At 44.8% G+C, this 71,522-nt stretch overlaps 3 protein-coding genes across 5 annotated transcripts; 1 reads left to right on the forward strand and 2 right to left on the reverse strand.

The window, feature by feature from the left end:
* Positions 1–18,768: 18,768 nt before the first annotated feature.
* On the reverse strand, positions 18,769–30,040 carry LOC135540294 (TBC1 domain family member 10A-like). The gene is made up of 9 exons (XM_064966868.1): positions 29,280–30,040; positions 27,063–27,162; positions 25,740–25,847; positions 25,549–25,655; positions 25,295–25,409; positions 24,979–25,044; positions 24,662–24,851; positions 24,295–24,449; positions 18,769–23,376 (listed from the first exon to the last, which is right to left on the reverse strand). The coding sequence occupies exons 1-9, from the start codon at positions 29,459–29,461 to the stop codon at positions 22,723–22,725; spliced, it is 1,677 nt and encodes a 558-aa protein (XP_064822940.1). The 5' UTR covers positions 29,462–30,040; the 3' UTR covers positions 18,769–22,722.
* A 114-nt stretch (positions 30,041–30,154) lies between these two features.
* LOC135540299 (splicing factor 3A subunit 1-like) lies at positions 30,155–40,061 on the reverse strand. 2 transcript variants are annotated; one of them, XM_064966889.1, is made up of 15 exons: positions 39,816–40,061; positions 34,663–34,772; positions 34,358–34,565; positions 33,966–34,217; positions 33,528–33,602; positions 33,270–33,420; positions 32,939–33,138; positions 32,652–32,766; positions 32,205–32,512; positions 31,795–32,046; positions 31,484–31,691; positions 31,174–31,328; positions 30,912–31,013; positions 30,705–30,776; positions 30,155–30,604 (listed from the first exon to the last, which is right to left on the reverse strand). In XM_064966889.1, exons 1-15 carry the CDS (start codon positions 39,861–39,863, stop codon positions 30,503–30,505), a joined length of 2,358 nt encoding a protein of 785 aa, XP_064822961.1. In that variant the 5' UTR covers positions 39,864–40,061; the 3' UTR covers positions 30,155–30,502. The 2 variants fall into 2 exon arrangements, with proteins under 2 accessions (XP_064822961.1, XP_064822953.1); XM_064966881.1 differs by having other exon boundaries at positions 33,966–34,223.
* On the forward strand, positions 40,046–45,824 carry ccdc157 (coiled-coil domain containing 157). Of its 2 annotated transcripts, none has more exons than XM_064966899.1 (10): positions 40,046–40,478; positions 40,581–40,737; positions 42,555–43,302; positions 43,441–43,518; positions 43,634–43,803; positions 43,967–44,143; positions 44,318–44,486; positions 44,712–44,863; positions 45,063–45,160; positions 45,314–45,824. In XM_064966899.1, exons 1-10 carry the CDS (start codon positions 40,231–40,233, stop codon positions 45,567–45,569), a joined length of 2,253 nt encoding a protein of 750 aa, XP_064822971.1. In that variant the 5' UTR covers positions 40,046–40,230; the 3' UTR covers positions 45,570–45,824. The 2 variants fall into 2 exon arrangements, with proteins under 2 accessions (XP_064822971.1, XP_064822979.1); XM_064966907.1 differs by having other exon boundaries at positions 44,339–44,486.
* Positions 45,825–71,522: the final 25,698 nt, after the last annotated feature.

The following is a 71,522-nucleotide window of genomic DNA, read 5'->3' on the forward strand; positions in this document are numbered from 1 at the left end:
GGGTGGCCCATTAGGAAGTCCAGGATCCAGTTGCAGAAGGAGGTGTTTAGTTCCAGGGCTTTGAGCTTTTAGGGCACTATGGTGTTGAACACTGAGCTGTAGTCAATGAACAGCATTCTCACATAGGTTTTCCTTTTGTCCAGGTGGGAAAGGGTAATGTGGAGTGCAATAGAGATTGCATCATCTGTGGATCTGTTGGAGCAGGATGCAAATTGGAGTGGGTCTAGGGTTTCTGGGATAATGGTGCTAATGTGTGCCATGACCAGCCTTTCGAAGCACTTCATGGCTACAGACGTGAGTGCTACGGGTCTGAAGTCATTTAGGCAGGTTACCTTAGTGTTCTTGGGCACAGGCACTATGGTGGTCTGCTTAAAACATGTTGGTATTACAGACAGGGAGAGGTCGAAAATATCAGTGAAGACCCTTGCCAGTTGGTCAGCTCATGCTTTCAGTACACGTCCTGGTAATCCGTCAGGCCCTGCGGCCCTGTGAATGTTGACCTGTTCAAAGGTCTCACTCACATCGGCAGCGGAGAGCGTGATCACACAGTCTTCCAGAACAGCTGATGCTCTCATGCATGTTTCAGTGTTATTTGCCTCGAAGCAAGCATAGAAGTAGTTTAGCTCGTCTGGTAGGCTTGTGTCACTGGGCAGCTCTCTGTTATGGTTTGCACGCCCTACCACATCCGACGAGCGCCAGAGAGGGTGTAGTATGATTCAATCTTAGGCCTGTATTGACGCTTAGCTTGTTTGATTATTATCATTGTTTGATTAACCTTCCGGGTTAAAGTCCCGCACCTTGAAAGCTGCAACTCTAGCCTGTAGCTCAGTTCGGATGTTGCCTGTAATCAAATCAAATTTATTTATATAGCCCTTCGTACATCAGCTGATATCTCAGTGCTCTACAGAAACCCAGCCTAAAACCCCAAACAGTAAGCAATGCAGGTGTAGAAGCACGGTGGTTAGGAAAAACCTTTGACTCATTCCTCTCTGCCTCCTTCTTTCCACTCCTCTCCTCTTTTGACCTCACACTCTCACCTCCCCCCCCCTACTCACAAGGCAGGCAATACGCTCGACCTCATCTTTACTAGATGCTGTTCTTCCACTAACCTCATTGCAACTCCCCTCCAAGTCTCCGACCACTACCTTGTATCCTTTTCCCTCTCGCTCTCATCCAACACTTCCCACACTGCCCCTACTCGGATGGTATCGCGCCGTCCCAACCTTCGCTCTCTCTTCCCCGCTACTCTCTCCTCTTCCATCCTATCATCTCTTCCCTCTGCTCAAACCTTCTCCAACCTATCTCCTGATTCTGCCTCCTCAACCCTCCTCTCTTCCCTTTCTGCATCCTTTGACTCTCTATGTCCCCTATCCTCCAGGCCGGCTCGGTCCTCCCCTCCCGCTCCGTGGCTCGACGACTCATTGCGAGCTCACAGAACAGGGCTCCAGGCAGCCGAGCGGAAATGGAGGAGAACTCGCCTCCCTGCGGACCTGGCATCCTTTCACTCCCTCCTCTCTACATTTTCCTCCTCTGTCTCTGCTGCTAAAGCCACTTTCTACCACTCTAAATTCCAAGCATCTGCCTCTAACCCTAGGAAGCTCTTTGCCACCTTCTCCTCCCTCCTGAATCCTCCTCCCCCCCCCTCCCTCTCTGCAGATGACTTCGTCAACCATTTTGAAAAGAAGGTCGACGACATCCGATCCTCGTTTGCTAAGTCAAATGACACCGCTGGTTCTGCTCACACTGCCCTACCCTGTGCTCTGACCTCTTTCTCCCCTCTCTCTCCAGATGAAATCTCGCTTCTTGTGACGGCCGGCCGCCCAACAACCTGCCCGCTTGACCCTATCCCCTCCTCTCTTCTCCAGACCATTTCCGGAGACCTTCTCCCCTACCTCACCTCGCTCATCAACTCATCCCTGACCGCTGGCTACGTCCCTTCCGTCTTCAAGAGAGCGAGAGTTGCACCCCTTCTGAAAAAACCTACACTCGATCCCTCCGATGTCAACAACTACAGACCAGTATCCCTTCTTTCTTTTCTCTCCAAAACTCTTGAACGTGCCGTCCTTGGCCAGCTCTCCCGCTATCTCTCTCAGAATGACCTTCTTGATCCAAATCAGTCAGGTTTCAAGACTAGTCATTCAACTGAGACTGCTCTTCTCTGTATCACGGAGGCGCTCCGCACTGCTAAAGCTAACTCTCTCTCCTCTGCTCTCATCCTTCTAGACCTATCGGCTGCCTTCGATACTGTGAACCATCAGATCCTCCTCTCCACCCTCTCCGAGTTGGGCATCTCCGGCGCGGCCCACGCTTGGATTGCGTCCTACCTGACAGGTCGCTCCTACCAGGTGGCGTGGCGAGAATCTGTCTCCTCACCACGCGCTCTCACCACTGGTGTCCCCCAGGGCTCTGTTCTAGGCCCTCTCCTATTCTCGCTATACACCAAGTCACTTGGCTCTGTCATAACCTCACATGGTCTCTCCTATCATTGCTATGCAGACGACACACAATTAATCTTCTCCTTTCCCCCTTCTGATGACCAGGTGGCGAATCGCATCTCTGCATGTCTGGCAGACATATCAGTGTGGATGACGGATCACCACCTCAAGCTGAACCTCGGCAAGACGGAGCTGCTCTTCCTCCCGGGAAGGACTGCCCGTTCCATGATCTCGCCATCACGGTTGACAACTCCATTGTGTCCTCCTCCCAGAGCGCTAAGAACCTTGGCGTGATCCTGGACAACACCCTGTCGTTCTCAACTAACATCAAGGCGGTGGCCCGTTCCTGTAGGTTCATGCTCTACAACATCCGCAGAGTACGACCCTGCCTCACACAGGAAGCGGCGCAGGTCCTAATCCAGGCACTTGTCATCTCCCGTCTGGATTACTGCAACTCGCTGTTGGCTGGGCTCCCTGCCTGTGCCATTAAACCCCTACAACTCATCCAGAACGCCGCAGCCCGTCTGGTGTTGAACCTTCCCAAGTTCTCTCACGTCACCCCGCTCCTCCGCTCTCTCCACTGGCTTCCAGTTGAAGCTCGCATCCGCTACAAGACCATGGTGCTTGCCTACGGAGCTGTGAGGGGAACGGCACCGCAGTACCTCCAGGCTCTGATCAGGCCCTACACCCAAACAAGGGCACTGCGTTCATCCACCTCTGGCCTGCTCGCCTCCCTACCACTGAGGAAGTACAGTTCCCGCTCAGCCCTGTCAAAACTGTTCGCTGCTCTGGCCCCCCAATGGTGGAACAAACTCCCTCACGACGCCAGGACAGCGGAGTCAATCACCACCTTCCGGAGACACCTGAAACCCCACCTCTTCAAGGAATACCTAGGATAGGATAAAGTAATCCTTCTCGCCCCCCCCCTTAAATGATTTAGATGCACTATTGTAAAGTGGCTGTTCCACTGGATGTCATAAGGTGAATTCACCAATTTGTAAGTCGCTCTGGATAAGAGCGTCTGCCAAATGACTTAAATTAAATGTAAATGTAAAAACTCCCTAGAAAGGCCAAAACCTAGGAAGAAACCTAGAGGAACCAGGCTATGTGGGGTGGCCAGTCCTCTTCTGGCTGTGCCGGGTAGAGATTATAACAGAACATGGCCAAGATGTTCAAATGTTCATAAATGACCAGCATGGTCGAATAATAATAAGGCAGAACAGTTGAAACTGGAGCAGCAGCACGGCCAGGTGGACTGGGGACAACAAGGAGTCATCATGTCAGGTAGTCCTGGGGCATGGTCCTAGGGCTCAGGTCCTCCGAGAGAGAGAAAGAAAGAGAATTAGAGAGAGCATATGTGGGGTGGCCAGTCCTCTTCCGGCTGTGCCGGGTGGAGATTATAACAGAACATCGCCAAGATGTTCAAATGTTCATAAATGACCAGCATGGTCGAATAATAATAATCACAGGCAGAACAGTTGAAACTGGAGCAGCAGCACGGCCAGGTGGACTGGGGACTCATCATGTCAGGTAGTCCTGGGACATGGTCCTAGGGCTCAGGTCCTCCGAGAGAGAGAAGGAGAGAATTAGAGAACGCACACTTAGATTCACACAGGACACCGAATTGGACAGGAGAAGTACTCCAGATATAACAAACTGACCCCAGCCCACTGACACAAACTACTGCAGCATAAATACTGGAGGCTGAGACAGGAGGGGTCAGGAGACACTGTGGCCCCATCCGAGTACACCCCCGGACAGGGCCAAACAGGAAGGATATAACCCCACCCACTTTGCCAAAGCACAGCCCCCACACCACTAGAGGGATATCTTCAACCACCAACTTACCATCCTGAGACAAAGCTGAGTATAGCCCGCAAAGATCTCCGCCATGGCACAACCCAAGGGGGGGGCGCCAACCCAGACAGGATGACCACATCAGTGAATCAACCCAGGTGACGCACCCCTTCCAGGGACGGCATGAGAGAGCCCCAGTAAGCCAGTGACTCAGCCCCTGTAATAGGGTTACATTTACATTTACATTTAAGTCATTTAGCAGACGCTCTTATCCAGAGCGACTTACAAGAGGCAGAGAATCCCAGTGGAAAGAGGGGAACCGGCCAGGCAGAGACAGCAAGGGTGGTTCGTTGCTCCAGAGCCTTTCCGTTCACCTTCCCACTCCTGGGCCAGACTACACTCAATCATATGACCCACTGAAGAGATAAGTCTTCAGTAAAGACTTAAAGGTTGAGACCGAGTTTGCGTCTCTGACATGGGTAGGCAGACCGTTCCATAAAAATGGAGCTCTATAGGAGAAAGCCCTGCCTCCAGCTGTTTGCTTAGAAATTCTAGGGACAATTAGGAGGCCTGCGTCTTGTGACCGTAGCGTACGTGTAGGTATGTACGGCAGGACCAAATCAGAGAGATAGGTAGGAGCAAGCCCATGTAATGCTTTGTAGGTTAGCAGTAAAACCTTGAAATCAGCCCTTGCTTTGACAGGAAGCCAGTGTAGGGAGGCTAGCACTGGAGTAATATGATCAATTTTTTGGGTTCTAGTCAGGATTCTAGCAGCCGTATTTAGCACTAACTGAAGTTTATTTAGTGCTTTATCCGGGTAGCTGGAAAGTAGAGCATTGCAGTAGTCTAACCTAGAAGTGACAAAAGCATGGATTAATTTTTCTGCATCATTTTTGGACAGAAAGTTTCTGATTTTTGCAATGTTACGTAGATGGAAAAAAGCTGTCCTTGAAATGGTCTTGATATGTTCTTCAAAAGAGAGATCAGGGTCCAGAGTAACGCCGAGGTCCTTCACAGTTTTATTTGAGACGACTGTACAACCATTAAGATTAATTGTCAGATTCAACAGAAGATCTCTTTGTTTCTTGGGACCTAGAACAAGCATCTCTGTTTTGTCCGAGTTTAAAAGTAGAAAGTTTGCAGCCATCCACTTCCTTATGTCTGAAACACATGCTTCTAGCGAGGGCAATTTTGGGGCTTCACCATGTTTCATTGAAATGTACAGCTGTGTGTCATCCGCATAGCAGTGAAAGTTAACATTATGTTTCGAATAACATCCCCAAGAGGTAAAATATATAGTGAAAACAATAGTGGTCCTAAAACGGAACCTTGAGGAACACCGAAATGTACAGTTGATTTGTCAGAGGACAAACCATTCACAGAGACAAACTGATATCTTTCCGACAGATAAGATCTAAACCAGGCCAGAACTTGTCCGTGTAGACCAATTTGGGTTTCCAATCTCTCCAAAAGAATGTGGTGATCGATGGTATCAAAAGCAGCACTAAGGTCTAGGAGCACGAGGACAGATGCAGAGCCTCGGTCCGATGCCATTAAAATGTCATTTACCACCTTCACAAGTGCCGTCTCAGTGCTATGATGGGGTCTAAAACCAGACTGAAGCATTTCGTATACATTGTTTGTCTTCAGGAAGGCAGTGAGTTGCTGCGCAACAGCCTAATCCATGGCTTCTGGTTGGAGTATGTACGTATGGTCACTGTGGGGACGACATTGATGAAGCCAATGACTGATGTGGTGTACTCCTCAATGCCATCGGTGGAATCCCGGAACATATTCCAGTCTGTGCTTGCAAAACAGTCCTGTAGTTTAGCATCTGCTTCATTTAATCACTTGTTTTATTGATCTTGTCACTGGTGCTTCCGGCTTTAATTTTTGCAGGAATCAGGAGGATAGAATTATGATCAGATTTGCCAAATGGAGGGTGTTGGAGAGTTTTCTATGTGTCCTTGTGTATGGAGTAAAGGTGGTCCTCTGGTTGCACATTTATCATGCTGATAGAAATTTGGTCAAACGGATTTAAGTTTCCCTGCATTAAAGTCCCCGGCTACTAAGAGCGCCGACTCTGGGTGAGCGTTTTCTTGCAAAGCTGTCATCAAGGCAAAGGTTGGCTACTTTGAAGAATCTCAAATATAAATATATTTTGATTTGTTTAACACTTTCTCGGTTACTACTTGATTCCATATTTGTTATTTAATAGTTTTGAAGTCTTCGCTATTATTCTACAATGTAGAAAATAGTAAAATAAAGAAAAACCCTTAGCTGTAGCTGTGTTCTAACTTTTGACTGGTATTGTACATTTTTTCACACAATGACAACCACAAGCATACATGTGGGGATATTATCTTAGCTTAAAGGACTCTTGGGTTTCTATTACCAAAACTAAATATCAATGATTATTGATTATTATACAGGCAATACAGATTGACTTGTACATTCTGCTGTTCCATCTGGTGCTAAGGTCTGGAAAAGGAGAAGGAGGCCCTGTTCCCCACACTTTAAACATAGCACTCAGCTAAGATTCTGTTTCTCACAGACACAAGAGGCCCTATAATAACGTTTCCCTGTATCCGGTCTCCTTCCTCCTCCCAGTTTCTCACTGACCTGGTGTCTCTGCCTCATTCCCCTTCCTTTACTCTGAGCCTTTCAGCTCTCTACAGTATACGGCAATCTCTCCATCCAAGTCATTGAACTGTTTTCATGGTACTTCTTTGATTGCGAAACCGACAACTTTTTCCAACTTTGTTTGGAGTTGAGGAAGATCCCTTCAGAGCAGCCATCACAGCCTCTCCCATTACATCAGAGTGATAGCAGGAAGAAGGGAGGATAGGAGAGAGGAGAGGCCGTGGATTGAGTCCCAGCTGGATTAACTCCACCACACCATCTGTGTCAAGGCCTGGTCACACAGCACAAACACACATGTGCAGCAGCCGCCTCTGAATCCCCACAACGAACACTGGATTATTAATTATTTAATAAGCTACTGTTTTTACACGGCTTTGCTCTGGTCTATAACTGCTGCACGGTGCTAATGCTAAGTGATGAGTTTTCACCAAAACTGGTCAAAGTTCCTGTTGATTCAAATGAATGTGAGATTTATTGCCATTAAGAGATCATTTAGTAAATCCCCTCTGAGTATCCGATATTACCACAGCTAAATATAGTCATAAATACAGTTTCTTCCAATGAATTTAAGTCTGTGTGAGCCTTTCTCTGTGCCGGCCAAGTGGCTGAGGGAAATGAGGGAAGGGAATTTAGCCAGGTTATTTGTGATTGCGACTAAGCCAGTTCTGAACATTGGGTGTGTTCAGGAGGATGAACCTCTCTTGTTAAAGAGTAACTTTGCTGTGCCAGCCAGGCAGCCAGTCTCCAGTTCTAGCAGGGCTTTGTAGTGGCTCTGTTCACCCATGGCCTGTTCTTATATGGATATAATGAGCAACTGTGCATGATGCCAGAAGACGTCACGTCCTGTGTCTTCACAATATCCCTCAGCAATGGCACGGTGCTCCTCGGTGTCAAATTCTGACCACACAATACTATTATCACGTGGACCAGAAGCCTGGGCTGTGGGGTAGCTGTCACCTGTTCACATAGCCAACCCTCCATGCCCTGCCTCCTGTTCCCCCTTCCTCTTCCTGTCAATCCACTCAAACAGCTTTGATCAATAATCCTGTGGTCACCAGCAGTCGGTCTATATGTTCACCAGGTAGAGAGACTCATTGTTATTGTAATTGCAGGCCTTGCTCTCTCTGATGGAGCCTGTGCTTGGGTGACTGTGAATAACAGTCAGCTGGTAGCTGGGCTCAGCCTTTGGTATTAGGTTCTTTCAACTGGAACCAACAGCTTGCGAATACAGCACTACTGAACAAGTCATTGTTCACTGCGTTTTTGGTCAGGGTTGTTTAAATGAGAAAAGCATTGGCCACGACGTCTTCATTCGATTGGGATTTTAAAGAAAGAAATGCAACCTGATTCAGAATCTAATTTGTGATGAAATTGAGTGCACCTGTGACATCTGGAGAGTCTGAAGCTGAATCCCATATGTCTGCTCCATCCTCAGTGTTAAGAAGGGAGGAATATCAGCACAATGGCTGACACACGACCTCTGCCAGGAGAACATCTCTGTCTTAGTCAGTGAGTCCAGGCATTGTGTGCCAAGTCCATTGTTTCAACTGACTGAGTTCATGGATAGTACGCACAACAGAACTCCGGAGAGCTTGGGTGAGTCTGTGTTTATGTGTTGTATGTTTAAGAAGTGTAGATTTGATAGATGTCCAGACTGCAGCTCACAACTTAAACCCTATCCCTTTCTGTGAAAGAAATCTTCTCAGTCTATAGTAAGCCAGTTCAAGATGGTGGCCGTCTCTGAGGCTAGCCGCGGCTGCAATATGGCCATGATAATGCATGGGGGAGTCAGTGTCCCCCTGAAGGAATTCTCATAGGAAACACCTTCTCCTTTATTATCTTTCCTGCTGTTATTGCTGGCAGCGCTGCCATTCTCCCTTCCTTACTACTCTCCTCCACCGGCGCGGCCTGCATGTGCTTTCTCAGGGCCGCCCGGCCCCTCACACCCCGACCCACCCTATAGCCCAGTCTCCTCATATAACATCCCCATACAGTACTCTATACTGCAAACCATGCTAGAAATGGGCCATACCGGTTATGCACTAAAACCACATCTGATTTTAACTTCAAATTGCTAAACAATTATGTTGACACCTTTTTCATCTTAAAAAAACCCACAGGAAAAGGAGAAGCCAGATAAAACAGGTTGATTGAATGATGCAGTGTGGGCTCCTGATGACTCATTTGTCTATCGTCCTGTTTCTGTGATTAGACTTTCTCATCTGCAGTGTTCATGAATATATAACTATTAATGGCTGTGCCTGAGAAGACATGGGCCAAATCACAGCCTGCGGTCGAGTCTAGATGACAACACACCCCCAGGCAATCACAATGATAAAGGGGCCACAATGAGATTAATAATGATTATCTAAGTAATACACAAATATGCAGCAGCCGAACCAAACACTTACCCGAGCCTAAACTCTGTCCAGATGTGTTCAGGAAACACTAGGGCTTCATTGACTCCAATCAGAGTTGAGTCATTATCCCCTCCTCAAGGGAGGACATTCATTCATGTACTCAATTACATGAATATTCTGGTTATTATTCTTCCCACAATACAACAGCAAATACAGTTACACATTTGATCTTGTGGACCATACAATTGCCATGAAACATCTACTGCAATTATCTGTCAACCCTGAAAAAAAGAAGATGATGATGCTTAACTTAGTTAGGAGTATGGTTATGTACACTTGCTCCCCAACCCTAACCCCAGTACTTCCTGTAACCATCGATAGACAAGTAGTAATGCAGTAACCTAACCACTACTAAATCCCTTGGGGTGATCCTCTATCCTGAGACAAACACCTGTCTCTGAGAATGTAATGGATGAGAATGGAAGATTGTTCCCAGAATCTCTATATCTACTGTATGGACATGACCTGCAGCTGAACCCATTCAGAGAAGTCTTAGTATAACACCCCCCTTAGTAAAACAAAATCTGTGTGAGGGCATGAACATTTTTGATCAAAACACATTCTGTAACAACGCTAATCCAAAATAAACCAACATTACAGAGTCCTACTGAGGCCTGGAGCTGGTCTAAAACCTCTGGGCCATTTTCCCTCAGCCTCCAGTGTTCCGTAACACTAGTGTTAACAAGTCCCGGTGCTCAGCCCTGGTCCTCTTCAATCATAGTCCAGTGTGGAGACGTAAGGCCTTTGTCTCCGCTACTCTAAAGACACAACACCACTGTAAAGCTGATACATGATATATGACCCGCTCTCACAGCCTCTTGGCTTACTGGAAATAACTCTCAAACTAAACTCAATCTTTTTCCATGGGAAACAAACCGGCTTTGTATTCACTTCAGCCCGCTCCAGTGTGCAACATTTCTCTCCACTACTGTACTCCAGATTTTTTTTAAGAGGGGGGCCCCATCAACACTGTTGAACATCAAAACCGCTGTTATTTTTATGGGTCCGGTTCTGCAGAGTGAGAGTACTCTCTAATGCTCAGGTTTCCCATCTGGTCCCCATAACGGCATGCTGGCGGAGTGCTGAGTCCAGAGTAGTCTATGGATGAGTGAAGTTGGGGGGTGGTTGTACTCACTATCTTCTATATGTGTGTGTGTGTGTTGTGTGTGTACTGTAACCCCTTTCTAGTACATGCCTCTCGGCTGTCTGATTTAAGAGAAGCCAGAGACTACCCCGGAGACCCAGCCCCATTACTCCACATCTCCTCACCGTGACGGCTACACTGCAGCCTCTCCCAGGGTGTGCTTTTCCCAGCACTCCTAAGACAATACTACCCCACGTCCAGGCACCAGGCATCCAAATTCTGACTGTCTGTGACTGAAGATGTCGGAGAGACTATTTGGTAATGGTGTGTCGGCTGGTCCTTTGCATGGGGTGATGTATGTTTCCTTTGACAATCAGTCTTCCAGATAGATGACACAGGAACCTTGGTATAAAACGCTTTAGTAATAAAATGCAGACAGAGATTCACATACAGAATACCTCAGTAGTCTATAATAAATATCTGTGTGGCGAAACAGGAGATAAAGCTTCTTATACTAGCTGGTGTAGACAACCTACCGTCAATCATACCTTAGCATTGTTGCATTGGATTAGATACAAAGTATCAAAGACGAGAAAAACATGTCTAGACTGTGGTTTGTCACTCTGCTATCTCGGCCTTGAGCCTGTGTGACTATCAGCAGGTGCAGACAATTCTCAGCCTGAGAACTAAAGCAGTACATCTCCATTTACCCAGTACTTTTCCATCATTGCGTATTGCAAGCATACAAAGTTTATCACATATACAGTTGAAGTCAGAAGTTTACATACACCTTAGCCCAATACATTTATACTCAGGTTTTCAAAGTTCCTGAAACTTAATCCTAGTGAAACATTCCCTGGTTTAGGTCAGTTAGGATCACTACTTTATTGTAAGAATGTGAAATGTCAGAGTAATAGTAGAGAATGATATATTTCAGCTTTTATTTCTTTCATCACATTCCCAGTGGGTCAGAAGTTTACATACACTCAATTAGTATTTGGTAGCGTTGCCATTAAATTGTTTAACATTACATTTACATTTAAGTCATTTAGCAGACGCTCTTATCCAGAGCGACTTACAAATTGGTGAATTCACCTTCTGACATCCAGTGGAACAGCCACTTTACAATAGTGCATCTAAGTCATTAAGGGGGGGGGGGTGAGAAGGATTACTTATCCTATCCTAGGTATTCCTTGAAGAGGTGGGGTTTCAGGTGTCTCCGGAAGGTGGTGATTGACTCCGCTGTCCTGGCGTCGTGAGGGAGTTTGTTCCACCATTGGGGGCCAGAGCAGCGAACAGTTTTGACTGGGCAGCGGGAATCAATGGTAGGGAGGCGAGCAGGCCAGAGGAGGATGAACGCAGTGCCCTTGCTTGGGTGTAGGGCCTGATCAGAGCCTGGAGGTACTGCGGTGCCGTTCCCCTCACAGCTCCGTAGGCAAGCACCATGGTCTTGTAGCGGATGGGTCAAACGTGTCGGTTAGCCTTTCACAAGCTTCCCACCAGGCATGGTCTTCTTCACAGACCATTTACCAAGACAACAACAAATCTAAACACAGCACAAGCCTATCAACACAGGAACTACAAATGATAAGATTCCCATTCAAATCTGGCCCATAACATTTCCAAATTTCCCAGTGAACCATTTAGCCATCCTGGTCATAACATCATCGTCGCTAGGGCTGAGAGTGTTTGGATTTGGGTTTTGACAAAATGAACACCGCAGTAGCTTTTCTTGTCCTTCTGCAAAATCTATAAAATCCATGGCAAGATGGACAAATGGTCCTCTTGGCATAGGGAAATTACCTGGTTTCAGAGGTGCTCATTTGGCAGTGTTAAATTGCATGTAGCACAACGAAACAGAAACTGTTTCACATGCTGAGTCAAATTTGGACAAAACCAATCCAAAGAAATTGCCTCTATCATATCCCCTCTTGACAAATGGGCCATACCATGGGCCACTTGGTAAACAGAGGCGATAAGACAAGCTGGCAGACACGGTCTGCAAGACAGTCGGTCTCCAAATTTTAGAAACGGGGTCAAGTTTACAACCACGCTGTTGCCATACCAAATAAGAACCAACATCCAAAGCCTGTTTAGATGCCAAATCATCAGTGTCTTTCCCAACAGTAGCACAGAAGAACATGGAGTGGCTATGACACATTTTGAGGCAGCCAATTTAGCAGCCTCATCTGCCATGTCATTACCCATGTTCACAAAATCTTTCCCCCCAGCGTGAGCAGCAACCTTCACAATAGCCAAAGCAGAAGGCAGCATCATAGCCTCCAAGATATCTAAAACCATAGTTCTATTACGAATAGGACTTCCACAAGCATTGTGAACCCACACCTGAGCCCCAGGGTAACTGATGATATTATTATTATTATGGTCATCTAAGCATGGACTCATCTCAGAACATTATTGCACAGCAGATTTATCATGACCTGGCACAATTAAACAGACTCATCTGGTTGGCTGGCTGGAATCACCCTACACTGTCTGAGACATCCTACTACATCACCCAGCCAAGACGGGTTGCATCACACTGCCTGGCAGGAGGGTTAATACTGATGCACTGCTGATGAATCATCCTAGTAACATGTGTTGAAATCCTCTGATGCAAAATGGAACAGGCATTACATATAATACACTTCAAGCTTAAATTGTTTTCTTAGGGTTTGGGGCCCAGAAAGTTCAGAAGTGAAGGATGAAGTCTGATTCCAGAGGAGATGGATGCACCAGTCCAGGGTGGAGCGGTGTGTTGAAAGTCAAGAGGTATCAAAGAGAAGCTACTGGAAGATCTACCACATCTCACACAGAAAAAAGGTCAAGAAGTGATCTTCAGGAGATGAACCACACAACAAACATCTTCAAGCATAATTCATTAGCCTGGTGCTGGGGTTAGTGCTGGGGTTGGGGGGGTCAGTGGTGGGGATTGCAATACTCTTCCTGTTTTTGCTACAAACTACGCTCTGGACAGGATCTGCATGCGTCCAAAATAAAATTATGTGTTGGGGGGTGGGGGGGGGGGCTGTTTCTCATACAGTACTGCATCCTTGCTTTGAAGTGGGAGTGGAAACAATATCATAGCCTAATGTCTCAGATAATTAGAAGTTACTAAAATAGTGTCAGTGTGTTAGTGTGAGGCTATGTGGTCCCATACCTGCTCAGAGAGCACAATGGTTTGTTGAGTGCCTTCCAACACAGAGGACATCCTTCCCATATAGTTGGCGGAGCTCGGCTCCGTACCAATCTGCTCCCACTGTTTGTAAAATAAACATGCCCCTGAACGCTAACCCACTACCCACTCTGTTTCCCCCGTCTGGCGGCCCCAATAATGCATCTGGCTGACCTTTAACCTAATCCTGTTTGAACCACACTTCCTGTCCAGTGCACATTGGATATGACTGTATGGAAATTTGTGGAGTGGCAGCCATTTACACGCCACTGAACAGGAGATTACAGACTAGTTCCTATTGTGGTGGTACACACAGGAGGGGGAAACCAAGCAGGACAGGAGACTCATCATGCAAAACAAAATCACCTTGGTTATGAATCACATCACAAACAGGAGTCACAGTCGAGTCAGGTCATATCATGGTTTCAAGCCAATAGGAAACCACAATGGCTCTTCAACTGGAATTCCACCACAGGTGGTTGGTGGCACCTTAATTGGGGAGAACGGGCCCGTGGTAATGATTGGAGCGAAATCAGTGGAATGGTAACAAATACGTATTTGATGTTTGATGCCATTTCTTTTCCTCCGTTACAGCCATTACTATGAGCGGTTCTCCTCTCTTAAGCCTCCAGTGATATTCGACCAACCGACTTACGTACTGTAGGCTATATCACAGAATTTAAAAAACAGAAACACAGTAGCATCACAACAACGACCAAGAAAAATACACATAATGCCTTCATAAAACAATCTAGTTTGCTTGGAAAAGGCTGCTCAAACAGACATGCAAAGCAGGTCTCCCTCCTCCCACCTACTCCACGCTATCTCTCTGGGAGCCCCTGAGTCCGTTTGTCCCACAGATGGGGGGGGGGGGGGACTAGATAAGCCAGTGGTCCCCCTCCATCAACACTGGAGTCCTGCCACAGAGGGTAGAGTTACACAGGCAGTCAAGGCAGGCAGTCCTCTGGGGCCCAGTGGGAATGGGCTGCATGGGGCTGGGTTAGTCAGGGGAGGCTAATCTGCTCCCGGCTGGACAGGCTGCTGATGCCCACCATCTGTTTCTGTTACTCATCACCCACCGACCAGGAACCACCAGGCACACACACAAGTAAACAAACACTGCCAGCAGAAATCCATTTAACAGCTAACTCACTACCTGCACAGGCCTCTTAATTACTTATAATCAGTGCCACCAAATAAGCAGAGTTCAGAAACCCTTTGCATTGGGTAAGCTCTTAAGATGGTGGGGTGATGAGAGTAGTGTGAGAAATGTGAATTCTACTGAATCTTCCCATCATTACTTTAAAGGAAAATTCCACCCAAAAACTATCTTTTGGTATTTGTTTCATTAGTCCATTGTTGACATAGTCCCAAAATGTATTGCTTGTTAGCAATCAAGTTTTCAAGATATGTAACTTTACAGAACTCATCCCCGTATGAGGCATTTTGCTTCATTTGATCCCAAATGTATCATACATGATGATTTTATGAAACGCAGCATCATATGATCCCAATTGTATCATACATGATGATTTTATGAAACGCAGCATCATATGATCCCAATTGTATCATAGATGATGATTTTATGAAACGCAGCATCATATGATCCCAAATGCATCATACATGATGATTTCTGTATTTTGAAAGTTACATATTTTGAAAACTTGATTGCTGACAAGCAAAACATTTTGAGACTATGTCAACAATGGACTAATTAAACGAATACCAAAAGATAATTTTTGGGTGGAGTTGTCCTTTAAGAATACTATTAGTATTGTCTTTTTGTTGTTGTATTATTATACATTTTACAGGAGGAACCACATGAGGAAAATCATGACTAGAATCAGGTAATTAGAATTTGATTATTTAAAAATCCAGTAAGCTACTGAGACAATCAAGCAAGACACTAACCTAACTTAGCCAAAGTTCATGAGTTTCAGGGTGAAAATGTGGGTGTCACTCATGGTTCATTTGCTTGACAAGACTCCACAGCCCTAATTGAGCATGCCTCTGGCACTGCTGAGCTGGAGGATGAGGTGGGTTAGAGGGGTCGGGGTAGAGGGGCTGTGTAAGATTAAATGAAATGCCTCAACGCTCTGGATTGTGACAGCCTATGAAGGGCACACAGGTGTACAGCACTTACCCCCACATTACCCCCACACACCCATCATCTCTTTCTGCTCAGTGTCCTGTGGGCTTAGCACCAAGCGGGTGATTAGCACAGACATTTAGTACGCTTCACTCATTTTTACACCATTTACCCGCACTTTACTGAATCTCACAAGGCACACATAGGCTCTATTGTTCATCAGATAAGAGTCTACTGATTGGCAGGCTGAGTTTAGTTCTCAGACTATTTAATCGCTTTAGTTTACTTGTCTATAGCCACGGGCCGTATGTCAAATGGGGGTAACTGGAGTAAAGACCATGATGACGTTCTAAGTATTTCAGTTCACTTTAAACATACCCTTGGGCATTCTTGCTTGTTATCATAAGTTACATTTACCACCTTAGAATTAACTATATACTTAGACCCCATATAAGAGGATTATAATAACATGGAAATATAGAATAGGTGCCAAAATTACAGTCCCACATGTTTTCAAGAGCCTCTACTCAGGAGGCGATATTGTGCCGTATTGGGGCCCACAGGCAAAACCCAAGACTGAAAACATTAACAGACATAATAATAACATTGTTTAACGGCAGCCTCTGTTTGGAATGGTTGGGAATGCGTGAGTGTGGGGGATATTTACAAGGGTACCTGAGACACGCAATGTCTGGATAGAGTAAGGGTCTGGAAGTAAGTGCAGTGTAAGCACAACTTTCCACTGTACATACAGTATGTAAACATAGACATATGGTGTATAACCAATGTAATACCAAATGTTGTACAGAGGCTGATACAGGTAACTACGTCCTGATATGGAAGGAATGACATCAACGTGTAGAGCTTCCCTTTTGACAGTTGAAGATGAGAACTCCAAATGGAAAAACACTGGGATGATTCAATGAACAGACCTGAATGAACCCCTTGCTGAGTGAGGCTCCTCACACAACCACTCATGTTTTCCCTGGGTGAGATGAATTACATTTTTACTTCACCCTGCATTGAAAGCATATTACAAGGTCTCCATACATATGTTTGACCTCTGCCATTTCATTTAACCTGAGTCAACCTGCTATGCTCTATCAAACATGGGAATCGGATACCTCAGAAACACAGGTGCCTTTTGCTTTGCACTATGCCAAGCCCCTGTTCCTGAACACATAGAGCCATGGGAGATGGGAGAAAGTCACCCGCATCGCATGAATCAGCCACTATGACAGGGGTCTGTTCGGTCGAAAGATCACACAGAGGATCACAAGTCTCTCTTTTACTGCTCCTTCTCCCTAGTTCTATTAGCAGATGACAAGAAAGGACGGATGGATTTCTAAAAGCGTATATTTCCGTTGATGAGGAGATAAATCTGATCATTGCTGGAGAGTGGAGAAGAGCACAGAAAGGGTCTTCTTGATGTCCCCTTTGAGATGTAAATGACACTGAAAGAGGAGCAGGTGTCCACTGCTGAGAGGGAGTGTGTGAGTTGGTGGAGAGGTGGGTGCACGGATTCCTAAACTATTAACAAACATACCTCTAGCAGGTTAGACCACAAATCAAGAGCAAGAGGCAATACAAACGAGACCATTAACAAATCTTGGTACTCTTCAGCAAGGTTACACAAGGCTGCATGCAACCAACCAAACAGACAAGATCAAACTGTTGGGAAATCATGCACAATAGTGTACTCAGTATTTTCAAAGATTTGGCCAATCAGTGCCAAATAAAACAATGGCATACAAGTAATTCAAGTTCTTTGGTAACTTCTAAATCTTGACTTGCATTTATTAGTTCATTTTTCACAGAAAAAGACCAATACAAATGGTTAAAATGATTATTGTTAACTGACCTCGGGAACTTGCCTGCTGCTCGGAGACACCGGTAGTTTACCTAATTGTTTGACCTTCGATTGTTTTTTTTCGGGGTGCAAATGTAGCAACTTGCGTTGAACTTGTTTGTCAAAGGGGAAAAGTGTTGCTATTCACTCCAATTATCTCACAAAACAGAAAATTGTGAAAAACAAAACCGCCTGTAAGCAGTCACCTTGGATGACCTCACCTTGAGTAGGTACCACCGTCGCCGAAAAGAGGAACGGCAAAAAGAAATGAGCAGAGGTCCAATATTTCCTTAATTGTGTTTAAAAAATATTTTTAAAACTATTGTCACACGTGTTGTTTTACATGGCGTTTTAGCAGACTTTTTTCTTCAAAACATTTAGAATCACAAATGTGGAAGACAAGTAGGGTCTTTTACAGCTCTACTGCGCCCTCTGCTGCTATAAAGTAAACTCACACCACCAAGCTACTTTATTAGTAGGCTTTTGCCTATTTTGCCTATACAAAATAATAACACATTTCCAATACGCAAACGCAATGTCAGCTGTTGTTGATCAAAGTGATTTTATTTGTAAAATCAAAAATGACAATATGAAACAACTTTGAGATAAATACATATTTGTTGATAGTTGACATCTTTAAACATCTGCTATCTGAGCAGCTAACCGATCGCTGCAGCTGTACACAGTCCATCGGTAAATAGCCCACCCAATTTACCTACCTCATCCCCATATGGTTATTTATTTATTTACTTTTCTGCTCTTTTGAACACCAGTATCTCTACCTGCACATGACCATCTAATCATTTATCACTCCAGTGTTAATCTGCAAAACTGTAATTATTCACCTACCTCCTCATGCCTTTTGCACACAATGTATATAGACTCTTAAAAAAAACAATGATACTGTGTTATTGACTTGTTTGCTGTTTACTCCATGTGTAACTCCATGTGTTGTTGTCTGTTCACACTGCTATGCTTTATCTTGGCCAGGTCGCAGTTGTAAATGAGAACTTGTTCTCAACTAGCCTACCTGGTTAAATAAAGGTGAAATAAAAAATAAATTAAAACATAGAAATACCAAAGGCCTCTCTGAATAAAAAAATTAAAAACATTGTGCTGAGAAGACATTAATATTTCTAGGGAAGAAAGCATTGCATATGTTTGCTTTTTAAACTGTAAAGTTAGTGTCAAAATTGTCTAGCTAAAATATAGATTCAGTTTCTACCATGATTTATGGCAAATGGTGGATTATGATCATGAAATATGGATGTTTTTTTTTTACAAATTAGAAGACATTTTACAAATTAGTCTTATATACACATTTTAAGCATTAAATTAAACTAGAATAGCTACAAAATGGGAAATATGTGATACAGGCCACTATACACTTGGGTGGAGAAAGGCTATGTGGCTCCCGAGTGGCGCAGTGTTCTAAGCACTGCATCTCAGTGCTAGAGGCCTCACTATAGACCCTGGTTCGATTCCAGGCTGTATCACAACCGGCCATGATTGGGAGTCCCATATGGCAGCGCACAATTGGCCTAGCGTCATCCGGGTTAAGCCGTCATTGTAAATAAGAATTTGTTCTTAACGGTCTTGCCAGGTTAAATAAAAAATCAAATATGTTTTTGTTTACTTGACCTCCATTCACCTTTTATTGCTTTTTAGTGAGGTCTTAGAGATGACCTGTACAACAAACATGCAGCATTCAGTGGAATGATATATTGTAGCAATAATAAGTGTCGTCGATTACGTCTTAATCTCTACTGAATAATTTCCTATAGTGCCTACAACATAATAGTTAAAAACCTTTGACACATCTGACTGCAAACCTTGAGTTGCCTCTAAACTTGAATCACCAAAAAGGCTTTGGTCAACAGACTGTCCATTATTTTCCCAAAGCAAAGGCCTGATCTTTATCCCAACAGGCCTCATGATTTTCCCAAATGAATATAACATTTTTAAATGGAAAGGCTTCAACGTTATCCCAAAAGATGAAAACTCCAAGATATCCCAAAAGTATTCCCTTCGCCGGTATGCAACAAGTAAGGCTAAGCATCCATAGTAACAGGCAATGGATCAATCCAATGATCCTTATCACATTGTTATTTGGTTTTGATCACCATATATCTGGACCTGTCACTCAGTGTAGCAATAAGCTGATCCATGTCTTTACAGAGCCACACAAAATGACCAAAAGTATGTGGACACCTGATCCTCAAACATTTCATTACAAAATCACAGGCATGAATATGGAGTTGGTCCCCCCTTTGCTGCTATAACATCTTCCACTCTTCTGGGAAGGCTTTCCACTAGATGTTGGAACATTACTGCACGGACTTGCTTCCATTCTGCCACAAGAGCATAAGTGAGGTCGGGCACTGCTGTTGGGCGATTAGACCTGGCTCGCAGTCGGCATTCCAATTAGTCTCAAAGGTGTTCGATGGGGTTGAGGTCAGAGCTCTGTACAGGTCAGTCAAGTTCTTCCACACCGATCTCGACAAACCATTTTTGTATGGACCTCACTTTGTGCAAGGGGCACTGCCATTCTGAAACAGGAAGCCTTCCTCAAACTGTTGCCACAAAGTTGGAAGCAAAGAATTGTCTAGAATGTTCCGTTAAGATTTCCCTTCACTGGAACTAAGGGGCCTAGTCCCAATCATGAAAAACAGCACCAGATCATTATTCCTCCTCCACCAAACTTTACAGTTGGCACTATGCATTGGGGTAGGTAGCGTTCTCCTGGCATCCGCCAAACCCAGATTCGTCTGTTTGACTGCCAGATGGTGAAGCGTGATTCATCCCTCCAGAGAATGCGTTTCCACTGCTCCAGAGTCTAATGGCGGTGAGCTTTACACCACTCCAGGAGAGGCTTGGCATTGAGAATGGTGACCTTAGACTTGTGCGGCTGTGGAAACCCTGAAGCTCCTGACGAATCATTCTTGTGCTGACGTTGCTTCCAGAGGTAGTTTGGAACTCAGTAGTGAGTGTTGCAACCGAGGACAGACGATTTTTACGCGCTACATGCTTTAGCAGTCCCGTCCTGTGAGCTTGTGTGGCCTACCACTTCATGGCTGAGCAGTTGTTGCTCCTAGACATTTCCACTTCACAATAACAGCACTTACAGTTGACCAGGGCAGCTCGAGCAGGGCAGAAATTTGACCAACTAACTAGTTGGAAAGGTGGCTTCCCATGACGGCGCCATATTGAAAGTCACTGAGCTCTTCAGTAAGGCCATTCTGCTGCCAATGTATGTCTTTGGAGAGTGCATGGCTGTGTGCTCAATTTTATACACCTGTCAGCAACGGATGTGGTTGAAATGTCCGAATCCACACACGTCCACAAACACTATATATACACAAAAGTATCTAGCCTGCAAGGTCCACATCACCCAGCACCTGTGCAGAGGAGCAGAGGTTAGCACTATACAGCCGGGCCGTTCCACAAAGAGTGCCTTTTGCGTCCCATTGATATTTTAAGTAGAAATTGTGCACCAATATTGAATTTTAACAGTGTGTTATATTAAATGAAGTGCCCTTTAATAAAGACCACATAGATAATTAAATAAATTCAGCATTTTAACATGCTCCTCCGTGCACCGTCTGACTTCTAGGAAGATTTTTAACCAACTGAACCCTAACATTTTCACCATCATTGTAAAGTTATTTTGTTGCTTTGACAAAGTAATTTTGAAGATTCACAAGGGTATTTAAGATTAAATCACCAACCTTGTTACAGTCAACCTTGTTACTTTATTTGGCACTTAGTCTTTTTATTATTATTATTTAACCTCGAGAGGGTAAAAGTGAAAAAAGAAAAAAAAGTGCTTTTAATGACAATGTTAAAATTAGGTGAAATCAAATTAGGTTGACCAAGTTACACTTTCAAAAGGCACCGAATTGGTGGAACAATCCAGCTAACTGCTATGAAATATGAACATGCATGAATACTGTACATGTAGCATGCAAGACATACAAGACATATAGGCTTTTAAGAAACCCAAGGGCAGGAATGTGTCAAATCATTGTGAGGAATGTCCAGTCCTCTCTCCTTCTTGCATACCTTACATGAGTTAAATGCTACATAGTAACTGGAATTGCCTGGCACAGGGAGGCTTTGTGTCTGGTCTCTAGACATCAGGTCCATTACCACCTGGCAGGGACAATAGATAGCCACAGGGGTCGAAGATTTATACACAAGTTGTACAAGGCACATGTCATATGTCACCTTTTACTGTATAGTAAAACAAGCTTGCAAGTTCCTTTGAAAGTATGGAATTGACATGTGATGAGTGTAAATTCGAGACAAGAGTGCTCGGAGTTCCTTTTTAGGAAGGGGAAGTTAGCAGCTGGGATAACAGAATATACAGGAAAACACACCAAGACTGCTCTCTGGTGGTGAAGGATGGAAGCTCTTTACTTATCGATAAGGCCAACTGGGAATTTGACTCAACCAACCTGACTTGAAACAATATTTACCCAGGTCTTTCTTAAGCATTAATCAAAATGAAATGACAAGTGTTTATATTAAATTTAAAAAGTATCAATAGTAGTATAGCTTAGTTTTAAAAAAAGTTAATATTTCCAATTTCTATTACCTACAAACCACAGGTGGTTGGGAGCTTTGAATGAATATATATATATATATTTTTTATAAACACTCCCATTTTGTGCGAATGAAGGCAGTTTGATTTAATCAAATCTCTTGTTAAACCCTAGAATCAGATAGTCTATTAGGTGATGATTGTTTTATGTATACAACTACACAACCAATAAATCAATAGCATGTCCGTTGCACAAAGAACAGTATCTCCCTTGCACATCACTAACAGTCAGAGTGAAGAAGCATGAAGAGGTAACATAAGGATGAAAGTATTATAACACTTGGCAGTGATGCATTAGTGTATGCTGCTGACTGTGTGCTTGCTCTAGGCAATACGGTGTCTTAAAAGCAGGCAGAATAAAAATTATATGAAAAATATACAATTGTCGCTCATAGTTGGGCTGCAGTGACATTAGCCATGGTACACCCAGTTGCTGGTATATGGCTGAGCTGTGCTAGTGCCTGATAAAGAGACAGAGGGCTTGGTTGGCATGCAGAGGGCCTGAGAGTGAGTGAGCGAGTGAATGAGAACTGTCCAGGATAAAACAGGGGTTGTTCCAGTTCTTCTCTCACTCACCATCAGGCCCAGTTTCACACATGCAGTTCCACCTTCTGCCCACAGCAAGAGCTACAGGTATGTGTCCTGATGATCTGCCTCTGTGCTACTCAGGCTCTGTCTGGACATCTGGAGGGGCGACTCTTTGAGAAGAGACTGGTCGTTAAAAACTGGTTGGTCATTAAGGGCTGGTTGTTGGGGTAGGTGAGAGTCTTTAAGTGTGTTTGGGAGGGGTGTGTCATTGACGAGGGGCTTCTGTGCTGGTGAGTCTCTCAGAGTAGGCTGAGGATCTCTGAGTGGAAGCTGAGGATCTCTGAGTGGAAGCTGAGGATCTCTGAGTGGAAGCTGAGGATCTCTGAGTGGAAGCTGAGGATCTCTGAGTGGAAGCTGAGGATCTCTGAGTGGAAGCTTAGGGTCACCAGGTAAATTATAAGGGTTGAGGATCTCTGTGACAGGAGGAGGGGTTTTCTTAATGCTCTTCTTCTCCTCTTTGCCCTTCTTCTCTCCCTTCTGCAGCTGAGGGGCAGGCAGGGGCGACTCGACAATGATGGTGGGGTTCTGACGAAGGTCCTGGCGACTGGGAGGCTCCGAAGCCATGATAGCCCTGGCACCGTGCATTCTGGGAGGAGACTTCCAGTGCAGCTCACCGCGGTTCTTCCTCCAGCGCTTCAGCTGAACATGGTGCTCACTCTCAACGTCCCGCTCTGAGATGGGCACATCCAGAACCTGAGGGAGGAGAAGAAAGAGAGAGAGGTTACTGCTGGTCACTGATAGATTATAGGCATGCAGTACACTGGGAAACTTATGTACGAAAATACTCAATTGGTTTAGGCTATCTTGTAGGAAATGTGATTCAAAAAGTATAGTGCTAATGGCCAAGAGGAGAAAAGGTTTGTGAGGTGGTGAGACATTCCAGTCCTTATCTTAACCTTGTTAGTAAATGTCAAACTGCCTGAGGCTAAAGGAGCTTCATAGTCACTCACAGTGAGGATGGTCAACACTATCAGAGAGGCTATTGTCAAAGTGAAGAGACACCCACACAAAGCCAGGGAGGGACTAGACACTGACCAGTCAGAACTGTGAATCACTTTAACTTCCACTCTGAACTCTACATTTCCACTGTATTACTAGATTTCTGAACAGCCATTGTTCTCTTTAGCCAGGCACAGATGATATTTCCACTCTGGGTAAAATAGGGGTGTCATTCTAATCGCTATCTAACCGGACTCAGCAGCTAGATGTATTTCCGTGTGCTTGAAGACGATACTTCTCCGGTGTTTATTATTATGTAAGTCCTGTGTATCTCTATAGTTGTTGACTCCCTGCTAGTGAAGCCCTTACCTCCCCGGACGAGGAAGCCCTTACCTCCCCGGACGAGGAAGCCCTTACCGAGGAAGCCCTTACCTCCCCGGACGAGGAAGCCCTTACCTCCCCGGACGAGGAAGCCCTTACCTCCCCGGACGAGGAAGCCCTTACCTCCCCGGACAAAGAAGCCCTTACCTCCCCGGACGAGGAAGCCCTTACCTCCCCGGACGAGGAAGCCCTTACCTCCCCGGACGAGGAAGCCCTTACCTCCCCGGACGAGGAAGCCCTTACCTCCCTGGACGAGGAAGCCCTTACCTCCCCGGACGAGGAAGCCCTTACCTCCCTGACGAGGAAGCCCTCCTGCATGTAGCGTGGCTCTATGGCCCTCAGCAGCTCCATGGTCTCATACTGGCCCTGACACGCATTCAGCTTCTCACGGGTACCCAGCATGCACTTCAGCAGCACCAGGCCCACCCGGAAAATTATCTTCACACCTGGAGGAGGGGTAATAGGTCACACAGTCACTAACTGGACATGAGGGATGATTCCAGAGTTTAACATCCACAATTGCAAGCATCACTGGAACTTTACTGATTATCTCAATGGGTGATCAACAATAGTGCCGATCTCCAGTGTATAAATTGGAGGTTGTAACTGAATGAATCCAAGACAGATGTTTGTGTGGAAGTTTCTGCAACTAACGAACCGTCACAGAGGAACATGTCCCAGACACGGAGAACTGAGGCCCAGGGCAGGGTGCGGGAGAAGGCACACATGAACCACTCTGTCATGTAGAGAATGGGCTCTATTTTATGTTTCTCCAGGTGGCGGTAGGTTATGGGGGAGACACGCCGCGTCAAAGCATACAGGATCTCTCCATCCAACTGGATGGCCTCCTGCAGGGACAGAGGAGAGAGAAGTACGTAGTTTCATACTGACAGGAGAACAAAACACATCTTGTGTGGTCTACCTTACTCTATGGGCCTTATCTTGTAGTGCATCAGTGAAGGGTACATGTCTTACCAGCCCTGCACTGTAGTATCCAGGGAGGTACTTCTCACAAATTTGGACCAGCCCCCAGAATGCATCCTGTGGAAAAACATACAGATGATGGTGTTAGGAAATTGTGACTGGAACCATACCTTTAAAGGGAAACAAAACTAAAGCACAAAGTTACGGCAGGCTAGCTATAGGTGTAGCGTACATAAACAATTCCATTGTAACTAGGGTCACAAAAGGAAGGAAGCTGGTCGAGAGCAGTTTTCACTTAGCTAAACCACAGGTCAGGGAGTCATTGTGAGAGAACCACAGTTCAGAGCACAAGAGGCACAGGGCTCACCTCAGCAGGCATGTGCATGAGCAGCACAGCAGCAATGGGGGCCTGGGCTTGACAGTAGCCCTCCTCTGGCCTGTACAGCGTGTAAGCCTTCAGAACACGGAACAGGTCCTTCTGTCTGTGTGGGTAAACAAACACACACACAAACCCATGAACACAGCAATGAACACACACAAGGACAAAGGTCAGACAAGACTAAATGTCAAACATTAGTCCCTGAGTGAGGATAAACGATCCTATTGTGTGAGACAACTAACCCGTGGCCCCCTCGTGATACAAACATCTCATGGAAGGGGAACTGTCTGTGCAGGTCTTTCTCAATCACATCCAGCTCTTTTGGGTCTCCAGCCTGACTGTCCAGCTCCTGAAACAACACTAGGGAGAATCAACCTCAGTCCCACACAGGAAAAACAAACAGAGCGTGAGCAAGAGAAAGAACATAACCAACCTCGAACTTCCCCCGGTTCTGTTCCCTCTTCACTTTTCCTCCTGACAGGTAGAGCCAAGCACGGCCTCGCAGTGAGGGAGGGATTCCTTTCTGGCACCGCAGTCTCACCTGTTAAAGAGACAGAGAAATGTATTTATTACCAACCAAAGATTGTTCCAGTAAAAATCCAGCTGCACAAGAGAGTTGTTATACTAGAGCATTATAGAGTCAGTATCGTTGACTGAACTGGAGGGACCCCGTAATCATGGAAACGAAACAAGCCGTTGGACCTATACAATACTCTATGCGTTCAGTTGAATAACTCATTCACACTTCTACTCAGTCCATTTCTTTTTACAGAGATCATAAGCTACTGCCACTCTTTCCAGAAGAGTATGAACAGCCATTGGAGGAAGTCATGGAACAACAAAGTAGAGAAGGGGAAACAGAGACACTATGACTCCTGAGTGAACTCTGGGATCAACCAGCATAGCAGCCAGAGGAAACATTGCTTACTGATCATTTTTGTGTTTATTTAAGTGCGTGCACTTCAGTGCGTTTCATGTGGTAATACCCTTAACCAAGGCATACTTGAGTTTGCAGTGAGAACAAGCTAGTCGCTGTCAAACCTGCAATCTCCACCCTAACTTTGTTACAGGGATGGTCATGTGATGCTACCCCCACCCAGAGTCTTGCTCGGTCACGTGTTCCAACATGGAGTCGGTGAGGGAAATAAAGGGATGGGTTGTGTTATGCCCTGCTGCTGACTCATGGAATTGCGATTAGGCTGAAGTTTAATAGTTAACGTTAGACACACGGGTAGAACTGGCTAGGCAACTTGAGATGGAAAGCAACCGGCCTGAGAAGCCAAAGCCCTGAACAACCTCCATGAAGGAAACTATCCAAAGCTGTACACTTCTTCCAACCATTAAAGTTTACTGGGGAAGAAACATGTCAGTGTCTGACATTCAGGTTAATCACTGGCTTGTGTGAATTATTAGGGAACACAAACAGTGTTGTTGTTCTAACAGTAACTGTGCTGTAGCAGCCTTTACAATAAAGCCCAAACCCCCAACATGCCTGGACAGAGGATGGCATGGAAGCAATACTTAGATATACAAAACCTGAGCAGAGTGCTCTCAAGATGCAAGAACTAACTAGGCCCTGGTTGGCTAATAACATAATAAGGAGTTGCCACATACTGTGAAAGAACTTATTTAGGATCGTTTGAGGAGTAATTAAGAACACCAGATGGTAAGAGACAGTGTCACAACAGTCTAGACACGGCAACACATTAAGTTGTGTCAGCCCTATGAATGTTCCAACTCTCAGCAACTCTCTGACCTTTTTGTGTCTCTTGACCATCCATTTGTCCCAGTTGCTCAGCATGTCTAGCCACTTGACCTCTCGCTGCCTCAGCACCTCTGGAGGGACATCCTGAGCCCTGAGGGAGAGACAGAAGAACAAGGAGGAAGTGTTAGAACTTCCTAAATCTAAGCAAAATGATAGAATTCATTTTATAAAAATATGTTATAGCTTTCTAGAGTTTCAAATTGTTTTATAAAAAAAAAAGGTGTAGAACTAGAATGCAAATAAACAGGTTTTGAAGCATTAAAGATAAGAAATTCAGCGGGAGGAAAGGGTAAAACAGGTATCTGAGAGGCATTTGATTTTCCCTCTACGTACGCAGGCAGGGTGGGCCTTGTGCAGAACCAGAAAAGAGATTAGGTAATGCTATAATGTGGTAAGTTTGGCTCCATGCCTCCATCCAAGAAATGGAACTGAGCATGAGAAAATATATAGGCCTAACGTTTTCTTATAGCTTGGCTTGATGGCGCTCAAGCAGCATGTAATCATCAGCACAACCTTGCAATCATGGGATATAAGAAGTCTTCAAAGAGAGGCCTTTAAATTTGGACAACCCTCTTTCCTCTTAAAGCCAGAATCCTTAGTTGCTGCATCCACTTTTTGTCTTCTGAATGATTGATCTATACCCATTGATTGTTGAAGAATATAACATATAAATGCCTCATGTGCTCAGTTCAACTGTAGTACCTCATCAGAACACAAAATAGTTTACCAGAATGTTAGTAAACAAAGTCAAATGTAAACAAGAACTGTTTAGCTTCAAAGCCTGGTAAAAACAGAGCTATGGATACAAGGACTGGACATGATATCACATGTCTGGTCTATGAATTTGAGAGCGGTTACATTTCTCCAGACCCATTTCTTCCCTTTTCAGAAAAATGGGGGTGGGAAACTCTTTCCTATTGTTTCAATTAAGGATTCTAGCAGTAATTCTATTCACTCCAATCCCCGAAGCTAAGATACAAATATTTATCTTCCTACCACCTTACACAAATGAAAATAAATAGACTCTGCTGTACTTAAGTAGAATTTTGTTCATCACATAAAAATCTTAATTAAAAAAAAATCTTTGTCTCCCACTTCCTATAAAACCCTGAGCCAGAAGAGGCACTCCAACAATGGGGCACCAGAGATGTTGCACAAGGCCAGCCAACACTACAGAACACAGGAAGCTCCCAGACAGATAGTGCTTGCACAAATTTCACTCATTCCTTCCATTTGCAGTGTGCTACACTGCAGGGCATGGACATAAGCACAAGAACAAAGACTTCTCACAATTAGAGAGACTTACCTCTTGTTGCCTCTGGCAAAACCATAAAAGAGGAAATTGGAATAAAATACATAATATTGTTGACATATTAAATTATTTGGAAGGAGAAGGGTGCATTGAGAAAATCAATGTGTAATTGTACTCTAACTATGCATCCTAAGATTTAAACGTAATGTAAGCCTACTATTAAAAGAAAAGAGACAAGTCATTCATGAAAAACATGTGCTGAACCAAGTGTAAAAGGAAGAATGTGCTCAGGAAAACAAAGCCTGGTGTCCCTCCAATCATGACAGGGAGCATTTGAGTCCCCATGCTGTCAGCTGCATAGTCCAAAAGTTTATATGACGTCAGTGTCCATAAGGCATTGTGATTCAAAGACACCACAAAAGAGGGAGATGAACAGGAAAGGAGACTAAGATGATAAAGCTGGTCAGCGTCGCCCTTCACACCTAAAGGTTTATTCTTAGTTCCCCCTTTCAGGGTGTTCAGTTCTTATCATCCTAGGCAAGACCAAACACTGTATGTAAACAAACAATCAGGGGCCTTCCCAGAACTTCAGCACAGACCAGTGGCTTCAAGGGAGGGTCTTCTGCTTACTGAGACTTTATGCTAGTCCGCAGTTTGAGTAAATTGGTTCACACATCTTAAAACAGTACAGGGTATTTAAACAACTTAGTTAGAGAAATAAGTCACATTCGGTAAGAACAATGCGTTTATGCCAAGTACACCCCAAATGGCCCCATTCACATTAACTGGGAGGTTGATACTGGAGACATGCCTTTTTCCATATATAGTAGAGAAGAGACAACCCTTTAAAAACACACATTTGATGTAGTCACATTTCACACACCCAAGTAACTATAGGAGTGTGCAAGCTTACAAATTATATGGGGCAATGTGAGCAGAACACCAACGTTACTTACGATTCTTCTGAATACTGTTGCGCCCCTCCAATAAATCCATATTTATCAGTGTGCCTGTCGTTGGTAAAGCCGTTCATCTCGGAGTCTGAGCCAAGGGAGCTCTCGTCGTCCATATGACTGCTACTAATGGTCCTGATACTTCTCGAGTCGGCCGACTGGCGACCATTCTCTATTTTAGCCATGATTCTCTCAATAATACATCTATTTCTTTGGCACGGTCACAACCAACAGTATGTAACCAGGCGAACGTTTACAAACAAAACTAATGCCATGGCATGGAATACGTAGCTAGCTAACGATAGCTGTCAGGACTAGCTATCGTCTGGTATGTAGCTAGCTAATTCATCTAGTTATTAACAACAAAATTCGTAACTGAGCGAGCGAAATGTTAGTAAACACCGCACGTTATCCCGTGTGATGTTGACGTCCCAGCCTTTTCAGACAGTAACATCAGCTAGCTGCCGTGTGCGCGTTAATAATCGTAAACGAATCTGGCTAGCCTAGCTAGCTTGTAATGTGGCAATGAATTAGTTAGCTAGAAAGTTAGCCAGCTAGCTAACACAATTCACCACAAATGTGCATTTGTTGGTTATGTCATGTTGGTGAAGCAAGCTAAAAGACAGTTTGTGTCGTTCCTTCCTTCCTTCCTCCTGGTTCATGTATTCTGTTTCCTTGTCAAGGCAAGTTGAAAAGTTCGGATGTCCTGCCTGCGCTCTCATCTAGCGCAGTGGTTGCAACTTGCTTTCCCCATTGGTAGTCACATCAGCTGCCTCACTCTCTTGAACATCTGCTTACTCAATATTTTGAGCTGCATATCCCAGTTGCACACCATGACAGTATGCCCCCATTCAAAATACTGAACCCACTCAAATGACAATGGTGAAATTTTATGACTTTATTTGATGGACTGACATGGGCTGGAAAATCTGGACAGAAACCACCTGCATGCATACAATCCCCTTAAACAATACAATTAACATTTAGAAAAGAATCAACGCTTAAAATACGAAACCAAAACTAATTATAGGTTATTTATAGACTACGCCTCAAGCATTCTTTACAATTGGTATGACCAACAAAGGACATAAATCATTTGAAAGAACTGCTCTGATAAAGTTGCTCATTTACCCCAATTTTTCGGACATTATAATAATTACTTGGAGGTAAATTACAAAATGTCGCAAACTGGCTGTGTATGGCAGAGAAACCTGTTGAGGGGATGTTCACTTCTTTCTCCCACCTCTCTCCTTCAGTGCCAGGTGTATAACTGAACCGTTGTTCATGTTGTAGTAGGCCAGCGAGTTGGAATCTTTGATGAAAATTCCCTGTAGTAGAAGTGATAGATGTAAATGACTCCAATGATAACCAGTCATGTCAGTTTACATTTACACATACAATTATTGAAATGGAAACAACAATGCTTACCTCATACTGTAGCTTTTGTTTTCCAGCTGGCATGCCAGTGGCTTCATGGATTTTGACTTTAATAACAGATACCTGTGGTGAGATAGAATGGGAAGTTCAGAAATGTGAAATATTCCAGAAAATTTGACTTCATGGACGTGCACGCATGAGAATATATACTGTATTGGTAAAAGGGAGAGTGGAATGGTAGGTGAACTACTAACATACCTGATCTGTGAGTGGGACAGTGAAGTTGAGCGCTTGTCCACTTAGCTTCCATTCCGTCTTGTCCTGCATGTTGGGAACTTGTACTTTGACCGACACTGAACCCTATAAAATAATATACAGTAGAATAACCTTTACATGTCAATATACAGAACTACCAACAGCAAGCATTTGATGACCAACATGGCATATAAAAATACAGCCGTGGATCATTCACACTACCTCATTTTGCTATTATTCAATGATATTTAATAGGCCAACAAACCTTGTATATGCGGAGGAAATCCTCCTCTGGTATAAGGTTGTCCTCTGTCTTCATCTTCTTGGTGACAGGCTCATCATCATGGCGTGGGGGTGGGTGGGAAGGTGGCTGAGGGTCAGGGCGGGGGGGCTGCGGAACAGGAGGGGCAGGGACAAATGCTGGACAGGAAAGAAGATTTAAAATCAGTCAATCTATCAATAACATGCTTAAAAATAGTAAATAAAGTAATTTGTTGCACTGCATATTTCTGAAGTCATTCATTGGATTTCAAAGTATTTAACACTGTGGGAATAGTATAGCAATGATCTCTTACAAGTTGGTACCACCATGGGGGGTGGTCTGGGGGCCATCATGTGAGGTGGTTGGGGCATGGGTACCACGTTGATGCGGGGAGCATGCATCATGGGAGGCATGGGTGTTAGAACCTGCCCTGGGGCCAGGCGCATCTGCACAGGGGCCATGGGGGGCCGTGGAATCACAGGCACAGCTGACAGGAGAGTGGTGCGTACAGGGGGCAGCATCTGCGTGATTCACAAGGAAGAATAGACAAGTCAACCTTATATATTGACAAATTAATGTTACATAAATGCTTTAACACTTCTATTGAACAAGAAAGCAACTTGCGGAAGGAGGGGCCCGAGCCATCGTGTTCATTGGAGGGCTGGGTTTGGGCAGAAGGGGGGCAGAGGAGATGAGGGGTGATTGATGATGATGGTAAAGCTCAGGCTTGCTTGGTCCAATCTTCTCTTTGCTTTCATCCTCCTGCACCAGTCCCTTGGCCTTGTGAATGGCCTCAATTTGCTCCTGTAGGGTGATGTTGGCCTGTGCTGCTTGCTGAGTACGTGCCATGCTGCCAGAGTGCCCATCCCAGGTCACCTAAGGAAGGAAGGTGCGTTAAGTAAAAACTCTGACCACATAATGACAACGAAATTAAGTTAGAGATTATAACCTAATGACTAGTAATCGATTCCTCTTAGACATTTATTTTACACAAAAAGAAAACAAATGGCTATTCCCTCTCCACTTGCACTCACCTTCTCCTCAGGCTTCTGGATCTCCTCTTCTCCAATCTTCTTACCGATGGCTGTCTCCTCCACGCCAAAGATATCAGTACGCCTCTCAGCCAACTGTTTCAGGCTGCTCTCAATATCCATGCCAGGGGCGTAAACCTCGTCCTCGATTTGCCTCTCTCTGATGCCCCGGTCCCTCTGCTCCAGCCAGCGGGGATCCAGTAGCCCAATGCGCATGTGCTCCTGCATCTTACTGGCTTGAATCCTCTCACCCGTGATGGGAGAGATGAGGTACTCATCCAGAGTCTTGGCTGGAGGCTGTGGCTTGGAGGCTACAGGGCAAGAAAAATGTATCAAATGTAAGGGCAAATGAAGAACATGCATGTATTTTCCTGACCTTTATTGTCATACATGATATTAAAACATCTAGCATAAGGGGTGTTTAGGTCCTGATGATGGAATCTCTCTCACCTTTGGGGTCATAGTCCTTGCGGATAATGACCTGGTCTGGAGTAGGGGGCAGTGGGGGTGGCATGGGGTTGTCTGGGGGCAATGGTGCCTTGCCATCTTCCTCGTCATCAGAACCCTGGGCAGAAGGCATCAAAGACTCATGTGACTCTACATTGATTACACTATTTCCTAATAATAGTAATATTACATTAATGTTCAATCAGTAACTCTGTTAAGGAGTAATAAGCTAATAAGTTAATGACATCCTACTGTTATGTGTGTATACTGAAACAGGTCTGTCTACTAACCTCATCCATGTCTTGCAGCTGTGTGTCCTGATCAGGCTGTGTGGGACGCCCATCATCCCGCTCCTCCCGCTCATCGTCCTCCTCATCCTCACTTTCAACCTCCATCTCCACCTCCTCACTCTCTCCAAACTTGTCATAACGCTCCTGGGTCAGGATGCGAGCTCCCAGCTCCTCAGGTGTGGTGGGTGGGGGGAAGTGGCCTGTTGGAACACAAGTCATAACACCATCATTACAAAACTAGTGACACAGGCGGTGGAAAACAATCTCTCAGGAACCGAAAATGAACTATCTATTCATATTAATTTGTCTGGCTGACAGTTCATTTCTCTACCTTGTTCATTAGGCTGAAAGTCCACGGTCTCCACCACTACAAAGTCATGCCAGTCAATTTGGGCGTAGGACACACGTTCTTTCTCCCGCTCCTCCTCCTCCTTCTTCCTTTCACGCTCCTGGAACTTCGCCCATTCAACACGGTACCTCACCTGTTGGTAAAGCCAGGTGATAAACTGTTAATGCTTGGAATTATAGACTATGGCCATTTCAAGAGCTTATGGTGGGCAAACCTGACATCAAAGCTTCAGGGACATACCTGGTCCAGCACCTCCCTGGGGTTCTCAGACTCTCTTTTCAGCTTTATCAGAAGTCCCTTAGGAGGGATCAGAATCTAGGTGGGAAATGACCCAAGACAAACACAGGGTGGCATCACAACACAACCAGCTGAAGACATGTTATACTACAAACAAGACAAATTATTATGATGGGCGGCAGGTAGCCTAGTGGTTAGAGGGTTGGACTTGTATCCAAAAGGGTGCAAGATCGAATCCCCGAGCTGACAAGGTAAACATATGTCGTTCTGCCCCTGAACAGGCAATTAACCCACTGTTTCTAGGCCGTCATTGAAAATAGGAATTTGTTCTTAACTGACTTGCCAAGTTAAATAAAGGTACAAATAAATAAAAATAAAATGTAATGATATATTTCAACAAGGTATATACCACAATCAATAATAATTGGTATGACGCTGTACCTTAGTGTACTGCTCCACCAGCTTGGTGAAGTAGTTGAAGAGGCTGTGTTGAGGTCGCAGGAAGTCAAACTGGTAGTTTCGCTGTTCTTTCTGCATGAGCTGTGTGAGGAACTGGCGCCCGTTGCGAGCAACAAACTGGGCGGTCAGCTTGACAACATCCAGGTCGAATGCTGAGATTGAAGGAGGGTCAGCAATGAACTCAAACTCAGGTGGAGGCTCCTTTGGCACCACTGTCTCATGAATCACCTGGGCCTGCACCTACCGGTAAAGGAAACCAGAACTTAGAATAGCTCTTTTTAGGCATCAATCATGTCTTACACTTTACAGTGTAATGACAATCAGTGATTTATAAATCGATAGAAAAAAAACAGAGAATGCCTAGGAAGGCACACCTTTTGAGGAAGCTGCTGTGAGTTCTGCAGGGCCTGCTGCTGCATGACCTTTGGTACGGCCGCAGACGGCTCCTGGCCCTTGCCCTCCTTGAATTCATTGACTTTGTGGCGGTAGTAAGCATGGTATGGGTCGTTGGGGTTCAGGAAGTTAAACTTTGGGTTGTTGATCTCATTCTGACGGATCCTTGCCTCGAACTCTGGTCCATTCCTGAGAATTAATGGAAGGAAAAGGATGCATGACCATTGCAATATGAGGTCATACAATTTTATAAAAACACGACTGAGAATGAGACTGAAAAACCGACCTGGCTACAAAACTGGCAGTCTTGTCGACGATGTTTCGGACCTCAGGAGGTGGATAGATGATCCCAACTATGGGTTTCGTTGCTGGGGTTTCCTCTTTTGACTCATCTGCCTGTTGAAACAATATATAATGCAGAAATTACCTGTCTCGTGAGGCTTTACAAACATTGTCATGTTGATCATGTTGAGGCATCCGAGGCTACCTGGCTTATTAGAGAGATGTATATATGAGATGATCATGTCTCCAATCTAAACATGAGTCATTGTCCCAAAGGCGGGCAACAAACTTAGGTCCAAAATAAGCCCATAGAAAACACATTAGGCTTATTTTAGACAGATTTTGGCGAGAGGTTCACCCCTTCCTTTCTGCAGCTTTGCACAGGTCGGCTGATCCAGCAGCAGGAAAGGTAATTGATTTTATCACAGCATATGCAGTGGTGTAAAGTACTTAAGTAAAAATACTTTAAGTACTACTTAGTAGTTTTTTGGGGTATTGGTACATTACGATTTATATTTGACAACTTCTACCTTTACTCCACTACATTCCTAAAGAAAATTATGTACTTCTTACTCCATACATTTTCCCTGACACCTAAAAGTACTCGTTACATTTTGAATGCTAAAGCAGGACAGAATGATGGCTCCTGTCAATATAATGAGTTGTCATCCCTACTGCCTCTGATCTTGCGGACTCACGAAACACACATACTGTGTTAGCAAACGATGTCTGATTGTTGGAGTGTGCCGACAGAGATGGCCGCCTCACTTCACGTTCCTAGGAAACTATGCAGTATTTTGTTTTTTTTTAAGTGTTATTTCTTACATTGGCACCCCATGTAATCTTAGGTTTCATTACATAGTCAGGAGGAACTACTGAATATAAGAGCAACGTCAACTCACCATCATTACGACCAGGAATGCGACTTTCTCGAAGCGGATCCTGTATTTTGCCCACCACCCAGGACAATGGATCGGATCCCAGCCAGTGAACTAAAACAATGTCGCCGTAAAAGGGGCAAACGAAACGGTCTTCTGGTCAGGCTCCGGAGACGGGCACGTCGCGCACCGCCCCCGAGCATACTACTTGCCAATGTCCAGTCTCTTGACAACAAGGTTGATGGAATCCGAGCAAGGGTAGCAATCCAGAAAGACATCAGAGACTGTAACGTTCTTTGCTTCAAGGAAACATGGCTCACTCAAGACACGCTATCGGAGTCGGTACAGCCAGTTGGTTTATTCACGCATCGCGCCGACAGAAACAAGCATCTTTCTGGTAAGAAGAGGGACGGGGGGGTATGCCTTATGATTAAAGAGACATGGTGTGATCATAACAACATACAGGAACTCAAGTCCTTCTGTTCACCTGACTTAGAATTCCTTACAATCAAATGTCGACCGCATTATCTACCAAGAGAATTCTCTTCGATTATAATCACAGCCGCATATATTCCCCCCCAAGCAGACACATCGATGGCCCTGAAAAACTTTATTTGACTCTATGTAAACTGGAAACCACATATCCTGAGGCTGTATTCATTGTAGCTGGGGATTTTAACAAGGCTAATCTGAAAACAAGACTCCCTAAATTCTATCAGCATATCGATTGTGCTACTAGGGCTGGTAAAACCCTGGATCATTGTAATTCTAACTTCCGCGACGCATATAAGGCCCTCCCCCGCACTCCTTTCGAAAAGAGGACCACGACTCCATTTTGTTGCTCCCAGCCTATAGACAGAGACTAAAACAGGAAGCTCCCGCTCTCAGGTTTGTTCAACGCTGGTCTGACCAATCTGATTCCACGCTTCAAGATTGCTTCGATCACGTGGATTGGGATAAGTTCTGCATTGCGTCCAACAACAACAACATGATTTGGTGAGCGAGTTCATTAGCAAGTGCATTGGCGATGTCGTACCCACAGCAACTATTAAAACATTCCCAAACCAGAAACCGTGGATTGATGGCAGCAGTCGCTCAAAACTGAAAGCGCGAACCACTGCTTTTAACCAGGGCAAGGTGACCGGTAACATGACATAATACAAACAGTGCGGCTATTCCCTCCGCCAGGCAATCAAACAAGCTAAGCGTCAGTATAGACACAAAGTAGAGTCGCAATTCAACGGCTCAGACACAGGAGGTATGTGGCAGGGTCTACAGTCAATCACGGATTACAAAAAGAAAATCAGCCCCGTCGCGGACCACGATGCCTTGCTCCCAGACAGACTAAACAACTTCTTTGCTCGCTTTGAGGACAATACAGTGCCACTGACATGGCCCGCTACCAAAACCTGCGGACTCTCCTTCACTGCAATCGATGTGAGTAAAACATTTAAACGTGTTAACCCACGCAAGGAAGCAGGCCCAGACGGCATCCCCAGCTGCGTCCTTAGAGCATGCGCAGACCAGCTGGCTGGTGTGTTTACGGACATATTCAATCAATCCTTATCCCAGTCTGCTGTCCCCACATGCTTCAAGAGGGCCACCATTGTTCCTGTTCCCAAGAAAGCTAAGGTAACTGAACTAAACAACTACCGCCCCGTAGCACTCACTTCCGTCATCATTTTACATTTAAGTCATTTGGCAGACGCTCTTATCCAGAGCGACTTACAAATTGGAATGAAGTGCTTTGAGAGACTAGTCAAGGACCATATCACCTCCACCCTACCTGACACACTAGACCCACCCCAATTTGCTTACCGCCCCAATAGGTACACAGACGACGCAATCGCAACCACACTGCACTAACCCATCTGGACAAGAGGAAGACCTATGTGAGAATGCTGTTCATCGACTACAGCTCAGCATTTAACACCATAGTACCCTCCAAACTCGAGTCCCTGGGTCTCCACCCCGCTCTGTGCAACTGGGTACTGGACTTCCTGACAGGCCGCCCCCAGGTGGTGAGGGTAGGTAACAACATCTCCACCCCGTTGATCCTCAACACTGGGGCCCCACAAGGGTGCGTTCTGAGCCCTCTTCTGTACTCCCTGTTCAACCACGACTGCGTGGCCATGCACGCCTCCAACTCAATCATCAAGTTTGCGCACGACACTACAGTGGTAGGCTTGATTACCAACAGCGACGAGACGGCCTACAGGGAGGAGGTGAGGGCCCTCGGAGTGTGATGTCAGGAAAATAACCTCACACTCAACATAAACAAAACAAAGGAGATGATCGTGGACTTCAGGAAACAGCAGAGGGAGCACCCCCCTATCCACATCGATGGGACAGTAATGGAAAGGGTAGAAAGTTAAGTCCCTCGGCGTACACATCACAGACAAACTGAATTGGTCCGCCCACACAGACAGCGTGGTGAAGAAGGTGCAGCAGCGCCTCTTCAACCTCAGGAGGCTGAAGAAATCGGCTTGTCACCAAAAGCACTCACAAACTTTTTACAGATGCACAATCGAGAGCACCCTGTCGGGCTGTATCACCGCCCGATAAGGCAACTGCTCCGCCCACAACCGCAAGGCTCTCCCGAGGGTAGTGAGGTCTGTACAACGCATCACTGGGGGCAAACTACCTGCCCTCCAGGACACCTATGCCACCCGATGTCACAGGAAGGCCATAAAAATCATCAAGGACAACAACCACCCGAGCCACTGCCTGTTCACCCACTATCATCCAGAAGGCAAGGTCTGTTCAGGTGCATCAAAGCAGGGACCGAGAGACTGAAAAACAGCTTCTATCTCAAGGCCATCAGACTGTTAAACAGCCACCACTAATATTGAGTGGCTGCTGACAACATAGCCACTTTAATAATGGAAAATTGATGCAAAAAATGTATCACTAGCCACTTTAAACAATGCCACTTAATACAATGTTTACATACCCTACATTACTCATCTCATATGTATATACTGTACTCTATCATCTACTGCATCTTGCCATCTTTATGTAATACACGTATCACTAGCCACTTTAAACAATGCCACTTTTATGTTTACATACCCTACATTACTCATCTCATATGCATATACTGTACTCGATAGCATCTACTGCATCTTGCCTATGCCGTTCTGTACCATCACTCATTCATATAGCTTTATGTACACATTCTTTATCCCTTTACACTTGTGTGTATAAGGTAGTTGTAGTAGAACCATGTGTATGTAACAAATACAAATTGATTTGCTGCTGTCTGTAATAAAAAAATAACATGCAAATGGTGCCGTCTGGTTTGCTTAATATAAGGAATTTCATGTATAGCATTTACTTTTACTGAAGTATGACAATTAAGAACTGTGTCTACCACTGTACTTAAGTACATTTAAAACCAGATACTTTTAGACTTTTACTCAAAGCAGTATTTTACTGGGTAACTTTCACTTGAGTCATTTTCTGTTAAGGTACCTTTACTTTTACTCAAGTATGAAAATTGAGTACTTTTTCCATGACTGAGCATATGAACATCATATCAATCTGTTGTTTCACTAGCTCTACACAGAATGCAATAATATTTAATGTAAGTAGATTAACTAGACAATACAGTGTTTTTTACTGTGATTGTAATATTTCTATAAAAGCCTTCGTGTATTTTAATTACATTTATAATATCACAGGAGGTGCATGCGCACTTGCTAAAAAACAATACTTAATATTATAATATTATAATTATAATAATAATATTGTTTCCAGACAAGGCATTTTTTCGGTTGCATGTAACTTTTTATTTAGACTTATTAGATATATATATGTATAACTACCAGCCGGGACGGCAGTAGTTGCTCAGCAAAACTCTTTGGTGAGTACCGAACGTATTTTTACATTATTAAGCTTGAAAAGCTGGTGAATGGCAAGTTGAATGACTGCTTGCTGTGATTGGAGAACGTCTCCTGTCAAACTCATCTACTGCTGTTCATACCAGTACCATTCTTAGTACAATTTGTGTCATCCGGTGTACATGCTTATTGATTCCATTCGGATTACTGTTAGTGCTATTTGGGTTGTTGATTAGCTAACGTAGCTAGATTAGTGCAGAAGTTTCTTGATCTTTATTTATTTAGTATTATTTTTGTGTACTCGATTGACATTGTAATGCATTGTTAGGAGCAGTAACATAAGCATTACGCGGTTCCCGCTATAACATTTGCTAAGTTGTGTATGCGACCAATACACTTGGATTTGATAAAGATAGATTGAATGTACCAAATCTTACCCTGTTGTTGGGCTCCAGTTGAACAATTTGTACAGGCCCAGGCGGCATGGCTGCGTTAATTCCTTGCTTGGCTTATCTGTTAAAACGTAAAAGTGAGGTTCGTTCTCTTCACAATTACACTACTTGTTGTGGTACTATAGCTTTGTCTAGAAACTGATTTAATTGCACAAAACTATTTCCAAATAGGACCGTTGTTCGTCAGTTGACCTGCCTGGAATGAAGGTATTTTACTTCCGGAAACACATCTAAGCGTTATGGGATTTGCAGTTCTACTACCAGGTCGCTATGGAAATAAAGTGACAACATCCAACTCAGCACTGCTCTCTGTCACAGCATCTTCCTGAAGGCACAACAACATCAAGTGCCTTGAGACAATCCATGAGAGAAAGAGTGCACGATACTAAGGCTTGTCAATATGACACATCTCTTAGGACGTCAGGACTGCGTTGAAAGTCTCCGGAGAGATTTAATAGATCTTCAAGGTGCTGTTCTCGATGTCTTCTCTCGGACAGGCCCAGTTCGATTCCCCTCCTGGAAGTTCCCAGATAAGCTTTCATGCAATCTGGACCTGGTGTCGCTATTAGAACAATACGACTTTGTTGATGGGGAAGAGGAATTCAATCAGCATTCACATATTGTTTTGCTGGAGTTGGTGATTGACAGGTAAGTTATTGTACATTATGGCTTATTGTAAAGATCTGATGTGGCTATAGGGAATAGTTGGAAATGATTATACATGACTGTAATCCTTTTTTTCCCACCTAGATTGCTGCTCCTGCTGCAAAGTTTCAATGCCCATGCAGAGCAGTTGAAGTTAGGACAGAAGAGAGAACACATTCAGCAAAAAAGTCCATGTGTATCAATTGGCCTTGTAGTCAGACACTATTGGAATAACTTGATCCAGGTTGGCAACCTGAGGGCGGTGAGTTTTAAAGCACACCTGGTGTTTATTTTTCACATACAATAGCTAAATGCATATCTTATGACATGCTTCAAGAGGGCCACCATTGTTCCTGTTCCCAAGAAAGCTAAGGTAACTGAGCTAAATGACTACCGCCCCGTAGCACTCACTTCCGTCATCATGAAGTGCTTTGAGAGACTAGTCAAGGACCATATCACCTCCACCCTACCTGACACACTAGACCCACTCCAATTTGCTTACCGCCCAAATAGGTCCACAGACGATGCAATCTCAACCACACTGCACACTGCCCTAACCCATCTGGACAAGAGGAATACCTATGTGAGAATGCTGTTCATCGACTACAGCTCGGCATTTAAAACCATAGTACACTCCAAGCTCGTCATCAAGCTCGAGACCCTGGGTCTCGACCCCGCCCTGTGCAACTGATTACTGGACTTCCTGACGGGCCGCGCCCAGGTGGTGAGGGTAGGCAACAACATCTCCACCCCGCTGATCCTCAACACTGGGGCCCCACAAGGGTGCGTTCTGAGCCCTCTCCTGTACTCCCTGTTCACCCACGACTGCGTGGCCACGCACGCCTCCAACTCAATCATCAAGTTTGCGGGAGACACAACAGTGGTAGGCTTGATTACCAACAACGACGAGACGGCCTACAGGGAGGAGGTGAGGGCCCTCGGAGTGTGGTGTCAGGAAAATAACCTCACACTCAACGTCAACAAAACTAAGGAGATGATTGTGGACTTCAGGAAACAGCAGAGGGAACACCCCCCTATCCACATCGATGGAACAGTAGTGGAGAGGGTAGTAAGTTTTAAGTTCCTCGGCATACACATCACAGACAAACTGAATTGGTCCACTCACACAGACAGCATCGTGAAGAAGGCGCAGCAGCGCCTCTTCAACCTCAGGAGGCTGAAGAAATTTCGCTTGTCACCAAAAGCACTCACAAACTTCTACAGATGCACAATCGAGAGCATCCTGGCGGGCTGTATCACCGCCTGGTACGGCAACTGCTCCGCCCACAACCGTAAGGCTCTCCAGAGGGTAGTGAGGTCTGCACAACGCATCACCGGGGGCAAATTACCTGCCCTCCAGGACACCTACACCACCCGATGTTACAGGAAGGCCATAAAGATCATCAAGGACAACAACCTCCCGAGCCACTGCCTGTTCACCCCGCTATCATCCAGAAGGCGAGGTCAGTACAGGTGCATCAAAGCTGGGACCGAGAGACTGAAAAACAGCTTCTATCTCAAGGCCATCAGACTGTTAAACAGCAACCGCTAACATTGAGTGGCTGCTGCCAATACACTGACTCAACTCCAGCCACTTTAATAATGGGAATTGATGGGAAATGATGTAAAATATATCACTAGCCACTTTAAACAATGCTACCTAATATAATGTTTACATACCCTACATTATTCATCACATATGTATACTTATATACTGTACTCTATCATCTACTGCATCTTTATGTAATACATGTATCACTAGCCACTTTAACTATGCCACTTTGTTTACATACTCATCTCATATGTATATACTGTACTCAATACCATCTACTGTATCTTGCCTATGCTGCTCTGTACCATCACTCATTCATATATCTTTATGTACATATTCTTTATCCCCTTACACTTGTGTATAAGACAGTAGTTTTGGAATTGTTAGTTAGATTACTTGTTGGTTATTACTGCATTGTCGGAACTAGAAGCACAAGCATTTCACTACACTCGCATTAACATCTGCTAACCATGTGTATGTGACAAATAAAATTTGATTTGATTTTTTGTTTCCCCTCTCTTATTCAGTGCACAAAGCAAGATATTCAAGAAGTGATCAAAACTCCAAAATGTGAGGAAAATACAACTTTTTCTTCAGAATCCTCACTTCTGAACACAAAAAGCGATCTTTGTCCACAGTCTCCATCAATAGTGTCTCAGCACTGTACCTCAAGAACAGCAGCAAGCACTCCATTGTGTCCTCCACAGAAAATATTAAATGGCTCCCTCTCCTGTCCCACTCACAGAACAGCAAGCAGCATCCCCTCCTGCCTTCCCCATATATCCACGGACACTCGTAATGTAAGTTGCCAGACAGTAGTGTCATCCCTTGTCCCCTGTGATGCCTGTGCTCAGGTCCAGTCCAGTTTGAGGGAGACTGGTGATGCTCTTGTGGAGCTGTGTCGGAGTGAGGGCCTTCCCTCCTCTCTGCAGCGCCTTCTGGTGGCTGTGGATGACACCCTGGAGCAGGGCCGTCTGACTGCAGGAGATGTGTCCCAGTGGTCCGTAGAGCAGCGCAGGGACATGGGCCGGATGGGTAAGCATCTGCTGGAGGTGCGGTCCACAGTGCAGCCTCTCAGAAACAGCCTTCAGGCAGCGGAAAGGGAACGGGAGGAGTTCAGGGCTCAGCTGGATAGAGCACAAGAGGAACTGAAGCGTGAAAGGGAAACACACCAAGCCGGCAAAAAACAGCTGGAGCAAAAACTGCAGGAGGCCCAGGTATCCAGGGAGGAGACAGAGAGGAGACTGCAGGAAGAACATGAGGAGCTAAGGAGAGGTACAGTAGTACTCAACAAGTGAGGACAGAGAGGAAACCTTGTTGACAACAATATATTTGAAGGGAGACAAAATAATAGGACATTTCAAGAGTAAAGGTGCTTTCATCATATTCACAATATAAATGTGTCCCTTTTAGGCACTGTGTCCCTGGAGGATAGCAACTCCAAACTGAAGGCAAGGATTAGTTTGCAAAAAGAAAGGTTACACAAACTTGGTAAGGACATACACCCCCACCTCATGTCTGATGCTTTAGGAGCAGAAGGAGAGAGCCCAAGTTATCTAATTGTTGTGAACAGAAAAACTGCGAAACATTGTCCTTTCTTTGTCAGAGTGTGAGAGAGATGAGCTACATCAGGAAGTGAAGACCATGCAGGTAGAGGAAGAGGCACGGAGTAAATTAGAGGAGAAGACACAAGTGCTGGAGGCTCAACTGTCCACTACTCAGCTCTTACTTGACAAGGAGAAATCCAAGTACCAGAATGCTTGTCGCCAACAGGAGGTCAGTATAACAACCATGTATGGAGTTGGGTACTCATGGGGGCAGTCTTGAAACCAGACCTGGGGCAGTAGTAGTAAATGTTTTAAAGACTTCATCTAAAAACACTGCTTTGTGTCTTTTAAGTGAGTTGTTACTGCACAGTCTCACTCTGTGTCTTCAACAGTCACTGCAGGCCAAGCAGAGGTCTCTGCTGGAGCGAGTGGATGCTCTGGACCAGGAGTGTGAGGAGCTTCAGGAACAGTTGGGGAAGAGTGAGGACCGACAGACAGACCTACAGGAACGACTGACACACATCTCAGAGGAGAAGGACCAACTTGAAACCCAGCTCACCCAAGAACAGGTATATTACTACCTGACAGCCCACAAAGCAATGTTTCATATAGTTAATTTTATAGTGCTGCTTGCATACATTGGGCAGATACATATTTCAGCATAGCATATATATTACTTTATTTCATTTCCAAAGAACAATCATTTGTGTATAACTAACTGCCTTGCCTCTGCATTCCCTGAGGCCTTGTGTTCTGAGCTTCAGCAGGAGAAGCAGAGACTGGAGAGTCACGTGAGTGAGCTGAAAGACAGTGTGAATCAGTTGAGAGGAGAAGTGCAGGAGTTAGCCCAGAGGGAGAGGCTGCTGGTGGCGTTCCCAGAGCTCAACCCCCTGCCTCAGGGATCTCCACAGAGTACGCTCATTTCCCTAAATAACCCAGTGTTTTCTGTGTTGACCCACCATGTTGACTTTGTTGACTTCTGTATTGTTTGCCAGTGTGGGTTTACTTACATTTGGTTTTGAATAGTTACCACACAGACCTGGTTACAATTACAGTATGTTGACTATGCTATCACCATGTCAAGCTGCCTGTCACAGCTCTGTGCATATTCTAATCTAAGACTTGACTCTGTCTCAGGCACAGGGGATGTGTTGGGGGATATGGAGCAACAGTTACAGGCTAACTATGTTCGGATTAGGGTTCTGGAGCAGGAGAATAGCACCCTGCACAGTAGCCTGGTGAAACTGAGGGATAGAGCCCAACGAGGGGCCTCCATGGTGGAGTCCAAGGTAGGAGTCCAGGGGACAGTTCTACTCCTTTAGTGTAAAGTGTGTTGACCGTGGAAACTGATGAAAGGGGCTCAGGGGCTGATACTTCAAAACTGCTGCTGGAGAACTACTGCATGTTGTGATCCATTGAATACACCTGATTTGATTTGAACAATGATAAGGGCAGTTGTAAACATTAAACACATTGCAATCTCTACAGATTACCTGCCCCAGTAGCTGTGGATTCACCCAGTCTCTGCCTGACACACCCAGCGAGAGCCAGCTAAAATCCACCCCCTATGTACAACACAGCCCTTTGTAAGTCAACACCACATAAAGAACATAACCATTTATGTTTGCAGATAATACAGGGACAACAAAAATGGAATCCTACCTTAGCATGTAGGGTGTATTATTAATTCTAGTAGTGTTTTCATAAATACATCTGTTCTCTCATTCTGTCCATCCCAGTCAGACCTCCAGTGCAGGATTGTTGAAACATGGAGTGAGGAAGAAGGGAGCAGATGAAGGGGCCGTCCCTATGGAGATGAGGCCTCGGGATCACTTGTCCACCGCTACCTCGTCACTCTCTGCCACCTCCACTACATCTCTGGTGCACCAGCAGACCCTCCGGCTCTCCCCAGACACCAGTGCAGCCAGAACCTACACAAGGATACGCCAGGCATCCAGAACCCGCTCTGTTTGCATGCACCAGAGGAAGAAGTGAATCCAGCACTTGGTGATCAACCTCATGGTGACAATTTTTGGAGCATAACAATGCTCAAAGAGGGGGGGGCTGAAGGAGGCTGTTGTTTCAAGTGTATGTCAGGCATCTCCATAAGGAGACTGTGATAAGACACATATGATTTGGGCAGAGAAACAATACAGCTAAGCTGTAGAGTTTAGGATCGTTGTCAACATTGATCTGGCTATTCACTATTCACCTGAAAATTAATTTGCAATCATACACAATACAACTGTGGTGTCATGTTTTTTATTTCTTGAACTGTTGTGTTAATAATTTTTCTGCACTGAATCCAGTGTTGGGGAGTAGTGCATTTTGTAGTAGCTTGGTGGTAGTTGAACTAAATTCTAATCTTGGTAGTGTTTTAAGTAGTATTTAACTTTTACCCCCATGTAGCGGTGTAGCTAACTATTGGAACTACCCACAACTTTTTTGCAAAAATAATCTATGGGTGAAGTAGACAATTTTCTACTTTTTCGGCATCAGACCTTCCTAATTCTCACTTGAAACACAGTTTGTGTTTAATTGGCTAAATTACAAATTCTGTTAACATCTGACTAGAGTGATCTGTTCTTGCAATTTGTCATCTATGACATTTCAAATTTAGATATGATAATTTATCACAAAGTAGTTTGGATGTAGTTAACTTGTAAGTGAGGACTTGGTGGACTGTATATTCTTTAGGTTAGGTTTAACTTTATGTGTTCGCTACCGTGTGAAGGTAAGGGCGTAGATGACAGACAGGTAGGATTCCAGTTGAGGTGGTTTAATAACGCTGAAGATGCACAGGCACGAAACTGCACCACACAGTGTATGTAGTATGGATGGGCTAAGGCACTTAGTGATCTGGCAACTTGCTTCAACCAAAGTGTGTGTGTGTGTGGTATGTCAACAAGGACACACACTGGCCTTGGCTAACACATTGAAAGCTAACTGGTGGGAAGAGACAAGGATGGCTGGAACTTTCTCTCACTTGACTACTCTCTAGCTGATTTCTGAGCTGGAGATTGCCCAGCATGCTCTGCTCCACTTCACCGGTGGGCGGAGTTACAGCTCTGATATGACTAACTAACATTACTGATGTGATTAACTACAATAATTCAGCTACTTTGAAAAAATAGTTAAGTAAACTATATTTTTCTAAAGGATAGCTTTAGTGTAGATGAACTTATACCATTGTGAAGTAATTGGTAGCTTGGTAAACTATATTTTCAGAGTAGTTTCCCCAACACTTTTTGAATCACACATTTGTATTTGCTGACTTCTCCCAAATGCACTTAGCACAATTATCCACAAGGAGGTAGTGAAACAGTTATCTGGTTTGGAAGGTAAAGCAATAATAAACTGAGCATAACAAGCCCATTAAAGTCCATAAATTATTTAAACTCATGAATAAAGAATGTGCTCAAGCACAACCTGCAAAAATAATTTTAAATATCTTAAAATTGTCAGTCTAAAACAGGGAGAGGCCTCCTAGGTAAAAGACAAGTCATGGTGACAACCTGGTGTGGCTCTGTGTGTTTACCTGATTGGGAACTCTGATTGGGAAAAATACGTGCTCCGTCTGGGATATATTTTTGAACGGTCATCCAACTCGGAATTCCAAGTCGGAAACTCGGAGCTCCGACATTCCAACCTGAAAATCACTGACGTCATGATTCGATTTTGTTTTTGTTTTTTGATTTCCCAGTTGTCTTGAAAGCACCATAAAGCCTTCTAAAGCCGATATCACTTTTTTACAAAACATTTGAGCGTGCTGTCACTGACCAACTGTCTCGCTATCTCTCTTAGATCAATCTTCTTGACCCTAACCGGTCAGGCGTCAAGACAGGTCACTCAACCTAGACTGCTCTTCTCGTTGTCACGGAGGTTCTCCGCCCTGCCAATGCTGGCTCTGCTCTGTTCTCATCCTAGATCTATATGCTGCCTTCGACACTATCAACCATCTGATCCTCCTCTCCACCCTCTCAGGGCTGGGCATCTCAGGCTCTGCACACTCTTGGATTGCATCCTACCTGCAGGCTGCTCATAGCAGTTGACGTGCAGAGGATCTGTGTCTGCACCACGTCTTCTCACTACTGGTGTCCCACAGGACTTGCTTCTAGGGCCTCTTCTCTCTATACACCAAGTCACTTGGCTCCTCACTCATATCCTCAGATGGAGAATGAAAGTATGATGTTGACATGATCAGTTCAATCAAAGTTACTGTAGATATAACGTGATTTGATGTAATTTTATCTGTGGCCAATGACCTTGAGCCTTCTTGGGTGGGAACTTCTAATGTAACGCTATAGCAGCACCCAAGGGGCTTGAATTGTCGAGCTCTCCCAGTAGATTTTTGGGTGACGTAGTTTCCCCATGAGTGACAGAACTCTGAGCCAATCACGGCGCAACTAGATAACGCTGGCTGCCCCACCACCACAGAAGGCGCTGAGCTCGGCTGAAACCTGCATTTTGGAGCTGCCTTACTCAAGAAAGCAAAAAAGAGACCATGTTTGTATTCGGCTTTATTAACTCAATGTTGTTGTTTTTTTAAATTGTTTGCAAACTGATATGTGACACGTATTAATGCCAAAATCACATGCAAAACAGGCAACTAAAAAAAAGCTCTGCCTCACATGCCATGAATGACAGGTCGCCACTGGCTGTGAGTCTTTATGGGTAAGTCTCTAAGAGCTGTCCGCACCTGAATTGTGGAACATTTGCCCAATATTATTTTCTAAATTCTTTAAGCTCTGTCAAATTGGTTGTTGATCTTTGCTAAATAACCATTTTCAGGTTATGCCATAGATTTTCAAGTAGATTTAAGTCACAACTGTAACTCGGCCACTCAAGAACATTCACTGCCTTGTTAAGCAACTCCAGTGTAGATTTGATCTTGTGTTTTAGGTTATTGTCCTGCTGAAATTAATTTCTCAGTGTCTAGTGGAAAGCAGACTGAACCAGGTTTTCATCTAGGATTTTGCCAGTGCTTAGCTCCATTCCGTTTCCTTTTATTCTGAAGAACTCCCCAGTCCTTAACGATTACAAGCATACTCATAACATGGTGCAGTCACCATTATGCTTGAAAATATGGAGAGTGGTAATTAGTAATGTGTTGTATTGAATTTGACCCAAACATAACACGTTGTATTCAGGGTGAAAAGTGAATTGCTTTGTCAAATATTTTGCAGGATTACTTTCGTGCCTTGTTGCAAACCGGATTGTTGCAAACATGTCTTAGAATAGTTTTATTCTGTACAACCTTCCTTTTTTTCCTTGGCTTAGCATTGTGACCAGAGTGATCTATTCTTGCAATTTGCAGTCTATGACATTTTAGATTTAGATATGATAATGTATCAAAGTAGTTTGGATGTTGTTAACTATTTTTCAAAGAAACTTTAGTTAGGTAAACTATATTTTTCTAAAGAGAAGCTTTAGTGTAGATTTACTTCTTGATGAACTGTATTTTCAGAGTAGCTTCTCCAACACTGTTGGGTTCACAAATGTGCATTTGCTGACAACTCCCAAACGCACGTAGCATAATTATCCAGAAGGGGGTAGCGAAACAGATATATCGAGTTTGGAAGGTAAAGCAATAATAGTGACAAAACATTAAAGGATGTAACACATTAAGGCTATAACACAACAAAAGGTGGAAAACAATCAAGGGGTGTGAATACTTTCTGAAGGAACTCTGTGTTTGTCTTTCAGCATGTGTGGTGCATACAGTGCAATCGAAAAGTATTCAGACCACTTGGGTAGTTTCCACATTTTGTTGTGTTATAGACTTATTCTAAAATGGATTAAATGAATATAATTCTCATCAATCTACACACATTACCCCATAAAGACAAAGCAAAATCAGGTTTAGATTTTTTTACAAATAATAAAAAATAAAAACTTAAACCTTATTTACATAAGTATTCAGACCCTTTGCAATAAGATTCGAAATTGAGCTCAGGTGCATCCTGTTTCCATTGATCATCCTTGAGATGTTTCTACAACTTGTTTGGAGTCCTGTGGTAAATTCAATAGATTGGACATGATTTGGACTCACACACCTGTCTACATATATATATTTTTATTTCACCTTCATTTAACCAGGTAGGCCAGTTGAGAACAAGTTCTCATTCACAACTGCGACCTGACCAAGATAAAGCAAAGCAGTGCGATACAAACAACAACACAGAGTTACACATGGAATAAACAAACGTACAGTCAAGACACAATAGAAAAAAATCTATATACGGTGTGTGCAAATGAGGTAAGATTAGGGAGGTAAGGCAATAAATAGGCCGAAGTGGCGAAGTAATTACAAATTAGCAATTAAACACTGGAGTGATAGATGTGTAGAAGATTAATGTGCAGGTAGAGATAATGGGGTGCAAAGGAGCAAAATAATAAATAACAATATGAGGATGAGGTAGTTGGATGGGCTATTTACAGGTGCAATGATCTGTGAGCTGCTTTGACAGCTGATGCTTAAAGTTAGTGAGGGAGATATGAGTCTCCAGCTTCAGTGATTTTTGCAATTCGTTCCAGTCATTGGCTGCACAGAAATGGAAGGAAAGGCGGCCAAAGGAGGAATAGGCTTTGGGGGTGACCAGTGAAATATACTTGCTGGAGCACGTGCTACGGGTGGGTGCTGCTATGGTGACCAGTGAGCTGAGATAAGGCAGGTCTTTACCTAGAAAATACTTATAGATGACCTGGAGCTAGTGGGTTTGGCGACGAATATGAAGCGAGGGCCAGCCAACAAGAGCACACAGGTCGCAGCAGTGGGTAGTATATGGGGCTTTGGTGACAAAACAGATGGCACTGTGATGTCAGAGCAAACACCAAGCCACGAGATAAAAGGAATTGTCTGTAGAGCTCCGAGACAGAACTGTGTCGAGGCACAGATCTGGGGAAGGGTACCAAAACAATACTGCAGCATTGAACGTCCCCAAGAACACAGTGGCCGCCATCATTCTTAAATGGAAGAAGTTTGGAACCACCAAGACTTTTCCTAGAGCTGACTGCACGGCCAAACTGAGCAATCGGGGGTGAAGGGCCTTGATCAGGGAGTTGACCAAGAACCCGATGGTCACTCTGACAGAGCTCCAGAGTTCCTCTGTGGAGATGGAAGAACCTTCCAGAAGGACAACCATCTCTGCAGCACTCCACCAATCAGGCATTTACAGTGCCTTGCGAAAGTATTCGGCCCCCTTGAACTTTGCGACCTTTTGCCACATTTCAGGCTTCAAACATAAAGATATAAAACTGTATTTTTTTGTGAAGAATCAACAACAAGTGGGACACAATCATGAAGTGGAATGACATTTATTGGATATTTCAAACTTTTTTAACAAATCAAAAACTGAAAAATTGGGCGTGCAAAATTATTCAGCCCCCTTAAGTTAATACTTTAGCGCCACCTTTTGCTGCGATTACAGCTGTAAGTCGCTTGGGGTATGTCTCTATCAGTTTTGCACATCGAGAGACTGAATTTTTTCCCCATTCCTCCTTGCAAAACAGCTCGAGCTCAGTGAGGTTGGATGGAGAGCATTTGTGAACAGCACTTTTCAGTTCTTTCCACAGATTCTCGATTGGATTCAGGTCTGGACTTTGACTTGGCCATTCTAACACCTGGATATGTTTATTTTTGAACCATTTCATTGTAGATTTTGCTTTATGTTTTGGATCATTGTCTTATTGGAAGACAAATCTCCGTTCCAGTTTCAGGTCTTTGCAGACTCCATCAGGTTTTCTTCCAGAATGGTCCTGTATTTGGCTCCATCCATCTTCCCATCAATTTTAACGATCTTCCCTGTCCCTGCTGAAAAAAAGCAGGCCCAAACCATGATGCTGCCACCACCATGTTTGACAGTGGGGATGGTGTGGTCAGGGTGATGAGCTGTGTTACTTTTACGCCAAACATAACGTTTTGCATTGTTGCCAAAAAGTTCAATTTTGGTTTCATCTGACCAGAGCACCTTCTTCCACATGTTTCAAATCAAATCAAATCAAATTTTATTTGTCACATACACATGGTTAGCAGATGTTAATGCGAGTGTAGCGAAATGCTTGTGCTTCCAGTTCCGACAATGCAGTAATAACCAACAAGTAATCTAACTAACAATTCCAAAACTAATTTCTTATACACAGTGTAAGGGGATAGAAATATTTACATCAGATATGAATGAGTGATGGTGCAGAGCAGCATAGGCAAGATACAGTAGATGGTATCGAGTACAGTATATACATATGAGATGAGTATGTAAACAAAGTGGCATAGTTAAAGTGGCTAGTGATACATGTATTACATAAGGATGCAGTAGATGATAGAGTACAGTATATACGTGTACATATGAGATGAATAATGTAGGGTTTAAAGTGGCTAGTGATACATGTATTAAATAAAGATGGCAAGATGCAGTAGATGGTATAGAGTACAGTATATACATATGAGATGAGTAATGTAGGGTATGTAAACATTATATTAAGTGGCATTGTTAAAAGTGGCTAGTGATACATTTTTTACGTCCATTTTTCCATCATTAAAGTGGCTGGAGTTGAGTCAGTATGTTGGCAGCAGCAACTCAATGTTAGTGGTGGCTGTTTAACAGTCTGATGGCCTTGAGATAGAAGCTGTTTACAGTCTCTCAGTCCCTGCTTTGATGCACCTGTACTGACCTCGCCTTCTGGATGGTAGCGGGGTGAACAGGCAGTGGCTCGGGTGGGTGTTGTCCTTGATGATCTTTGTGGCCTTCCTGTAACATCGGGTGGTGTAGGTGTCCTGGAGGGCAGGTAGTTTGCCCCCGGTAATACGTTGTGCAGACCTCACTACCCTCTGGAGAGCCTTACGGTTGTGGGCGGAGCAGTAGCCGTACCAGGCGGTGATACAGCCCGCCAGGATGCTCTCGATTGTGCATCTGTAGAAGTTTGTGAGTGCTTTTGGTGACAAGCCAATTTTTTTCAGCCTCCTGAGGTTGAAGAGGCGCTGCTGCGCCTTCTTCACGATGCTGTCTGTGTGAGTGGACCAATTCAGTTTGTCTGTGATGTGTATGCCGAGGAACCTAAAACTTACTACCCTCTCCACTACTGTTCCATCGGTGTGGATAGGGGGGTGTTCCCTCTGCTGTTTCCTGAAGTCCACAGTCATCTCCTTAGTTTTGTTGACGTTGAGTGTGAGGTTATTGTCCTGACACCACACTCCGAGGGCCCTCACCTCCTCCCTGTAGGCCGTCTCGTCGTTGTTGGTAATCAAGCCTACCACTGTTGTGTCGTCCGCAAACTTGATGATTGAGTTGGAGGCGTGCGTTGCCGCGCAGTCGTGGGTGAACAGGGAGTACAGGAGAGGGCTCAGAACGCACCCTTGTGGGGCCCCAGTGTTGAGGATCAGCGGGGTGGAGATGTTGTTGCCTACCCTCACCACCTGGGGGCGGCCCGTCAGGAAGTCCAGTACCCAGTTGCACAGGGCGGGGTCGAGACCCAGGGTCTCGAGCTTGATGACGAGCTTGGAGGGTACTATGGTGTTAAATGCCGAGCTGTAGTCGATGAACAGCATTCTCACATAGGTATTCCTCTTGTCCAGATGGGTTAGGGCAGTGTGCAGTGTGGCTGAGATTGCGTCGTCTGTGGACCTATTTGGGCGGTAAGCAAATTGGAGTGGGTCTAGGGTGTCAGGTAGGGTGGAGGTGATATGGTCCTTGACTAGTCTCTCGAAGCACTTCATGATGACGGAAGTGAGTGCTACGGGGCGGTAGTCGTTTAGCTCAGTTACCTTAGCTTTCTTGGGAACAGGAACAATGGTGGCCCTCTTGAAGCATGTGGGAACAGCAGACTGGGATAGGGATTGATTGAATATGTCCGTAAACACCAGCCAGCTGGTCTGCGCATGCTCTGAGGGCGCGGCTGGGGATGCCGTCTGGGCCTGCAGCCTTGCGAGGGTTAACACGTTTAAATGTTTTACTCACCTCGGCTGCAGTGAAGGAGAGACCGCATGTTTCCGTTGCAGGCCCTGTCAGTGGCACTGTATTGTCCTCAAAGCGGGCAAAAAAGTTATTTAGTTTGCCTGGGAGCAAGACATCCTGGTCCGTGACTGAGCTGGATTTATTCTTATAGTCCGTGATTGACTGTAGACCCTGCCACATACCTCTTGTGCTTAAGCCGTTGAATTGAGATTCTACTTTGTCTCTATACTGACGCTTAGCTTGTTTGATAGCCTTACGGAGGGAATAGCTGCACTGTTTGTATTCAGTCATATTACCAGACACCTTGCCCTGATTAAAAGCAGTGGTTCGCGCTTTCAGTTTCACGCGAATGCTGCCATCAATCCACGGTTTCTGGTTAGGGAATGTTTTAATCGTTGCTATGGGAACGACATCTTCAACGCACGTTTTAATGAACTCGCACACCGAGCGTATTCGTCAATGTTGTTGCCTGACGCAATACGAAACATGTCCCAGTCCACGTGATGGAAGCAGTCTTGGAGTGTGGAATCAGCTTGGTCGGACCAGCGTTGGACAGACCTCAGTGTGGGAGCTTCTTGTTTCAGTTCTTGTCTGTAGGCAGGGATCAGCAAAATGGAGTCGTGGTCAGCTTTTCCGAAAAGGGGGCGGGGCAGGGCCTTATATGCGTCGTGGAAGTTAAAATAACAGTGATCCAAGGTTTTGCCAGCCCTGGTGGCGCAATCGATATGCTGATACATTTTAGGGAGTCTTGTTTTCAGATTAGCCTTGTTAAAATCCCCAGCTACAATGAATGCAGCCTCAGTATGTATGGATTCCAGTTTGCAAAGAGTCAAATAAAGCTTGTTCAGAGCCATCGATGTGTCTGCTTGGGGGGGAATATATGCGGCTGTGATTATAATCGAAGAGAATTCTCTTGGTAGATAATGCGGTCTGCATTTGATTGTGAGGAATTCTAAATCAGGTGAACAGAAGGATTTGAGTTCCTGTATGTTTCTGTGATCACACCATGTCTCGTTAGCCATAAGGCATACGCCCCCGCCCCTCTTCTTACCAGAAAGGTGTTTGTTTCTGTCGGCGCGATGCGTGGAGAAATCCGCTGGCTGCACCGCCACCGAGAGCGTCTCTCCAGTGAGCCATGTTTCCGTGAAGCAAAGAACGTTACAGTCTCTGATGTCCCTCTGGAATGCTACCCTTGCTCGGATTTCATCAACCTTGTTGTCAAGAGACTGGACATTGGCGAGAAGAATGCTAGGAAGTGGGGCACGATGTGCCCGTCTACGTAGTCAGACCAGAAGACCGCCTCGTTTCCCTCGTTTCCCTCTTTTACGAAGTCGTTTTTTGGGGTCGCCGGCTGGGATCCATTCCGTTGTCCTGGTTGAGAGGCAGAACACAGGATCCGCTTCGCGAAAGTCATATTCTTGGTCATACTGATGGTGAGTTGACGCTGATCTTATATTCAGTAATTCTTCTTGACTGTATGTAATGAAACCTAAGATGACCTGGGGTACGAATGTAAGAAATAACACGTAAAAAAACAAAAAACTGCATAGTTTCCTAGGAACGCGAAGCGAGGCGGCCATCTCTGTCGGCGCCGGAAGTACGGAAATTTGGTGTGTCTCCCAGGTGGCTTGTGGCAAACTTCAAACAACACTTTTTATGGATGTCTTTAAGAAATGGCTTTCTTCTTGCCACTCTTCCACGAAGGCCAGATTTGTGCAATATACGACTGATTGTTGTCCTATGGACAGAGTCTCCCACCTCAGTTGTAGATCTCTGCAGTTCATCCAGAGTGATCATGGGCCTCTTGGCTGCATCTCTGATAAGTCTTCTCCTTGTATGAGCTGAAAGTTTAGAGGGACGGCCAGGTCTTGGTAGATTTGCAGTGGTCTGATACTCCTTCCATTTCAATATTATCGCTTGCACAGTGCTCCTTGGGATGTTTAAAGCTTGGGAAATCTTGTTGTATCCAAATCCAGCTTTAAACTTCTTCACAACAGTATCTCGGACCTGCCTGGTGTGTTCCTTGTTCTTCATGATGCTCTCTGCACTTTTAACTGTTATGAACTTGAGTGAAGACCCAAAAGCGGTTTTAACAGAAAACAGAGTTCTTTAATGAAAAAACAGGAATGGCATAAATCCTCTTCCAACGTTGTCAGCGGAACAAAAGAACGTTAGTATAGTGCAGGATGCTCCTGCCAGGCAGACTCCGACAGGACAGGACAAGGTGGAAGCAAACGAGACGACAGCTTGCTTCTGGCATCAAAAAACACAAATAAGAATCAGACACTGAAAGTAGCAGGAACAGAGAAAGAAATAGAGACCTAATCAGAGGGGGAAGAGAGAACAGGTGGGGAAGAGTGAAAGAGCTAGTTAGGGCAGATGTAGAACAGCTGAGGAATGAGAGACAGAGAAGGTAACCTAAAAAGACCAGCAGAGAGAGAGAATGAAGAGAAAGGACAGGAACAGACATAACAAGACATGACAGTACCCCCCACTCACCGAGCGCCTCCTGGCGCACTCGAGGAGGAAACCTGGCGGCAACGGAGGAAATCATCGATCAGCGAACGGTCCAGCACGTCCCGAGAGGGAACCCAACTCCTCTCCTCAGGACCGTACCCCTCCCAATCAACTAGGTACTGATGACCACGGCCCCGAGGGCGCATGTCCAAAATCTTACGAACCCTGTAGATGGGTGCGCCCTCGACAAGGATGGGGGGGGGGGAGGGACGAGCGGGGGCGCAAAGAACGGGCTTAACACAGGAGACATGGAAGACCGGGTGAACGCGACGAAGATAGCGCGGGAGAAGAAGTCGCACTGCGACAGGATTAATGACCTGGGAAATACGGAACGGACCAATGAACCGCGGGGCCAACTTGCGAGAAGCTGTCTTAAGGGGAAGGTTCTGAGTGGAGAGCCATACTCTCTGACCGCAACAATATCTAGGACTCTTGGTCCTACGCTTATTAGCGGCCCTCACAGTCTGCGCCCTATTACGGCAAAGTGCCGACCTGACCCCCTTCCAGGTGCGCTCGCAACGCTGGACAAAAGCCTGAGCGGTGGGGACGCAGGACTCGGCGAGCTGAGATGAGAACAGCGGAGGCTGGTACCCGAGGCTACACTGAAAAGGGGATAGACCGGTAGCAGACGAGGGAAGCGAGTTGTGGGCGTACTCTGCCCAGGGGAGCTGTTCTGACCAAGACGCAGGGTTACGAAAAGAAAGACTGCGTAAAAATGCGACCAACAGTCTGATTGGCCCGTTCGGCTTGACCGTTAGACTGGGGATGAAAGCCGGACGAGAGACTGACGGAAGCCCCAATCAAACGGCAAAACTCCCTCCAAAATTGAGACGTGAACTGCGGACCTCTGTCGGAAACGACGTCAGACGGAAGGCCATGAATTCGGAAAACATTCTCGATAATGATCTGAGCCGTCTCCTTAGCAGAAGGGAGCTTATCGAGAGGAATGAAATGAGCCGCCTTAGAGAATCTATCGACAACCGTAAGAATAACTGTCCTCCCCGCTGATGAAGGCAGTCCGGTGACAAAATCTAAAGCGATGTGAGACCACGGTCGAGAGGGAATGGGAAGCGGTCTGAGACGGCCGGCAGGAGGAGAGTTCCCAGATTTAGTCTGCGCGCAGACCGAACAAGCGGCGACAAATCGACGCGCGTCACGTTCCCGAGTGGGCCACCAGAAACGCTGGCGAATGGAAGCGAGCGTACCCCGAACGCCGGGGTGGCCGGCTAACTTGGCAGAGTGGGCCCACTGAAGAACGGCCGGACGAGTAGGAACGGGAACGAACAGAAGGTTCCTAGGACAAGCTCGCGGCGACGGAGTGTGAGCGAGTGCTTGCTTTACCTGCCTCTCAATTCCCCAGACAGTCAACCCGACAACACGCCCCTCAGGGAGAATCCCATCGGGGTCGGTGGAGACCTCAGAAGAACTGAAGAGACGAGATAAAGCATCAGGTTTGGTGTTTTTTGAGCCCGGACGATAAGAAATAACAAACTCGAAACGAGCGAAAAACAGAGCCCAACGAGCCTGACGCGCATTAAGTCGTTTGGCTGAACGGATGTACTCAAGGTTCCTATGGTCAGTCCAAACGACAAAAGGAACGGTTGCCCCCTCCAACCACTGTCGCCATTCGCCTAGGGCTAAGCGGATGGCGAGCAGTTCGCGATTACCAACATCATAGTTACGTTCTGACGGCGATAAGCGATGAGAGAAAAACGCGCAAGGATGGACCTTGCCGTCAGAGAGAGAGCGCTGAGAAAGATTGGCTCCCACGCCCACCTCTGACGCGTCAACCTCAACAACAAACTGTCTAGAGATGTCAGGTGTAACAAGAATAGGTGCGGATGTAAAACGATTCTTAAGAAGATCAAAAGCTCCCTGGGCGGAAACGGACCACTTAAAGCACGTCTTAACAGAAGTAAGGGCTGTGAGAGGAGCTGCCACCTGACCGAAATTACGGATGAAACGACGGTAGAAATTAGCGAAGCCCAGAAAGCGCTGCAGCTCGACGCGTGACTTAGGAACGGGCCAATCGATGACAGCCTGGACCTTAGCGGGATCCATCTTAATGCCCTCAGCGGAAATAACGGAACCGAGAAAAGGGACAGAGGCGGCATGAAAAGTGCACTTCTCAGCCTTCACATAAAGACAGTTCTCCAAAAGGCGCTGGAGGATCGCACGTGCTGAACATGAATCGAGAGAGACGGTGAAAAAATCAGGATATCGTCCATGTAAACGAAAACAAAAATGTTCAGCATGTCTCTCAGGACGTCGTTAACTAGTGCCTGAAAGACAGCTGGAGCGTTAACGAGGCCGAAAGGAAGAACCCGGTATTCAAAGTGCCCTAACGGAGTGTTAAACGCCGTCTTCCACTCGTCCCCCTCCCTGATGCGCACGAGATGGTAGGCGTTACGAAGGTCCAATTTGGTGAAAAACCTGGCTCCCTGCAGGATCTCGAAGGCTGAAGACATAAGAGGAAGCGGATAACGATTCTTAACAGTTATGTCATTCAGCCCTCGATAATCCACGCATGGGCGCAGGGACCCGTCCTTCTTCTGAACAAAAAAAAACCCAGCTCCGGCGGGGGAGGAGGAGGAGACTATGGTACCGGCGTCGAGCGAAACCGACAAATAATCCTCGAGAGCCTTACGTTCGGGAGCCGACAGAGAGTATAATCTACCCCGGGGGAGTAGTTCCCGGAAGGAGATCAATACTACAGTCATACGACCGGTGTGGAGGGAGAGAAGTGGCCTTGGAACGACTGAACACCGTGCGCAGATCGTGATACTCCTCCGGCACCCCTGTCAAATCGCCAGGCTCCTCCTGTGAAGAAGAGACAGAGGAAACAGGAGGGATAGCAGACATTAAACAGGTTACATGACAAGAAACATTCCAGGATAGGATAGTATTACTAGACCAATTAATAGAAGGGTTATGGCGCACTAGCCAGGGATGACCCAAAACAACAGGTGTAAAAGGTGAACGAAAAATTAAAAAAGAAATGGTTTCGCTATGATTACCAGAGACAGTGAGGGTTAAAGGCAGCGTCTCACGCTGAATCTTGGGGAGAGAACTACCATCTAAAGCGAACAAGGCCCTGGGCTCCCCTAACTGTCTGAGAGGAATGTCATGTTCCCGAGCCCAGGTCTCGTCCATAAAACAGCCCTCCGCCCCAGAGTCTATCAAGGCACTGCAGGAAGCAGATGAACCGGGCCAGCGGAGATGGACCGGAAAGGTAGTGCGTGATCCAGAAGGAGAGGCCTGAGTAGTTGCGCTCACCAGTAGCCCTCCTCTTACTGATGAGCTCTGGCCTTTTACTGGACATGAGGTGACAAAATGACCAGCGGAGCCGCAGTAGAGACAGAGGCAATTGGTGATTCTCCGTTCCCTCTCCTTGGCCGAGATGCGAATACCCCCCAGCTGCATAGGCTCAGCATCCGAGCCGGCGGAGGAGGGTGGCAGTGATGCGGCAGGTGGCAGTGATGTGGAGAGGGGAGCAACGGAGAACGTGAGCTCCTTTCCACGAGCTCGGCGACGAAGATCAAACCGTCGCTCTATGCGAATAGCGAGAGCTATTAAGGAGTCCAGACTGGAAGGAACCTCCCGGGAGAGGATCTCATCCTTAACCTCGACGTGGAGACCCTCCAGAAAACGAGCGAGCAAAGCCGGCTCGTTCCAGTCACTAGAGGCAGCGAGAGTGCGAAACTCAATAGAATAATCCGTTATGGATCTATTCCCCTGACATAGGGAAGACAGGGCCCTGGAAGCCTCCTCGCCAAAAACAGAACGGTCAAAAACCCGTATCATCTCCTCCTTAAAGTCCTGATACTGGTTAATACACTCAGCCCTCGCCTCCCAGACTGCCGTGCCCCACTCACGCGCCCGTCCGGTAAGGAGAGAAATGACGTAGGCGATGCGGGCTGCGCTCCTGGAGTAAGTGTTGGGCTGGAGAGAGAACACCACATCACACTGAGTGAGGAATGAGCGGCACTCAGTGGGCTCCCCAGAGTAACACGGCGGGTTGTTGATCCTGGGCTCCGGCGACTCGGAAACCCTGGAAGTGGGCGGTGGATCGAGGTGGAGTTGGTGAACCCGTCTTGTGAGGTCGGAGACTTGGACGGCCAGGGTCTCAACGGCATGTTGAGCAGCAGACAATTCCTCCTCGTGTCTGCCTAGCATCGCTCCCTGGATCTCGACGGCGGAGTGAAAAGGGTCCGGAGCCGCTGGGTCCATTCTTGGTCTGATTCTTCTGTTATGAACTTGAGTGAAGACCCAAAAGCGGTTTTAACAGAAAACAGAGTTCTTTAATGAAAAAACAGGAATGGCATAAATCCTCTTCCAACGTTGTCAGCGGAACAAAAGAACGTTAGTATAGTGCAGGATGCTCCTGCCAGGCAGACTCCGACAGGACAGGACAAGGTGGAAGCAAACGAGACGACAGCTTGCTTCTGGCATCAAAAAACACAAATAAGAATCAGACACTGAAAGTAGCAGGAACAGAGAAAGAAATAGAGACCTAATCAGAGGGGGAAGAGAGAACAGGTGGGGAAGAGTGAAAGAGCTAGTTAGGGCAGATGTAGAACAGCTGAGGAATGAGAGACAGAGAAGGTAACCTAAAAAGACCAGCAGAGAGAGAGAATGAAGAGAAAGGACAGGAACAGACATAACAAGACATGACATTAACGGACCTCTGAGACTATCACAGTGCAAGTGCATTTATATGGAGACTTGATTACACACAGGTGGATTGTATTTATCATCATTCGTCATTTAGGTCAACATTGGATCATTCAGAGATCCTCACTGAACTTCTGGAGAGAGTTTGCTGCACTGAAAGTAAAGGGGCTGAATAATTTTGCACGCCCAATTTTTCAGTTTTTGAATTGTTAAAAAAGTTTGAAATATCCAAAAAATGTTGTTCCACTTCATGATTGTGTCCCACTTGTTGTTGATTCTTCACAAAAAAATACAGTTTTATATCTTTATGTTTGAAGCCTGAAATGTGGCAAAAGGTCGCAAAGTCCAAGGGGGCCGAATACTTTCGCAAGGCACTGTATGGTAAATCAAATAAAATTTTATTTGTCACATGCGTCGAATGCATGTGAAATGCTTACTTACAAGCCCTTAACCAACAATAGAGTTTTAAGAAAAAATACCTAAAAAAATAAGCAATAAAGTAACTAATAATTAAACAGCAGCAGTAAAATAACAATAGCGAGGCTATATACAGGGGGTACCGGTACAGAGTGCAATGTGTAAAGGTACCGGTTAATTGAGGTAATATATACATGTGGGTAGAGTTGACTTATGCATAGATAATAACAGAGAGTAGCAGCAGCGAAAAAGGGGGAGGGTCAATGCAAGTAGTCTGGGTAGCCGTTTGATTAGATGTTCAGTAGTATTATGGCCTGGGGGTAAAAGCTGTTTAGAAGCCACTTGGAACAAGACTTGGCACTCTGGTACCGCTTGCCGTGCGGTAGCAAAGAGAACAGTCTATGACTATGGTGGCTGGAGTCTTTGACAATTTTTAGGGCCTTCCTCTGACACAGCCTGGTATAGAGGTCCTTGATGGCAGGAAGCTTGGCCCCAGTGATGTACTGGGCCGTTCGCACTGCCCTCTGTAGTGCCTTGCAGTCGGATGCTGAGCAGTTGCCATACCAGGCAGAGATGCAAACAGTCAGGATGCTCTCGATGGTGCAGCTGTAGAACCTTTTGAGGATCTGAGGACCCATGCCAAATCTTTTCTGTGGGGGAATAGGTTTTGTTGTGCCCTCTTCACGACTGTCTTGGTGTGCTTGGACCATGTTAGTTTGTTGGTGATGTGGACACCAAGGAATTTGAAGCTCTCAACCTGCTCCACTACAGCCGCATCAATGAGAATGGGTGTGTGCTCGGTCCTCCTTTTCCTGTAGTCCACGATCATCTCCTTTGTCTTGATCACGTTGAGGGAAACGTTGTTGTCCTGGCACCACACGGCCAGGTCTCTGACCTCCTCCCTATATGCTGTCTCATCATTGTTGGTGATCAGTCCTACCACTGTTGTGTCATCGGCAAATGTAATGATGGTGTTGGAGTCATGGCTGACCGTGCAGTCATGAGTACAGGAGGGGACTGAGCACATAACCGAGGGGCCCCCGCGTTAAGGATCAGCGTGGCAGATGTGTTGTTAACTACCGTTACCACCTGGGGTCGGCCCATCAGGAAGTCCACGATCCAGTTGCAGAGGGAGGTGTTTATTCCCAGGGTCCTTATCTTAGTGATGAGCTTTGAGGGCACTATGGTGTTGAACACTGAGCTGTAGTCAATGAACAGCATTCTCACATAGGTGTTTCTTTTGACCAGGTATGAAAGGGCAGTGTGGAGTGCAATAGAGATTGCATCATCTGTGGATCTGTTGGGGTGTTATTCAAATTGGAGTGGGTCTAGGGTTTCTGAGATAATGGTGTTGATGTGAGCCATGACCAGCCTTTCGAAGCACTTCATGGCTACAGACGTGATTATTACGGGTCGGTAGTCATTTAGGCAGGTTACCATAGTGGTCTTGGGCACAGGGACTACGTTAGTCTGATTGAAACAGTTTGGTATTACAGACTCAGACAGGGAAAGGTTTAAAATGTCAGTGAAGACACTTGCCAGATGGTCAGCGCATGCTCGCAGTACACATATCCTGGTAATCCGTCTGGCCCTGCGGCCTTGTGAATGTTGACCTGTTTTAAGGTCTTACTTACAACGGCTGTGGAGAGTGTGATCACACAGTTGTCCGGAATAGCTAGTGCTCTCATGCATGTTTCAGTGTTACTTGTCTCGAAGCAAGCATATAAGTAATTTAGCTTGTCTGGTAGGCTCGTGTCACTGGGCAGCTCTCGTCTGTGCTTCCCTTTGTCGTCTGTAATAGTTTGCAAGCCCTGCCACATCTGACGAGCATCGGACCCGGTGTAGTATGATTCGATATTTGTCCTGTATTGATGCTTTGCCTGTTAAATGGTTTGTCAGAGGGCATAGGGGGATTTCTTACAAGCGTCCGGGTTAGAGTCCTGCTCCTTGAAAGCGGCAGCTCTGTCCTTTAGTTCAGTGCGGATGTTGCCTGTAATCCATGGCTTCTGGTTGGGGTATGTACATAGTCATGATCAGATTTGCCAAATGGAGGGCGAGGGAGATCTTTGTACGCGTCTCTGTGTGTGGAGATATATATGCTTTTAGCTCGTCCAATTTATTTTCCAGCGATTGTACTTTGGCCAGTTGTACGGATGGCAAGAGCAGATTAACCACTCGTTGGCGGATCCTCACAAGGCACCCGATCTCTTCCTGCGATATCTTTTCCATCTCTTTCTCCTGCGAATGACAGGGTTGAGGGCCTGTTCGGGTGTCTGGAGTAAATCCCTGTGGTCCGACTCATTAAAGAGAAATTCTTTGTCCAGTTCAAGGTGAGTAATCGCTGTTCTGATTTCCAGAAGATCTTTTCGATCATAAGAGACATTATGTACAAAATAAGTTACAAAAAATGTGAAAAAAAGAAACAAAATAGCATGCTTGGTTAAGAGCCCATGAGGGCTACAAGCCACAGTGTCTCACACACAATGTGAAATTTGGTGGAGGATCAGTGATGATCTGGGGTGCTTCAGCAAGGCTGGAATCGGGCAGATTTGTCTTTGTGAACGATGCATGAATCAAGTCACGTACAAGGTTGTCCTGGAAGAAAACTTGCTTCCTTCTGCTCTGACAATGTTCCCCAACTCTGAGGATTGGTTTTTCCAGCAGGACAATGCTCCATGCCACACAGCCACCAGATCAAGACCCTGTCATGGCCAGCCCAAACTCCAGACCTGAACTCGAGTCCGACCAATTAATCGGCATGGCTGATTAATTCGGGCCGATTTCAAGTTTTCATAACAATCGGTAATCGGTATTTTTGGACGCTGATTATGGCCAATTACATTGCAATCCACAAGTAGACTGCGTGGCAGGCTGACCACCTGTTATTCGAGTCCAGAAAGGAGCCAAGGTAAGTATCTAGCTAGCATTAAACTTATCTTATAAAAAACAATCAATCTTTACATAATCACTAGTTAACTACACATGGTTGACAATATTACTAGTTTAACCAGCTTGTCCTGCGTTGCATATAATCAATGTGGTGCCTGTGTATTTATCATTGAATCACATATATATAGTATTATATCTCAAATGTATTTGAAATTTTTATCTAATATATTTTATTTTTAATACCCTATTTTGTATGTATATTTCTCTTTCAGATTCCTCCTCGACGTATACCGGCACAGAAGGCCTAACACATCAAGAGCACGTGGAGGAATTCGGCACCCAGGACATCCACAGTATAACACTGAAACCGGATGATTTCAACGCTTTAAATGACAATTCTGAGCTCAACGATTTGCTGTTGTACGAAGCGGCCCGCCATCTTGATACAGACAATTCTGAGGTAGAAATAATGATAAAAAAGCTATATATTTGATACAATTACCCCGTTAAAACTGTTACAATATCACTTCTCATTGTGTACATTTCTAGGTTTCACAAACATAAAACAACTATCTAATTAATGTTTCTCAGACACACACACTGTTAAGTTTCCTATTTACTAAAGAACAATCACTAAGACAAAACACAAAAAGTTGTAATATAACCTGTATACATGTCATTCTATACTGAAAACAGGTACATTCTGAAAGATTTTGATGTTGATGTGATAACACATTTTTTATTCATTTCTCAGTTTAGGATAATACTGTTTTATTTGATACTTTACTTAAATTGTATTATTTATCTTGTCTCATACCATGCTAATACACTACCAAGCAATGCAAACAGATGTGGAATTAACCCCATAACAGGTGTGTCTTTTATGGATCAAGAATTGATCAAGAATAACAATAGGCTTGATCAAATCCTCTTCCCTATTACGGCATCATATAATGTACAGTCATATGCAAATCCATAAAATTCTGTCAATAAAACATTGAAAACCTTAACAGGACTACTTGCATATGCATATCCTAGCTTCTGGGCCTGAGTAGTAGGTAGTTTACTTTGGGTACCTCAGTCATCCAAACGTTTGAATACTGCCCCCTATCCCTAACAAGTTAAAGGTTTTGTAAGTTGTAACAGGTCTCATTCAGCAGTCTAGAGATCAGATAAAAAAGGGCCTCCATCTAAGGAATGTCCCACTTACTAAAAGCAATCTCTTGTCATAGACCATCTTGCCCTTTGGCTACTGACTTATGTTACAAGCCCCATGTGTCTTAAAGCTTAAGATATAAAGGCCATTTTTGGCCTTGATCGCAGGCCCATCTAATAGCCGTAAAACTTGTTTTGTAAAAAGTATTTTAAAGAAATCTGAACATGTATTATCTCAGAAACCTGGCAATATTGTGTGGTGTTATTCATGTTATCAACCTTTGTATGATGAGCTGTTGAAGAAAATAAAAATCAAGTTTGTTGAAGGATTACCCGCATTCCTGTCTGATGATGAACTTTACCTCCTCATAAAAACAATCTGCTGGTTTTGGACGATATGCTATTTGCAGGTAGCGAACATCCTGGAATTGCACAAGCTTTTACCCAATATACTCATCATAGAAACCTTTCCGTGCTTTACTTGGTACAGAATGTGTTTCACCAAGGTAAAAATAGCCGTACCATTAGTTTGAACGCCAATTACATGGTTTTGTTCAAAAACCCTAGAGACAAACTCCAAATTAACACTGTAGCTCATCAGATGTACCCGGGAAGGAAATCCTACTTTATGGAGAGCTATGAGGACGCTACCAAAGCACCATTTTCTTATTTAATCGTTGATTTAAAATCAATTCCTCCAGATCACCTGAAGCTCCGACCCGGCTTGTTCCTATGGGAGTGGCCGGCTGCTACCTTCCTAAAAAGAAACCTGCCCTTCTTGAGAAGCCTAGTTGGGGCTACCACTCAAGAACGGAAGGCCATCTTGGGTCATTGTTCTTCAGATCTCATATTATCCAAATGTGAGATTGCTTTGAATCTTCTCAAAGGCCGCATTCCACTCACCCTGACCAAATTTTAAAAAATGAAGAGACAAAAGACTGCGATCAAACTCTTTGCCAGTCTTTAAAAGAAAAGACATAGCATACAACAGTCTGGGGGTTTTCTTCTACCTTTACTAAGTATAGCCGTGCCTTTCATCACCAGCCTTATTGCTGCCAGACATGGGGGTTGAACAACAAGTGTGATGGCAAATAATATGTACTTGGTGCCTCAAAAAGAGTTGGATAGACTTAAAAAACAATTACAGGGTCCTGAAAATATCAGACAAACAGTGGGAAATGATTTGGATACGGCCATGAAGAATATTTTGAACTGAAAAGGATTGAACGCCTATGATAAGGTCCAAAAATACACAAACCTCTTGCAAAGGTTTTTTGCCTTGGTAAAACAAGGTGAGAGAGAGACCAACCATTTATCGCTTTCCCTACTGGACCATTTAAAAGATGACGCTCCTAGAGAGAGCCAAGCCCCTGTAATGCCTGTACCTGCGATCTTACCGTCTGAAGATCAAATGCCTGTTGAAGATAACGTTATGCATGTCATGTTGACACATTCCTGCCCGTAACAGGAAAAATGTTATATACATTATGAACAAGATAAAAGACTCAAAGGGGGCCGCTACTTGGAATGAAAGGAGAGTTTTTCCTTCAGGGCTCTGTTGTCAAGGGTTCACATAATGATGGACTTGCTTAAAAGTACCACAGCAGCCCACAAGGTTGCTGATGACAGAAGACCTCCTGGGTGGCGTCAGTTTCTTAAGGCCCTGGCCATCCTCAACATTCCCCTCTCGGGTGTATCCAACTATAAGCTTTGTCAACAGATTCAAACTTTAAAACAAAAACCTTCAACAAGATACAGCACCCCTAAAGATGTCCCAACAACCCGCCCCCCTATGAAAGGGCTGATGATAACTCATTTACCCCCTGAACGTCTCCAGACCTTTTCCTAATCTGATCTCTCAGGGGGGTTAGACTTTTGAATGACTTTTGAATGACTATGATTCAATTCAATTAACTTTATTTGATAAAATATGCAATATGCAATATGTGACATTCTTGAAACATTTGACGTGAGCATACGCCTTGATTTCAGGATCTTAAAGGACACATACTTGAACACTTATGATACTTTCTAACAAAACAAGCTACAACGCTATCATTACTTCTTAAATCATCATTATAAAGAGACATAACATCTTCAAAAGAAACTCCACAGTCTCTTTGGCATAGGTAGAATACACAGCATTGACCACATGTAGTGGAAAGGTTATCTTGTACTTGTTTGATGCTGTAGTAGATCTTTGAACCATTTTTGGTCAAAAACTGTTTAATAGATTTGGGGAAATGTGAAAATCTGGGGGGAAAGCCGTAGGAATCAAAAAAAGTGGATATTTTTCTTCCTCCTTCGTCTTCTAATGTCACAGCTTGCCAATGTTCACCCGGCATGTGTTCAGGATGGGTATTGACAATAAACATGGCCATTTCTCAATAGGTAATTCATCACAAGCCCACACTCCACAAAACTGTTTTCCAATCAAGCGGCTCATGAGCCCTTCTAGCTCTTGGGGATTCATGTCTTTGCTCAATAATCCTTAATAATAATCCACTAAGACTTGTCTTCGGGCATTCACTTCATAGATTGAATCAGAGCATAAACAATCATACTAACGGTACAGGCTAAAGGAGTATGGAAACGCATTTCCAGCCTGAGGTTACCTTGGGACACCACAGAGATATCCTGAGGTGTCATCATCAGGTGATAAATTGAAAGCATACAATGTGTAACCCTCTGCAAAATCATTTCTGTCAATAGGTAAAGAGAGATCTTTTAGATGCCTCCTGGTAGCCAGGAATAGATTGTAAAATTCTCGCACAGATATGTTGTTATTAAATTGTGGTTGGAAACCCTTAGCAGGGACCTGATGTCCGTCCTGACAGAGAGCTACATACTCTGCATTGAAGTGTTGAAAATTACAGGTTTTTTAAAAATGTAAGCTGCCCGTATTAGAGGTGTGATCAACCAAGCCTATAACAATGAAGCGGGGTAAAGGACCTTGACTACAGATTCTACTGCCCACCGGTATGCTAAAGGTTTTCATGGTAATTCTTTGTAAAGGGTAAAGGGCATTTCCTTTCATCAAAGCCTGTGAATGACCCAGATGAACGGCCGGAGATACAGATACTTTTTTAAATATAAAAAGCGTTGCCCTCAACACTTTTAAACTAAAGTCACCATCTCGGGCAGACATCAGACAAAACTCATCCTTGGCCCTGGTTAATTTTAATCTTAAATCAACCAAATTTAAGAGTAAACGTTCATCTGCCCTAGCAGATTCGGCACAGTAGCGAGCACGTGCCTCCAGTCCTTTGTTTGCACTGGTGGAAGGGTCTGTCGATTCCATAGTGACTCCTGCAGTATCGTTGCTAAACAGCCCAGCGCTGAATTGTGTCTTAAGAGTGTTTCGGAGTAGTTTAGTAAGCACTGCTTTGACTGATAAGGCGTTCACCCAAAGTCACATCCACTTGGGAGAAGATGGTCACCAAGGGGTAATTAATGAGACTCACTTTGGTATCGTTTGCAATATTAGTACCATCTCTTTTGGTCACTTTGAGACATAAATGCACCAAGGTGTTGTTGAGGTGCAGATAGTTGTCACTGTGGCCTGGTATGAAAAATTCTATAGGACCGTTGTCTGTAATGGCAGAGAGTGGTGCTATCTCCACATAACTGGACCTCTCTATTGAATGTTGTGTTAAGGAGAAACACTCTATAGGACCGTTGTCTGTAATGGCAGAGAGTGGGGCTATCTCCACATAACTGGACCTCTCTATTGAATGTTGGGTTAAGGAGAAACACTCTATAGGACCGTTGTCTGTAATGGCAGAGAGTGGGGCTATCTCCACATAACTGGACCTATCTATTGAATGTTGGGTTAAGGGGGCCGTGAAAAGATCGAGCTCTGTCTTTATAGCTTCAGAGGACATGCGGTGTAAAAGAGCCATGTAGCTTGTTCTTTTAGAAAATACTTCAGAATATTCTTTTTGACATTTTTGGTCCAGACCTCCACACTTTACCTCGTCTTTGACTGACTGAGCTTCTTTTAACAATTAACCTCCGCTTTTTAGGGGCTGGCCTGCGACTTATAGCTGGAGTTCTCTTTATTGGTCTTCGAGACAACAACATAAGCCCCGAGCCTTCTTGATGCTCTGCATCTGATGACGCCCTTCTGGTCATAGCATTGGCTACAACCTCACTTACTATATTTTTAGCCGCTGATTTTAAATGTGGTTTGGCTATGCTGAGGCCTCTCTTCATAAACGGTAAAACCATCCTAAAGAGGTTACGAAATATAGCGCCTATCCCCGAACCGTACATGGTCGGGGATCCATAATAGCCGGGTAATCGATTACCCACTTGATCAACATAGTATGAGACATAAAGGTTATGGTCGAGATGGTGGTTGTGTTCCATAACCATTTTAATTTATTAGTATTATGTTTATAAAAAATATTTATATAATACTAATAATATATTAGAAATGTAAAGAGGTTTTGTGGGTCTAAAGTAAAGTTTTACAATCGTTTTACCATAAGTCAATTCGATGTTTTCGTTCTGATCCGTTTTAAGCTCAACCAGAATGTTTTCAATATATTTCTTGCTTACAGGTACATAGTGTGGCTTGTCATAGTTAACAGTGACTACATCACCATCCTTTCCCTCTATATGAACTGTTGTCAGGAGGGGCACATAACTGTCTCCTCCCCTTTGATAGGATATGATGTCGGTATACACAAATATGTTCTAAAACATGTATATCTGCAGGGAATGGAAATAATTTATCTTTCACATACGTAGATTTATTGGGACCCATCCCCAACATGTAGGCTAAATTACCGCTGGTCTTTGTACCCCCATCAGCATCCCCTGAGATTTGTACACGTTTATTTATAGGGTTGTAGATCAGGAGTGTTTCCATATTGTTCAGGGTTAGGAGTTCGTTCAACTCCTGTCGACGGTCCTATAGAACCCTTTTTTAAGTTTCATAAGTTTCAGGGGTTCCAATATCCTTTTGCAATAAAAAACCCCAGTCTTTATCCTTGATATTACACCAACTATCGGGGTATGTAATCTAGCTTCTCAGGCCTCTGATAACTCTATAGGCTTTGGAAAATTTGTTGTATAATTCAAACTTCGGTTAATCATATGTGCAGACGCATTACTGGGGAGAGTCAGGTAGAAGCCGTTGTGTTCCATGATGCACTCCAGTGTACACGCAAATGATGTTAACTGCCTGTTCAGGGGAAGAACGATAGATTTGTACCTTGTCAGCTTGGGGATTTGAACTTGCAACCTTTCGGTTACTATCTTTTAACTTGTAGACAGGTGGTATACGCGGTAGACACTCGGTAATGGTCAACAACTCATTGCTGTAAACTTGGTAACGGTGAACAACTCATCGCTGTAACCTTGCTCATATTTTTTATCGAAAACACCCCTCAACTTGGATATACTGTACGTACCAAGTCCCCCACTATGAATTTAAAATCACATTTTTTCTTACGGCGAAGGGGGTGTCAGAATGTCAGAAGGTGAATTCACCAATTTGTAAGTCGCTCTGGATAAGAGCGTCTGCTAAATGACTTAAATGTAAATGTAAATGGAACAAACCAAACAGATTTTTAAAGACTTGAAAAGAGTTTTCAGAAGAGACCTCGGGGGGCTTCATCCGTTAGAACACCTTTGTTTACCCATCCGTATACTCCGTATCCGTATACTCTTATTGTAACTGTGGTTGTAACCTTTTACTAAATCTTGAACTATATCGATATATCTATGTGTGTTGTAAGCCGTAAAGTATTTCCACATCCTCTCCTTCAAAGTTATATTAAAGCATTCAACAACTGAAGCTTTCAAATCCGAGCCTGTAGTAAAATGTACGATATTGTGCTTCTTCATGAGTTTCTGAAAAGTATTATTAAAACATTATTTTCCACCATCAGTCTGCACTTTCTTGGGTGCTCCTCCTTCCTTCAAGATAGAGTCAAAGAGCCCCACTCTTATTTTTTAAGACCCTTACAAATGCTATTTTAGAGAAAATATCTATAACCGTTAGCATGTAGCGATTTCCAACATTTTTAGCTGCAAGGGCCTGCATGTCACATATATCCGCTTGAATCTGGGACAAGGGATGAGTAGAAAAAACTCTATTTCGTGGAAATTGTTTTCGCACAGGTTTATGCAGATTATAAGCATCCTGCTCTGTCAACCATTCATTCACTTGAGCAGCGCCTAACCAGCTACCTGTTTCTTCGGCTATAGCTCTGGGTTCGCGCCCAGGCTCTGTCTCAGCCGGCCGCAACCCGGAGGTCCCTGGGCCGACGCACAATTGGCCTAGCGTCGTCCAGGTTAGGGAGGGTTTGGCCGGTAGGGATATCCTTGTCTCATC

Source organism: Oncorhynchus masou, chromosome 1 (assembly GCF_036934945.1).
Source record: "Oncorhynchus masou masou isolate Uvic2021 chromosome 1, UVic_Omas_1.1, whole genome shotgun sequence".
In the NCBI taxonomy this organism is placed as follows: Eukaryota; Metazoa; Chordata; class Actinopteri; order Salmoniformes; family Salmonidae; genus Oncorhynchus; species Oncorhynchus masou.

Excerpts from the sequence above, each read along its gene's own strand:
- LOC135540299 (XM_064966881.1), bottom strand. The coding sequence starts at position 39,863 with ATGCCGCCTGGGCCTGTACAAATTGTTCAACTGGAGCCCAACAACAGG. Across the intron at positions 33,603-33,965 it reads TGGTGGAGCAGTACACTAAG|ATTCTGATCCCTCCTAAGGG; the intron begins GTACAGCGTCAT and ends TTTCCCACCTAG. Across the intron at positions 31,014-31,173 it reads ATTTCCTCCGCATATACAAG|GGTTCAGTGTCGGTCAAAGT; the intron begins GTTTGTTGGCCT and ends ATTATTTTATAG.
- LOC135540294 (XM_064966868.1), bottom strand. The coding sequence starts at position 29,461 with ATGGCTAAAATAGAGAATGGTCGCCAGTCGGCCGACTCGAGAAGTATC. Across the intron at positions 25,045-25,294 it reads TCATGCACATGCCTGCTGAG|GATGCATTCTGGGGGCTGGT; the intron begins GTGAGCCCTGTG and ends GTTTTTCCACAG. Across the intron at positions 24,450-24,661 it reads GGACATGTTCCTCTGTGACG|GTGTGAAGATAATTTTCCGG; the intron begins GTTCGTTAGTTG and ends CCCCTCCTCCAG.
- ccdc157 (XM_064966899.1), top strand. The coding sequence starts at position 40,231 with ATGACACATCTCTTAGGACGTCAGGACTGCGTTGAAAGTCTCCGGAGA. Across the intron at positions 44,144-44,317 it reads CCCAGCTCACCCAAGAACAG|GCCTTGTGTTCTGAGCTTCA; the intron begins GTATATTACTAC and ends GCATTCCCTGAG. Across the intron at positions 45,161-45,313 it reads TATGTACAACACAGCCCTTT|TCAGACCTCCAGTGCAGGAT; the intron begins GTAAGTCAACAC and ends TGTCCATCCCAG.